Source organism: Nicotiana tabacum, chromosome 19, assembly GCF_000715075.1.
Source record: "Nicotiana tabacum cultivar K326 chromosome 19, ASM71507v2, whole genome shotgun sequence".
Taxonomy (NCBI): Eukaryota; Viridiplantae; Streptophyta; class Magnoliopsida; order Solanales; family Solanaceae; genus Nicotiana; species Nicotiana tabacum.
In genome coordinates this window covers 135,695,274-135,767,362 of record NC_134098.1, presented here as the reverse complement: position 1 = coordinate 135,767,362, position 72,089 = coordinate 135,695,274, and the positions used below count along the sequence as shown (strand labels likewise).

At 39.3% G+C, this 72,089-nt stretch overlaps 1 protein-coding gene and 1 pseudogene across 1 annotated transcript; one reads left to right on the top strand and one right to left on the bottom strand.

Annotated features, from left to right (window-relative positions):
• The first annotated feature begins 51,865 nt into the window (after positions 1-51,865).
• Positions 51,866-52,625, top strand: LOC107822381 (uncharacterized). The gene has a single exon (XM_016648913.2). It carries the CDS (start codon positions 52,028-52,030, stop codon positions 52,481-52,483), a length of 456 nt encoding a protein of 151 aa, XP_016504399.1. The 5' UTR covers positions 51,866-52,027; the 3' UTR covers positions 52,484-52,625.
• Positions 52,626-52,811: 186 nt separating this feature from the next.
• Positions 52,812-55,864, bottom strand: LOC107822380 (fatty acyl-CoA reductase 3-like; annotated as a pseudogene).
• Positions 55,865-72,089: the final 16,225 nt, after the last annotated feature.

Below are 72,089 nucleotides of genomic sequence, written 5' to 3'. Positions count from 1 at the left end.
TTTTCAAGCAGAAAGAGTTGAATTTGCGACAGAGGCGATGGCTTGAGTTATTGAAAGATTACGATGTTAACATTCTCTACCATCCAGGGAAAGCTAATGTTGTAGCAGATGCCTTAAGTCGCCGATCTATGGGTAGCTTAGCACATGTAGAGCCCGAGAAAAGACAATTAGCTAGAGATATTCATCAATTGGCTTCGTTGGGGGTTCGGTTAGTAGATTCTGAGGATGGTGGAGTTGTAATCCAAAACACTGCAAAATCATCCCTCATAGCTGAAGTCAAGGAAAGGCAGTACGAGGACCCAGAGTTAGTCGAGTTGAGAGAGCGAGTTCCGCAGCAAAAGAAGCCATTGTTAGAGCTCAAGGGAGATGGGGTTCTCAGATACAAGGGCCGTTTGTGTGTTCCAGATGTAGCAGGGCTACGAGACAGGATTATGTCAGAGGCAAATTGCTGCTATTTATAAAGATTGGCCATGTGTGGCATGCATAGTATGTTTCTGGCTACGTGCAGGTTGGTTTTAACCTAGTGTACGAAGGATACTCTGGAAAAAGTTTCCAAAGTCTCCAAGAGTAAACATTCGAGGACGAATGTTCCCAAGGGGGAGTGATGTTACACCCTATATTTTCGTATGTAAAAATGCGTCGTAAGCAAACTAATGTAGGACAAAAAAATGAGATAATATTTAAAAGTATATAAAGTAAGTTAATCATGTTACCTCTGAAGTTACAAATATTGAAGATCATGAACAACAAGTACAAAGAGGGTTGGACAGTCCAGAAGCTAAAGCAATTAAATAAAACAATGTTTCATCGAAAGTCGACAAGTTGGGAATGTTATAACATGTACCTTTGGGGTGAGACTAGGGTGATTAACATGATAAAGAGATTATGTTATGATTTATATTAGTCGTATTACATCCGTGTGTTATGTTTTTAAGTCAAGCGAGTTGTGGAACAAAAGTCGATGAAAGTCATCACAAGTTACATTCATAAGTTTTACTGAAACTTTGGGTCAAATGTAACTGCAATTTTCTCCCAATATACTTAGAGTTATGGTGTGTTCCACACATCAAATTAAAGATCTATGAGTCTATTTTCCAACGCATTAAACCATTTGTCAATACGACATCGGAGTAGAGAGATATGTGCATTTTTGCGATACTGCGCAAGCTGCTAGGTGACAAGTAGGTGTGTCACCTACTTGCTTAAATGAAAGCCCAAAAATGGGCCATTTCGGGTCGTCCAAAGAGGCCTTTTAAGGGCCTATTTTCTTCATATATTAGACTTAAAATAGAGCATAATAACCAGACATAAGCTCTGCAAAGAATCCTCCCAAAAATTTCCCACAAACCCTAATTGATTTTCTCTCCCTTTCAAGTTCCAATTGGAGGTAAAACTTAGAGTTTGAAGAACCAAGATAGGAGCTGAGTTATCCAACAAATAAGGTGAGTTTACTGCTCTCTTTCATCCATTTTTTCTTCTGTAAATTCATGGTAAGTCGTTCTATACTTGTAAGAACTCACGGGATGGTGATCGGAAGCCGTGAGTTCGAGTTATTCACTTGTAGCGGACTGTTTTGTGGACTGTTTTGTGTTGCTGTTGGGCTGCGTGTTTTATTACTATTTTGTGGAGTTTTGGAGGAGGAAGGGGGTTTATAAACACCATATAAATGTAGGGTGGTTGGCTGGTCGTTCGTCATAACATTTTCGGGTCGTTTGACACTACTACGGTGGTCGTTTTGTGTACGAAGAGATTGGGGTGTGTTGGGCTGTTTTGTAGTATTTGATGGTGTATATATGGCTGGAAAATGATGTATATATGTTGTTATTGTTCTGTCCTTGTATTGTTGGTGTTATCTTGAAGTTGGAGGAAGGGCATATTATAGGGGAGATGCTGCCCGTTTTAATACAAAATAGGTTTGTCGTTCGTTGTGCGATAGTTGTACCTTTCGTAACTTAACGATAGTATTATTATCATTCTTGTAGATTAAGGTGCGAAGAGGTGAGTTCAACTTGGTGATTGAAAAGATTGTGATAAGGTATGTTAAGGCTAAGCCTTCCTTCATTTTGGCATGATCTCGTAGCTACATGTGTTAGTAATGAGACAAAAAGAGAAGTTCATATTCATGAATTTATTCACACTATTCTAGTCTCATAAGTTACAATATTATTCCTTATCGAGACTCTATATTCAATTTTAGTATTGTCTTCTTCCAGTCAAGAGAGCAGCAAGCCTATATATACAATATTACAGTATTTTCATTACCATCGAGCTATAATCGATGGGCAGGCCCCTATTGGGCAACCTCTGATCAGATGGAAAGTTATATACCGAGCCTACTGTGGCCGAGCGCCTATGAGCGAGCCCAGCATGGTCGAGATACATAGCCTAGTATGGCCGAGCGCCTATAAACGAGCCTACTATGGCAGAGCAGTTATATATACCGAGCCTTATAAGGCCGTACAATTATTTTACTTACTATATTGAAGGAGTTGAGTCAGTATCAGCAGGTAAGTATATCTCCAGATCATCTTTGACTCCCAGTTAATTTCAGTTATCATATTATCAGTTAAGTTTCAGATTTCAGTTATTTTATTGCCTTACATACTCGGTACATTATTTCGTACTGACGTCCCTTTTTTGGGGGCGCTGCATTTCATGCGTGCAGGTTCAGACAAACAGACGGGTAGACCTCCTCAGTAGGTGTTTTCCGAGTTCCGCCTGATCGGTAAGCTCCACGTCTTTCGGAGTTGCCAGGACTAGAGTTTTGTGTACATCTTATGTATATCTGTATATATGTTATGGGTAGGTCGGGGCCCTGTTCCGATCACAGTACATCTATCAGTAGAGGCTTGTAGGCATATCCTGTTGGTTAGTGCATTATGTTGGGTTTGTATAAATTGGTGGTTTGTCAGCTGTAGTAGCTATGACGGCCTTGTCGGCCTAGCTTTATATTGATATTTAGTTAGTGCTAGTTTCCATTCAGTTTTATATTTTGCTTCGCAAATTGTCTTGCAAGGTGGCCCCATGGCCAAAGTATGACATTATGTGTTCAGAGTCCCTTAGTCGCAATTTGGTACGCCAGGTTAGGTGAGGCACGGGGTGCTTGTCTCGCTCCTAGGTTCGGGGCGTGACAAACTTGGTATCAGAGCAGTTCTGTCCTAGGGAGTCTACAAGCCGTGTCTAGTAGGGTCTTGTTTATAGATGTGTTGTGCACCACATTATATAAGCAAGGAACTACAGGGCATTTAGGAGTTGGTTACACTTCTTTGAAATCTAAATCGTGCTATAGAACTGAGTTATAGGAAATTTGAATTAAACTTATGTGTTGGTGTTTGCATGCACAGATGACGGTGACTAGGAAGACTACGGCTAGCCAGAGGAGAGATACAGTAGTAGGTGAGGGGACCAACAGGGTACCCCCAGTAGATGGGGCCCAGTCTGAGGCTCAAGGGGAGACCCCTACTCAGCCATTACCGGCTCCTCCACCAACTACGGAGATTCCTAGGGAAACCGCACATCCAGTTCCCCCTCCACTTCCATCAGATCAGGACTTAAGGAGTGCGGTGCATTTGTTGACACAGTTGGTAGCTACCCAGCAACATGCTAGGGCATCAGCTAGTGCAGGAACTTCTGAGGGGTCTGGGAGTTCAAGGGTCCGAGAGTTTATTGCTTTGAGTCCCCCAGAGTTCACGGGGACAGATCAGAGGGAGGACCCGCAGGATTTCATAGATCAGCTTCACAGGATCTTTCATGTTATGCATGCCACAGAGAAAGAGGCAGTTGAGCTAGCAGCTTTTCGACTCCGAGATATAGCCATCCTTTGGTATGAGGGATGGGAGAGGTCCAGGGGACGTGATACACCTCCAGCTATTTGGGAGAATTTTTCAGATGCTTTCCTTGACCAGTACTTACCGCGGGAGATCCGACAGGCTCGAGTCGATTAGTTTCTAGCCCTCAAGCAGGGTAATATGAGTGTTCGAGAGTATAGTCTCCGTTTTGACTCATTGGCCAGATATGCACCATCCATAGTTTCTACTATGCGGGACAGGATTCACAGGTTTATAGCAGGGTTAGCCCCAGAGTTAACCGAGGCATGTGCCACCGCTGCATTACAGGATAGTATGGATATCTCCCAGATTCAGGCATTCGCCCAGAATATAGAAAGGGGTAGGCGTCGGCAGCAGGGTACAGAGAGGGCTGAGCAAGGGCAACGTAAGAGGATGAGATTTCCCAGGTCTCAGGAGCAATCTCAGGGTAGTTATAGGACCCAGTACTTCGGACGGCCACCTAGGCCTCCGCCACCTCAGTTACAGGGTTACGGGTATGACCACTATACTCAGTCAGGACCAGGTGAGAGCTCACGGGCGTCGGGTTTGCAGCGACAACGAGGTTCTGCGCAGACATGGTCATTTCCTCCGCGGTGTGACATCTGTGGTAGAGGACACTTGGGTCAATGCCGAGCAGGTTCTGATGCTTGTTATACATGTGGGCGTCCGGGGCATATGATGCGACATTGCCCAAATAGAGATTCTGGGGGAATGGCACAACCAGCGAGTTCAGCAACAGGATCGTCTATGTCCGTGCATCCTTCAAGGCGTGAGTCTCAGTCTTCGGCTGGTAGAGGTCGAGGCAGAGGTAGAGGTTCCAGTTCAAGTGGTAATCAGAACTGTATCTATGCTTTAGCGGGTCGACAGGACCAGGAGTCTTCACCAGACGTTGTGACAGGTATATTAACCATTTGCTCTCACGATGCTTATGCTTTGATAGACCCAGGATCTACTTTATCGTATATTACCCCATTTGTCGCGAGGAAGTTTGGTATAGTGCCTGAAATACTAAGTGATCCTTTTGCGGTATCTACACCGGTCGGAGAATCGATTATTGCTAGACGGGTTTACCGAGGTTGTACGGTGACAATTTGTAGTCGTCAGACCTCAGCTGACCTAGTTGAGCTAGAGATGATGGACTTTGATGCTATCATGGGCATGGACTGGTTGGCAGCTTGCTATGCCACAGTTGATTGCCGAGCAAAGGCAGCCAAATTTCATTTTCCGGGTGAGCCAGTCCTTGAATGGGTAGGTAATACACCAACACCCAGAGGTAGGTTTATTTCCTATCTGAAGGCGAGGAAAATGATCGCAAAAGGGTGCATTTATCATATTATGCGAGTTAGAGATGCAGATGCTGAGATACCTACACTTCAGTCTATTCCCATAGTCAAAGAGTATGCAGATGTGTTTCTAGATGAGCTTCCAGGTATTCCTCCAGAGCGAGAGATTGATTTTAGCATCGATTTGCTTCCAGGAACTCAACCAATATCCGTCACTCCGTATAGAATGGCACCTGCCGAATTGAAGGAGTTGAAGGAGCAGTTAAAAGATTTGCTGGAGAAAGGTTACATTAGGCCCAGTACCTCACCTTGGGGTGCACCGGTACTATTTGTGCGGAAGAAAGACGGCTCGCTGAGGATGTGTATCGATTATAGGCAGTTGAACAAGGTAACTATTAAGAATAAGTATCCACTTCCAAGGATCGATGACTTGTTTGATCAGTTGCAGGGAGCTAGATGCTTTTCCAAGATTGATTTGAGGTCGGGGTACCACCAGGTCAGAGTTCGGGAAAAAGATATTCCGAAGACAGCCTTCAGGACCCGATATGGCCACTTCGAGTTCCTTGTCATGTCCTTCGGGTTGACTAATGCACCCGCTATATTTATGGACTTGATGAATAGCCTATTCCGGCCATTTTTAGATCTGTTCGTGATAGTATTTATTGATGATATTCTGGTTTATTCCCGTTTAGAGGATGAGCATGCGGACCACCTGCGAGCGGTACTCCAAACCCTCCGTGATCGTAAGTTGTATGCTAAGTTTTCTAAATGTGAGTTCTGGTTGAAGTCTGTAGCATTCTTGGGGCATATTGTATCAGATGAAGGGATAAAGGTGGACACTCAGAAGATTGAGGCCGTGAAATCTTGGCCTAGACCTACCACTCCGACAGAGGTTCGTAGCTTTCTAGGCTTAGCAGGATACTATCGGAGGTTCGTAGAGGGTTTTTCTTCCCTTTCGGCACCATTGACGAAGTTGACACAGAAAGAAACTAAGTTTCAATGGACAGAGGCTTGTGAGCGGAGTTTCCAAGAGCTTAAGAACAAGTTGACCTCAGCTCCAGTTCTAACACTTCCAGAGGGTCTAGAGGGTTATGCCGTGTATTGTGATGCATCAGGTGTCGGGTTAGGATGTGTCCTGATGCAACATGGGAAGGTAATTGCATATGCTTCAAGGCAGTTGAGGAAGCACGAGAGGAATTATCCGACCCACGACCTCGAGTTAGCTGCGGTTGTCCATGCACTTAAGATATGGCGGCATTATTTATATGGTGTTCATGTTGATATATTTACTGATCATAAAAGCCTACAATATATTTTCAAGCAGAAAGAGTTGAATTTGCGACAGAGGCGATGGCTTGAGTTATTGAAAGATTACGATGTTAACATTCTCTACCATCCAGGGAAAGCTAATGTTGTAGCAGATGCCTTAAGTCGCCGATCTATGGGTAGCTTAGCACATGTAGAGCCCGAGAAAAGACAATTAGCTAGAGATATTCATCAATTGGCTTCGTTGGGGGTTCGGTTAGTAGATTCTGAGGATGGTGGAGTTGTAATCCAAAACACTGCAAAATCATCCCTCATAGCTGAAGTCAAGGAAAGGCAGTACGAGGACCCAGAGTTAGTCGAGTTGAGAGAGCGAGTTCCGCAGCAAAAGAAGCCATTGTTAGAGCTCAAGGGAGATGGGGTTCTCAGATACAAGGGCCGTTTGTGTGTTCCAGATGTAGCAGGGCTACGAGACAGGATTATGTCAGAGGCAAATTGCTGCTATTTATAAAGATTGGCCATGTGTGGCATGCATAGTATGTTTCTGGCTACGTGCAGGTTGGTTTTAACCTAGTGTACGAAGGATACTCTGGAAAAAGTTTCCAAAGTCTCCAAGAGTAAACATTCGAGGACGAATGTTCCCAAGGGGGAGTGATGTTACACCCTATATTTTCGTATGTAAAAATGCGTCGTAAGCAAACTAATGTAGGACAAAAAAATGAGATAATATTTAAAAGTATATAAAGTAAGTTAATCATGTTACCTCTGAAGTTACAAATATTGAAGATCATGAACAACAAGTACAAAGAGGGTTGGACAGTCCAGAAGCTAAAGCAATTAAATAAAACAATGTTTCATCGAAAGTCGACAAGTTGGGAATGTTATAACATGTACCTTTGGGGTGAGACTAGGGTGATTAACATGATAAAGAGATTATGTTATGATTTATATTAGTCGTATTACATCCGTGTGTTATGTTTTTAAGTCAAGCGAGTTGTGGAACAAAAGTCGATGAAAGTCATCACAAGTTACATTCATAAGTTTTACTGAAACTTTGGGTCAAATGTAACTGCAATTTTCTCCCAATATACTTAGAGTTATGGTGTGTTCCACACATCAAATTAAAGATCTATGAGTCTATTTTCCAACGCATTAAACCATTTGTCAATACGACATCGGAGTAGAGAGATATGTGCATTTTTGCGATACTGCGCAAGCTGCTAGGTGACAAGTAGGTGTGTCACCTACTTGCTTAAATGAAAGCCCAAAAATGGGCCATTTCGGGTCGTCCAAAGAGGCCTTTTAAGGGCCTATTTTCTTCATATATTAGACTTAAAATAGAGCATAATAACCAGACATAAGCTCTGCAAAGAATCCTCCCAAAATTTCCCACAAACCCTAATTGATTTTCTCTCCCTTTCAAGTTCCAATTGGAGGTAAAACTTAGAGTTTGAAGAACCAAGATAGGAGCTGAGTTATCCAACAAATAAGGTGAGTTTACTGCTCTCTTTCATCCATTTTTTCTTCTGTAAATTCATGGTAAGTCGTTCTATACTTGTAAGAACTCACGGGATGGTGATCGGAAGCCGTGAGTTCGAGTTATTCACTTGTAGCGGACTGTTTTGTGGACTGTTTTGTGTTGCTGTTGGGCTGCGTGTTTTATTACTATTTTGTGGAGTTTTGGAGGAGGAAGGGGGTTTATAAACACCATATAAATGTAGGGTGGTTGGCTGGTCGTTCGTCATAACATTTTCGGGTCGTTTGACACTACTACGGTGGTCGTTTTGTGTACGAAGAGATTGGGGTGTGTTGGGCTGTTTTGTAGTATTTGATGGTGTATATATGGCTGGAAAATGATGTATATATGTTGTTATTGTTCTGTCCTTGTATTGTTGGTGTTATCTTGAAGTTGGAGGAAGGGCATATTATAGGGGAGATGCTGCCCGTTTTAATACAAAATAGGTTTGTCGTTCGTTGTGCGATAGTTGTACCTTTCGTAACTTAACGATAGTATTATTATCATTCTTGTAGATTAAGGTGCGAAGAGGTGAGTTCAACTTGGTGATTGAAAAGATTGTGATAAGGTATGTTAAGGCTAAGCCTTCCTTCATTTTGGCATGATCTCGTAGCTACATGTGTTAGTAATGAGACAAAAGAGAAGTTCATATTCATGAATTTATTCACACTATTCTAGTCTCATAAGTTACAATATTATTCCTTATCGAGACTCTATATTCAATTTTAGTATTGTCTTCTTCCAGTCAAGAGAGCAGCAAGCCTATATATACAATATTACAGTATTTTCATTACCATCGAGCTATAATCGATGGGCAGGCCCCTATTGGGCAACCTCTGATCAGATGGAAAGTTATATACCGAGCCTACTGTGGCCGAGCGCCTATGAGCGAGCCCAGCATGGTCGAGATACATAGCCTAGTATGGCCGAGCGCCTATAAGCGAGCCTACTATGGCAGAGCAGTTATATATACCGAGCCTTATAAGGCCGTACAATTATTTTACTTACTATATTGAAGGAGTTGAGTCAGTATCAGCAGGTAAGTATATCTCCAGATCATCTTTGACTCCCAGTTAATTTCAGTTATCATATTATCAGTTAAGTTTCAGATTTCAGTTATTTTATTGCCTTACATACTCGGTACATTATTTCGTACTGACGTCCCTTTTTTGGGGGCGCTGCATTTCATGCGTGCAGGTTCAGACAAACAGACGGGTAGACCTCCTCAGTAGGTGTTTTCCGAGTTCCGCCTGATCGGTAAGCTCCACGTCTTTCGGAGTTGCCAGGACTAGAGTTTTATGTACATCTTATGTATATCTGTATATATGTTATGGGTAGGTCGGGGCCCTGTTCCGATCACAGTACATCTATCAGTAGAGGCTTGTAGGCATATCCTGTTGGTTAGTGCATTATGTTGGGTTTGTATAAATTGGTGGTTTGTCAGCTGTAGTAGCTATGACGGCCTTGTCGGCCTAGCTTTATATTGATATTTAGTTAGTGCTAGTTTCCATTCAGTTTTATATTTTGCTTCGCAAATTGTCTTGCAAGGTGGCCCCATGGCCAAAGTATGACATTATGTGTTCAGAGTCCCTTAGTCGCAATTTGGTACGCCAGGTTAGGTGAGGCACGGGGTGCTTGTCTCGCTCCTAGGTTCGGGGCGTGACACTAACCTAGTTCAAAAACCTACCCATCTCTTCTCAAATCCCAACCGTTGATTAAAAATGATCAACGACTCACAACACTCCTCACCACTCTCCTTATATCCCCTCACCCAAACCCTAATCCCCACTTTCTCTTCATCAGCCGCCCTCAAACACTCCTCCCTCCCACCGAAACCCTAGCCTCCCTCTCAATCTTCTCCGAATCCGTCTCAATCATGGATTCCTTCTGTGATTTTCTTACCTTTTATGTGTTACCCCAGTATTACTTACAAGATGGTGGTATTACTTAGTATTTGCCTCATTTTTTGGCAAATATAAATCTATGAATCAAGGGAGATCAGTTTCACCCTTCGGTATTTGGACGATATTCCATCTATATACATTAATGGCAAGGCAATATGAAGCTGATTCACCAAAACCTTTGGTCGATTCCTTGATTTCTGTCGAATTAGGGTTCGGAATTTTATACTTTTCTTTTTACCCATTCCATTACTGATAGCATGTGGTACATTCTTTCCATATATATGTTTGATTGATTGTTTTCCTTGTTTGTTTGCTTGATTCCTACTACTACATAAACCCCTCCCCTTTCCCCTTTGAGACAGACTTTTAATCACCCGAATTCACTAGAAATCGAAGCGATTATTCTATTATTGTCTTATTCTCTTGTTCTATACTCCGATTCTTGGCCGACTAAAAGCCAAGGCCACTGGGATTCGATTTTCAACTTTTCTTGGTGCGAGCACTGTCCAGGGTTCATTTGAAGCCCTTAGGAACTCTGACACACTAAGAATCTGGGTTCTTGTTCTCTGTTGACATTCATAGCACTGTGGAATTTATTCTTTCTTGTTGTTTGTTTATTCAACTGATAACTGCTAAGTCTATTGGCTTTACGGTTTCATTTTTCTGTCTTCATGTACTGCCTATTCACGCCTCTGAATTTCATGACCAAAATATGCTCTTAGACCATCTCTATGTGTAACTTTACTAGCATTGCACTCGTATTCTGATTTTAACCTCTTTAGCATTTGGCCTTTTATTTAAAATCTCCAATTTTTGAGATATGTTATTTGAATATGCTTCACCTGAATAATTTAGACTCTCTTAAGTTCATTTAGCCTAATGTATTAGTACTTGAATGTCTACATTACTGTTTGACATGAGTTTGATTTGCTACTCTACTTTGAATTCCTACAATAAATGCCTCACATCTGTAATATGTTAAAAATATGTGACTTGCTACTCTGCTATTGTGTCACTCAACATGTCTTTGACTTACTTAATTACATATCCCTTTAGTGATTATTTGAGACTTTAGAGTGGCTATCTTAATATGTGTTTCCTTACAATATTTGAGACTGTTTGTCTCAGTGATAAATTGGCATGTCTGCTTTCTGGTGTTGTGGAGGATATTCAACATGATTTGGACCCTTAGTCTTTAACCCTTTAAGTTAGTACCTTACCTAGACCTGTTTGGTATTATGCACCTTTGTATGTTAACCTTGTGATCTCAGGAAATTTGCTTCTCCTCTAACTCTCAATGTGCTTTCTACCTATGTGTTATCTCTTGCTAAGTGTTAAACCTGTAATAGCCATCTACGTCTAAGTCTTGTTAACCTTCTTAACTAGCATGTTATGTGTTTTAGACAACTTTGCTATGTCTGCTTTATAAAATACAAGTGCATTTTTTCAAATTTTATCCCTTAACCATTGTTCTCTCACTCTCATTTGTTGCCTACAATATTCTGAATCTATCACTCTTGGCCGGCTCAAAGCCAAGGCCACTAAGACTTTCTCTATTGACCTCCCTAGTGCGAGCACTGCTCGGGGTCCATTTGAGACCCCTATAAACTCTGGCACACTAGGACTTGGGGTTCTTTGGCCACCCTCTTTACTGCTGAGACCTTAGTTGTCTCTGACACTCAGTTCTTTCCTTATTCTATCTGTTGAATATGCAAATTGGGTTGTTTAAGTGGTTTCTGTGTGATTCAATGTTTGGGTCATATGATCAATATGTGGCTGTTTGGTTTGGTTTGAATTCCTCTATGTTTTCTGGGCTGTGCTGATGAATATAGCCCCCTGTTGCAATCTGGGCAGCTATTTGTGAAGAAAGAATTTGTTGAAGGCCCATGCAATACTGAGTATCTCCTTTTGGGCATGCTATAGGCCTACTGCTATTGCTTGTATAATATGTTGTAATTACATTCATCATTGGGTTTGTAATAATTTTGTAATAAATAATTGGGGGTGTTAGTGAAATCGGAGAAATGGATATACTCTAATATTTTGCACTAAAGGGTAGAAAACATGCCTATAGGGTTCGTATGGTCTACTTGTTGTCCAACCTACTATATATATGCCATTCAATTTCCATGTGCACTGGTAGAAATCATACCATTAGGAAAATCACACATCACCCAAATTGCCTACTAGCAAAGCACAAGTACTTTATTTATTCCTATGTCTACTGCTAGACAACATACCTATAGGAAATAAAAATGTCGATGACCATTCTTTTAATTTGCGTAACTGCAGCATATTCATTAGATACCATGCATATAGGATTATAATAGCTTATGTTCTACTAATCTTCATCTAGAAATCCTGCCTATAGGACTTTAATTGGTTGATTTGCTATTGTTATCATACTGCTCACCTAGAAAACATGCCTATAGGGGCTAAGTATAAAGAAATATCAGCTGCAATCATTAATCGTTGATAATCCTCCCTATAGGGTATTACTACTCGCTTTAAAGTGTTAATGTTGAACTTTCCAAACATTGTTTCATTACTTAGCCGTGCCACTATTAGAAAGCATGTCCATAGGATCAAACTGAGTAATTCTGAGTATTTTCAATGGTTATCACCACCAACCACTGCGTAAATCACCTAAAGATCATGTCTATAGGTTTAATCATTTATAACCTGTAATTGCAATGTTAGATACCCCTAAACTGTATAGTTGTTTGGAAATCATATCTATAAGTTTAAAGTGGCACCTTGCATCTGAAACTGCATGCATGTTTGAATCCAAGGTCTCATAGAAACCATGTCTATAGGGCTTAATTACTTTAATTTGCCTCAGTTTTGAAACTGTCTAACGCCTAATGTGAGAACCTGTTTTGCGTGCATTTGTTGTTTAAGTGTGGAGGCTAACTTAAGCCCTTAACTGTCCTTACATGAAGTCCAATTTGTGTTATATGTCGCCTAGTTTTATCATTTTGAGCAGCCTAAGTAAAGTCTAGAACCACCCTAAATAGAGGTCCAATGCCTCCTGGACGATAGATACGGGACAGGCAGTGCACGCATAGGGTACGACCTAGAATTGAATTAGAGAGCCTAAGTAAACAACTTTAACATAGTAATCGAGTAGAAGGAGATGATAGTCTGTGCCCGCTGAATAATATGAGTAATTTCCTACCTCAAGGGAGTTGCGAAGTATTATTTATGTTGCACGGGGTAATCCTTTAGGCTAAAAAACTTAGGACTCCCCCCCCCCCACCCCAATCTCTTCTTTATATATGTAGCCGTCTAATATAGGTCGTCATAGTTATATCCTTGTAATCCTTATTTCTCATTGTGTTTTAATAAATTTCTTTGACCCTTACTCTATTTGTTTATCTTGCCTTTTTTTAATCCACATAATCTTAAGTTCGGCCGGGACCCACAGTTGTGGACCTCGAAGAGTGCCTAACACCTTCTCTTTGAGGTAATTTGAGCCCTTACCCGATCTTTGGTGGCATTGATTAGTCAAACAGAGTTATCTACATAATAGGTTCCCTAACACATCTCAAAAATCGTTAGGTGACAAATCTTCTTCTTTTAGCACTCTATCTCCCATCCAAAAGAGTTGTCAACATGTCGAAACCCGCTTTCGCGAGAAAAATAGAGCGCGACAGGGAGACTTTATGATAACTTGTGGGCCTTATCCGCACAAGTGTTGTTGCATGCAAAATAGCATGACCCCATACTGAAATGGGGAGTTTTGTTCTCATAAGCATTTGTCTAGCAATTAATTGTAGGTGTTTGATCATGTCACGCCCCGAACTCGGGGAGCGCCCAACCGACCGAACCCGTCCGAGCAAGCCTATTAGATTTCCTTCTACCCAAACTCATCCATGAATAAAGAGAATACATATTTTCGTTAATAATAACAATAAAGTGATCATGGCTGCAATACCAATTCTTACCATTAGTTACTTCATTTTAAAGTATCAAATTTCACACACGTTTTTCATAGTTTGAAGTGGAATAAGTAATTCAAACACAACATAACTAGTTTGTCTTCCCCAATACCAATATACAACCCACACTATGTCTACAGATCCTCTAATAGATACATAAGAGTATTATGATAATGCCAGCAACAAGGCCCCGGCTGTACCTCAAACACAATACACAAGGAACAAAAGATATATGACCCCGAAATGAAGTGGGGCTCACCAAGTTTGCTGGGAAGTGTGTGTACCACTATCACTGATTAGTGTCTCCTGCTGTGGAACCACCTGCATCTATTGAAGATGCAGTGCCCCCGGCAAAAGGGACGTTAGTACATATAGAATAGTACTAGTATGAATGACAAAATACCCTCTCATTAGAATAATAATTAATTCAAACAAGAATAATCATAATATCAATGGAAACCTTAAACAACATCAAACCTTAAATTAGGATAAGACAATGTTCAAATTAATTTCCTAATTACTGTTACAGTTACAGTTCTCTTAACTTTCCTAATTACTGTTTTGTTGATTCAAGAAGTCCATGAATATTATAAGTAGTTTCATTAGTGTGTAGCTAGTTTAATGACTTTGAGGTCATCTAATAGTTATTTTATCATTGCAATGTACTTAAATTATTTAAGATGTCCAAGAGCATAAGTAATCATATGATATGTACTGTCATAAACAAAATGAATATAATGACACATACCTTAGTAAAATATGACTCGACTTAGCGGGGATAAAAATAAAATTAGAGTTTCGTGTTAATAACGTGTTATAAAATAAAAGCAATGTAGTAAAGTAAAGTAACAAGAATAGAAAATATATAAGGGATGAGAGAACTCTTTTCTTTCTTTCTCTTCTGTGTGCCATTTTTCCATCAGAAAAGGCTATTTATAAGCTTAAAAAGTGATCTTGCACTCCATTATAAAGTAAGGGAAATGGATCTCCATAGCAACATGGGTATCCACTATCTTAAATTATTCACAACAAAGGACTATTTTTGCTATTTCACAAAATGATTGATAACTATTGCCACCAGCAAACTGAACTCAAAGATTGGGTTTTTTCTTGTATATATATACGTATCCACAATAAAAATTAAACAGTACATAATTCATGGTTCGAACCAGATATTTTCTACCGGTGTGGGGGGCATGTTGTGTATTGTGATTTCCTCCTGGATAAGAGCAAATGGAAAGTTTCTAACTAACCGGGTATGTAATTTGCTGGTGACTCAGAGTTGATAGTGAGATTCTTGTACTTTTCATATGATTGCATGATAGATACGGTGTGTTGTGCGGGATTAAAAATTTACAGGTACAAGGTGTCAGTTCATTATTGAAGCGAAGGTCCTGAATTTTGGACAACATGGTCAATTTCAGATATTTAGATTAATGTTATAACTTCTTGATAATTCCTGAGAAGGGTACGCATTTCAAAAGGCGCATTGTGTTTTGACTTACGAATGTTCATTGGTATTGCGGTACTCACTTGGTTGATAGATTGTTGATATTCAAATTATTTCTATGTGGTACGGAAGAATTATGAAAGTATTCCTCGTGGGATGATCGTGCATGAAATATGTCAGTCATTCGAGTGCTGGAGTTGTGGTCAGTTATGGTGGTTCATGTGTTCTATGAATTTGGGGGACTAGGAATTCTCAGAAGCAAATTGTTTCGGGGCCGCGGACTATGAAGATGTGGCCAAGTTAACTAGATAATAGTACGTGTTATGTTTAAGTCATTGAGGACTTTTCAAAGGGCTATTTATCCATGCTCGGATTGCATTTAGGCTATAATAAGTCTAGAATTGACTGTTACACTTTAAGCTATGATGTTTCTCATATATGTAACATTGCGTGAGCTATTTGAGTCGTGCTTGAGGCTACATATGGGTTAAAATCCCTGAACGAACTTGATAAATGCCTCAGTGATGAAAGATTTCCGGTTTGAGCTATGATAGCACACTTTGTACATGTCTACACTTTAGCATGTCATTTATACCAGTACAGGAACATGAGAATCTTATCCTACTCATCATATACCTGTATACCTATTTAAATGCTCCCATATGATATATTTGGACTGGAGGCCTGGGACTATACCTGGCGGATTATATTATTGGCACGCGAGTTGTTTGTGCGGGTTCTATTGTTAGCACATGAGTTGTCCGTGGAGTGTGTGGAATTTTCGTTTCCTTGATCCTTTATCTGATTAATTTTTTTATTCCTCTACATGATATGCTATCGCCTAATCGGGTCAATTTGAGAAAAAGAAAATGTGCACATGCACACACATATGTTCTTTTCATAGAATTTGATGAGTTGGTTTTAAATAATGTTCTGTGCCGGAAAGGCAGGATTACACCAGAATAGTTGTGTTTGGTGATATAAGGTTATTGGACCTAGAATGGATACTATCAGGTTTGATTATATCGTGTTGGAAGAATAATTTAGAATTTATCTTAAATAATTAGCTATGGTACTTGTTGAACGAGGGAATGCTCCGTGACTTGTTGATCTGGTAAGTGGTCATGAAATTTCGCGTGTTTCTTTCATTATCGGCAGTGTACGAAGGTTTTGGAATAAGGTGTTGATTCATATGGGGTCTAATACCAGTATCGGGTTTAATTTATTAGCAGCTACATTGATTAGAAACTATTGCGAGTATGCGGGTTGTGTGGTATATCATGTGACTACATCTGGAGTTATGACTAAGGCTTAATAAAGCTTGTTAAGACTCATACAGAGTGTAGATGTGAGATTCGGTCTTGAAAAGAAATTTTTGGATGTTGGAAATTGGATTCCAAGGTTTATGGGCTAATGCTAAATTAATAATTTTCAGTTATGTGGTGTCGTCAGGCCTATATGGAATAGGGTGACGTGGGATCACCCCCGATTATGTGCATGATAAGGTGAAATAGTGATTTGAAGGTTTAGGAACAACCCTTGGCACGTTCGAGGACGAAGGCATGTTTAAGTGGGGGAGAATGTAATGACACGACTTGTCATTTTGAGAATTAGCGTTCCGTTCGGTGTCTTAATGTCTCGAGCAGCTTTAAAATGTGTATTATGACTTGCGAGGGTTGTCAAGTTTGGTTTTCGGATGATTCAGGATTTAATTGAAAGAACGATTCTTGTTTTGGAAGCTTAAGTTGAAATAATTGACCAGATGGTGAATTATGTGTAAACAACCCTGGAATGGGATTCTGATGGTTCCAATAGCTCTGTATGGTGATTTCGGACTTAGGAATATATCCGGATATTTATTTTGAGGTCTGTAGCTAAATTAGGCTTGAAATGGCAAAAATAGGAAATTTAAGTTTGGAAGTTTGACCGGGGAGTTGACTTTTTGATATCGGGATAGAAATCTGATTCTGAAAATTTGGAACAACTCTGTTATGTCATTTATGACTTGTGTGCAAAATTTAAGGTCAATCGGAGTTGATTTGATAGGTTTCGGCATCGAATGTAGAATTTGGAATTTGTAAGTTTTGAATAGGCTTGAATTGAGGTGTGATTCGTGTTTTAGTATTGTTCAATATAATTTGAGGCATCGACTAAGTTCATGTCATATTATGGGACTTATTAGTATACTTAGTTAGGGTCCCATGGGGCTCGGATGAGTTTCAGATGAGTTTTGGAAGAGTTTGATATTTTCACATAAGCATGTAATGATCCAAAGGTCCATTTTTAGTTCTAAAGATCGAAATTCGATTTTGATACTTTCGGGAGTTTGATAATGAATTATAGGAATGATCTGAAAAGTTTGGTCTAATTTCATCAAGTCGCGATTGGGATTTTAGCGCGAAACATGAGTTAATTGTTTGACGAGCGAAATTGGTATCGCGTTGAGCAAATAAGCTCCGAATTGAGTTTCGATTGAAGGACTAGATTCGTATTATTATTTGTGACTCATGGTAATAAGAATCGTCGAATTCCGAGTTTTTATTATGGAGTTAGAGCTTTTTAGTGTAAATAAATATTGCTGGTGCAACGGGTTTAGGTGTGCACCTTTAGCGACCAAATTTGGCACTTTTAGCGACGGAAATTGGGCTTTTAGCGACCAGAATAGTATTTGTATTGAGCAGTTTTATTTTTTAGCTCATTTCAACATTTTTGGACGAAAGAAAATGGCTTGGGGAGATTTTTGAGCGAGAAATCATGAGAAATCTTGAGGTAAGTCACTTGTGATCATTTCTACTCCATAATATTGAATTATCATCGTATAATCCGACTAGATTACATGATTTTGAGGTGTAAATCAGGGATTTGGACCTAGGGATTTGAAAATAATATTTGAGAATTTGGAGGTCGAGTTGATGTCGGAATTTAGTAAATTGGGTATGGTTGGACTCGTGGTTGAATGAGCTTTCATATTCCATAACTTTTGTCGGGTTAGGAGACGTGGGGCCCACGTGCGATTTTTGGGTGAAATTTCGGATTTTTGATGGAAAATTTATATTTTCATATGGAATTAATTCCTATATTTTGTATTGATTGAATCGAATTATTTATGACTAGATTCGAGGCATTTGGAGGCCAATTCGATAGGCAAAGGCATAGCGGCGTAAGAAATTACACGATTTGAAGTAACACTTCTAAACTTAGTTATGGGGTATGAATCCCAGAATTGGTATTATATAAATTATTTGGAGGTGACACACACGATAGTTGACGAGCGTGTGGACGTGCACCATAGAAATTGTGACTTGAATAAATCACGTGAAGTTGTAAAATTAAAGAATCATGTTATTATGTGAACATGTTCCATGTGTTAGAGAAATTGAGATGAGGCTCTTATTAAAGATCATGTTTATGCTACGTGCGGATATTTTGGGACCTATGGGGTCGTGTTGCTTTTGAATTAATTGTTTTAAAAATGTACATTTCACACTCAGTCTTATTCGTCCATTGAGAGGATATTTATGGGACCGAGCTGCGCGCCGCAACAGGCCATATTGGCTTTATATATATTATTACTATATGGATCAGGGCTGCCCGCCTACAGCAGGCCTTATAGATTTTATTATTATACAGATCGGGAATGCACACCTGCAGTAGGCCATATCGGCTTTATATTACGCTTGGGCTGAAGGAGCCCCTCTGGAGTCTGTACACACCCCCCCAGTGAGCGTAGATGTTTATATATATTCGAGATGGACTTCCCAGGGCATGGACTTGCCTTACTTATTTATATTATGATGAATTTTCCCTGGACATGGATCTTGTCCGTATTATTTACATGTGGGGATAAATTACCTAGGGTTGGATTGGCCTTATACGGTATTGAGTGACTGACTGTCAGTCGATGTATATATATATACGGGATGGAATATCCTTGGGTTGGATTGGCCATAAACAGTACCGAATAACTGCAATGATTAGTGACCAGTAGTACAAAAGGTATTTCCACTGAGATGTCACATTCCTCATATCATGCAATATTGATCTATTTTGCTTATACTGAGTTTAATTGTTGAACTTGAAAGCATACCTACATCCCTGTACCATTAATTATGTACAGGACTGTACCTGCGGAACTCGTCATTACTTTCAGCCCAGAGGTTAGTCTTGTTACGTATTGAGTTGGTTGTACTCATACTATACTCTGCATCTTGTGTGCAGATCCAGGTGCTTCCGGATACGGCAGCTGTTAGACCTCAATGTATTACCGGTTGGAGACTATCAAGGTAGCCGCTTGGCATCCGTTGACCTTGTCTTTCTTTTCTTCAGTTATTGTATTGTTCTACACTTTCAGACAATGTTTTATCACTCAGACTTTGGGAGTATTTATATTTGTATTTCTGAGATTTCTTCAGCTGAATTTAATTATTATGTTTTCAAATTTAAAAGATATGATGGTTTATTGAGATTGTCGGCTTGCCTAGTATTGAGATAGGCGCCATCACAAAAATTGAGATTTTGGGTCGTGACAACAATATACATATGATTTTGAATACGCACCTATTTAAAGGAGGAATTACAACTATTGGTGTGGCTAGGAAATGCAATACGTGGCAGTCAAAAGAGCATAAGTTATAGATAATTGAAAGAATCGAAGTGATTATAATAATCATGTCGCTGTATTACTGCTTCATTTTAAAATTTATTTATTTTAAATCATAAATTTCAATAAATATTAATTTTTTTTTATGCGTCCAATAAAACAAAAACTACTTAAAATGGTACGGAGGGAAACTATCATTTTTACCACATATTGTATTCTTATTTATGTACTACTTGTGCTATGGAAAGAGGCAAAAGAAACGAACGGAGATTTGGAGATTTAGACGAAAAGAATGGCACACGAACCAATTCTGGAGAAGATGGACGAAGACAAAGTAGGTCAATAGGTTGGAAATTTAGAGTTAAAAAAAAAGACTAAAATATAATTATGGAGTAATAAGTAAAGACATAATTGGAAAGAAAAATAGAAAACAATCCCATCATACCAAATTCGTTGTTTCATAAAGTGAAATTTTTCTTTGTTCCTCAACAACGGATTTAACAATACATGAATACAACCAATTTTAAATAAATAAAATCAAACAAATACTGTTTTTGGATAATAATACAATACGATACAATTGATAAGAACCATCCAAACAAGCTGTTCAAATATCCAAATGAAAAGTGATGATAAATTTAAGAGGTCGCTTATCTATTTGGCCTAAATTTCTTTTTATAGGCAATTCAATGTTTTCCAACTAATCTAAAGTTTTGGTGTGAATTTCGAATGTTCAAAACTGCCTTCTATTTGTTAAGCTGCAATCGCCACAATTGTACTTTAAGTATGTCTTGCTCGTCTGCGGAGAATAGATGGAAGCTGCTGTGTGCAGCGGAGTTTATATTTGATGATATAACAGTAACCTTAGGTAATTTTATTTTTATTTTCAAAATTGAAAATGATAAAATCTAATTTAAGATGATCAATAATGTTTCAAAAAAAGATTAAATCGGTTGACTATATTATCAATTGGAAAAGAATACTATTAGAAGAAATTGATTATAACCAAAAAATTACTTCATAACTTTGCATCTTAAAAAACTATAAGAATAATCTTCAAATAAAGATATACATGAAATTAAATAAGATAAGTTTAAGTTCTTTTATTAAGCCGCACCTAACAAAGTAATACCCAATGCTGCAAGCCGTGGCCTATGACAAGATAGACTTTGGTAATTCACTATAAATATTTGGACAGCTCTACATACTACAGTTGCAACTTCGCACTATCCTTAAGAAAATACTACTAAAGGACAAATTTTAAAAAAATAAAATTAATTCCTTGTTGATTATATAAAAGATCACTTATTTTGGACCAAAATAAAAAGGTAATAAAACATTAAAAAGTCACTTGTTATGGACCGGGGAGTAGCATTCATTCTGTTTGAATATTGGTATCTAACTAGTCACATATCACATAAAACGAGTACTCGGAAAACTTCAGTATATATAGTAGGTACTAAACTCCATCATACATAAGTAGAAGCATTCAAGAAATCCATGTGATTTTGGATGTGTAAATGCATTACTTAGCTTTCTAGTATAATTTCCATGATGATATCTTATGTATAAGAATTTATAATATGAATTTACCCCCCCCCCCCCCATAAATTTCCGTCACCTCATCTAGCTCAATTCTGCGAACAATCTCCATCAATGGAATCGAGCTACATTAATAGGTTGCACTGGCTACCTAGCAAAGAGTACTTTCTCTCTACTATATATATAGGTTGCACTAATAGTGCTTCTTGAGGAGATGACTGCATAGATGATATTAATAGTGATTTTGTTATATATATATTATTGTAGTTCTCATTGAGAAGATACTCCGAGTCCAGCCAAATGTGAAGAAGCTCTACTTGCTAATTAGAGCTCGAGATTCAATTTCAGCTAAAGAACGTTTTAACAACGAGGTACTACCAAACTATTACATAACCAATAGTAGTACGTAGCCATAGAAATAATAGCCATCATATTAGAATATACAGCTCCAATGCATACCACACGTGAATTCAAGATTATCAGAGTTCAATATTATATTCGATGTGACCAGTTAAAGGATATGTTTTAAGTGCAGGTTATAAAGACAGATCTGTTTGGAGTTCTAAGGGAGAAATTGGGTGCCAACTTACATGCCCTTATAGAAGACAGAGTTTTCCCTGTTGCTGGTGATATAGCTTGTGATAATTTAGGGATAAATTCTGAGCTGAAAGATGAGATGTGCAGAGAAATAGACATATTTGTAAACTCAGCTGCTGCAACTAGATTTGATGAAAGGTGCAGTTATAGATTAACGTAACATTCTTTTTCCTAAAATAAATAAAAATAAAAATAATCTAATTACTCCATTTGCAGATATGATACTGCAATAAGGATCAATACACTGGGTGCCTTGAATATTCTTAAGTTTTCCAAACAGTGCTCAAACGTAAATATGCTTCTCCATATTAGCACAGGTCAGCTCCATATTATTTAACCAATTTTCCATATTATTTGATTCTTTAATTCAGCCTATGTTTGTGGGGTAAAGGAAGGATTGATACAAGAGAAGCCATTGCACTATGGTGAGACGCTTAATAGAGGATCTCACTTAGAGATAGACGCAGAGCATAAGTTGGTAGAGGAGAAACTAAAGGACCTTCAAGCTAGGAATGCCACTGAAAAAGAAGTAACTTTAGCTATGAGGGTTCTAGGTATTGAGAGGTAATTAAACGTTGTTTCATAAAATCAGTCTCACTTTTCTTTTGAAGATTTATCTCACCTTTCACGAGAACTATGATTGTTCAGGGCAAAGATGCATGGATGGCCAAACACATACACCTTCACAAAAGCAATGGGAGAGATGCTTTTAGGATACTTAAAGGAGGACCTCCAACTCATAATCCTAAGGCCAACAGTTATATTAAGCACTGTTAGGATCGGAAATCCGGGTAGTGCGAAATTTAGTCAAACAAGGGTATAATGACAATAACAAAGACAATGGAAGTTGATAATAACGGCAATTAAAGAATATAGAGAAGACACAAATTTAACGTGGTTCGGTCAAGGTGACCTACGTCCACAAGCGGAGAGGAGCAATTTCACTATACCAACAAGAGTACAAAAGAGAGTACAAAATTAGAGTAAATACTCTAATTAATCGCAAATACCCCAAGAGAATAACCTAACAAGATCACTCCAAAGAAAGGGTTCACACAAGTATTTTCCAACACTCACTCTCTTACAAAATACTCTATAATGAAATAAATGAGGAGAAAGAAAGACAAGAGTGAAAAGCTCTTGAATTGGTGTGTTTTCAAATGAGGAGAAACTCCTCTATTTATAGCAAGAAATCCTTGGCCTAATAATGGATATTATGTCATGGCAAATGTCATGATCCACAAATTTGTTATAATGGATATTATGTCATGGCAAATGTCATGAACCACAAATTTATTATAATGGAAATGTCATAAAAATTTGGCCATTTTACAAATCTCCACCTTGGCCTAATTTCGGCTTATATATAGTAAATTTGCTCCACCTTCTCCGCAAAAAACCCCATTGGGAAAAATCATTCTTCATAAATGCCAATCAAGTTTAGGCAAAGCTTGAACTTGGATACTGGAAGAGGTTTTGTGAACATGTCAGTAGGATTGTCTCTAGTGTTGATCTTCTGAACAGAGACATTTCTTTCAGCAATGGTTTCTCGGATGAAATGATACTTTATATCAATGTGCTTCGTCCTCTCATGATACATTTCATCTTTTGTCAAGTGAATGGCACTTTGACTATCACAGAAAATGGTAATACTACTTTGGTGTAAACTGAGTTCCACAAATAGACCATCCAACCATAAAGCTTCTTTGATCGCCTCGGTCACTGCCATATATTCTAATTCGGTAGTAGATAAAGCTACTACATGTTGTAATGTAGCTTTCTAACTAATAGGGCAACCACCGATGAAAAATACATAGCCTGTCAGTGATCTTCTTTTGTCAGGATTACCTGCATAATCTGAGTCTACAAAACCAACCAAAGTGTTAGTATTTCTCCCAAACTCCAAACATGTATTTGAAGTACCTCGCAAGTATCTGAAAATCAATTTCACAGCATGACAATGTGCTTTACCAGGGCAAGCCATATAACGGCTTACCACGCTCACTGCTTGTGAAATGTCTGGACATGTACAAACCATTGCATACATAATACTGCCGATTGCACTAGTATAAGGAACCTGTGCCATGTACCTCTCTTCTTCTTCTGACTGTGGGGACTGAGCAGTTGATAACTTAAAATGAGCAGCAAGAGGGGTACTAACTAGTTAGCATCTTTCATGCCAAACCTCTCCAAGTACTTCTTCTGGGTCAGAAATAGCCTGTTGGCTTTTTGACCTCTTTTGATATCCATGCCAAGGATTTTCTTAGCTGCTCCCAAATCTTTCATCTCGAATTCACTTTTCAGCTGACTTTTCAAATTGTGAATTTTTGTTAAATCCTTAGCAGCAATGAGCATGTCATCAACATATAATAATAGGTACATAAATGAACCATCATTTAACTTCCGGAAGTAAACACAACTATCATACATGCTCTTCGAATAAGCATGACCCAACATAAAGGAATCAAACCTTTTATACCATTGTCTTGGAGACCGCTTTAATCCGTACAAGGATTTCTTCAACAAGCAAACATGATTTTCTTTTCCTTCAATTTCAAATCCTTCGGGTTGATGCATGTATATTTGTTCCTCAAGTTCACCATGTAAGAAAGTTGTCTTAACATCAAGTTGTTCTAATTCCAAATCATACATGGAAACGAAGGCAAGCAGGACACGAATAGAGCTATGTTTAACAACAGGTGAGAAAATATTATTAAAATCAACTCCTTGTACCTGACTATAGACCTTTGCAACTAATCGTGCCTTATACCTCGCATCTTCAACCCATGGAATGCCATCCTTTTTCTTGAAGACCCATTTACAACCAACAATTCTTTTTTCTGATGGCGGCTTCATAAGAGACCAAGTACCATTCTTGTGGAGAGACTCAATTTCTTCATTCATTGCAATCAGCCACTTGGCTGAGTCAGCACCAAAAGTCACACTTTGAAAATTTTGCATATAACTTCTTTTCTCTCAAGGTCTGAAGTGCAGTCCTCAGGTGCTGCTCATGATCTTCCCAAGTCCAAGAGTACACCAGGATGTCGTCAATAAACACAATGACAAATGAGTCAAGATAAGGCCGGAACACACTGTGCATCAAGTGCATAAAAGCTTCTAGGGCATTGTCAGCCCAAAAGACATAACAAGAAACTCATAGTGACCATATCTGGTCCTGAAAGCATTCTTCGGGATATCTAGCTCCCGTATCTTCAACTGATGATATCCTGATCGTAAATCAATCTTGGAAATTACTCGGGCACCCTGTAATTGATCAAATAAGTCATCAATACGAGGCAATGGATATCTGTTCTTCACTGTTACTTTGTTCAACTGGCGGTAATCAATACACATCCGCATATAACCATCATTCTTCTTCACAAATAAGACAGGAGCACCCCAAGGTGACACACTGGGCCGAATGAATCCCTTATCAAGCAATTCCTGTAACTGCTCCTTCAACTCCTTTAACTTAGGAGGAGCCATACGATATGGAGGAATAGAGATGGGCTGAGTGCCCGACAACAAATCAATGCCAAAATCAATATCTCTATCGGGCGGCATGCCCGGAAGATAAGCTGGGAACACATCTGGAAAGTACCTCAGTATTGGAACTGACTCAATTGTAGAGGTATCAATACTGACATCCCTCACATAAGCTAGATACGCGTCACACCCCTTCTCAACCATTCATTGAGCTTTAAAAAATGAAATAACTCTGCTGGGAGTATACTCTAAGGTACCTCTCCACTCTAACCGCGGTAAACCTAGCATAACCAGCATCACGATTTTAGTGTAAAAATCAAGAATAGAATAATGGAGCAACAACCAGTCCATGCCCAAAATAATATCAAAGTCCACCATGCTGAGCAATAATAAATCATCTCTGGTTTCAAAACCACTAAGAGCAATCAAAAACGACCGATACACGTTGTCCACAACAAGAGAATCTCCCACAGAAGTAGACATATAAACAAGGGAACTCAAAGAATCCCGAGATATGCCCAAATACGGGGCAAAATAAAAGGACCCATAAGAATATGTAGAGCCTGGGTCAAATAATACCGACGCATCTCTATGACAGACCGGGACAATACCCGTAATAACAGAACTAGAAGCGATTGCCTCTGTACGAGCAGGAAGGGCATAATATCCGGGCTGGCCTCCCTCTCTAGGGTGACCTCTACCTCCCCGACCTCCACCTCGGGCTGGCTGAGCAGGTGGGGTGGCAGCTGGTGCTGTAATCATAGCCTGAGGACCCGGTGGAGCGTGCTATGGCTGAGAAGTCTGTGGAGGTGCACCCTTCCTAAATCTGGGGCAATCCCTCTCCATATGGCGAGTGTCACCACACTCAAAACAAGCCCTAGGAGGGCATGGGTCTGCTGGACTGGCCGCTAGGAATACCCCGTGCAGGAGGCACACTAGATACTGGCAGTGCATAATAAGGCTCATGGGGTCTAGAAGGGGCTGGAACACCATTTGCGACTGGAAGAGCTGAATGAATGGGGCGGCTCACATAACCCCTACCATAGCGAGTTGTTGGGACACGAGCTCCAAAATAATAACCAGTCTCTCGAAACCTCTTGGCCTCCCCCACCTCTCTATCCCAGGCAATCATTCTCTCCAATCTCCTGGCAATACTCTCCACCTCCTGATAAGAAATATTCATATCCAACTCCCTATCCATACTAATCTGGATGTTGTGGTGGAGTCCCTCAATAAATCGTCGAACCCTCTCTCGAACTATGGCAACCAAGGCCGGTGCTTGTCGGGTCAAATCACTGAAGCGAATTGCATACTCTGATACAGTCATTGCACCCTGACGCAGCTGCTCAAACTCCCCGCGCTATGAGTCCCCGAGGCTCTAGGGATATACTCTCTCAAAAATATGTCCGAGAACTGAGTCCATGTAAGTGAAGCTGCCTCAGCCGGACTACTCAGCTTATAAGCACGCCACCACTGATAGGCTTCTCCTCTGAGATGGAATGTAGTAAAAGAAACCCCGCTCGTCTTCGCTACGCCCATAGTACGGAGAATACGATGACACTCCTCCAGAAAAACCTGAGCTTCATCTGTAGCCAATCCGCTGAGGGTAGGTGGGTGGTACTTATTGTACCTCTTAAGTCTGAGCTGCTCCACCTCAGAAGCTGCTACCCTAACCTCGGGTTGAGCTGGAGCTACCGGCTGCATTGGTACAATCTCTGGAACCTGGTCTACCGGAACCCGCTGCTCTAGAGTACCGGTGACGGAAGTTTGTGCTCCTCCCCCATCCTGAGATGTGGCAGGGGAAAGTGGAATTAATCCTGCATGAGCTAAGGTGCTGAACATCCTCAGAAACTAGGCTAGAGTCTCCTGGAGGGCTGGTGCAGGAATAGGTGCCTCAAGTGTCTGCCCTCCAGCTGGAGCTACTAGGGGCTCCTCTATAGCAGCTCGTGCAGGTGCTCTGGCTGCACCACGTGGACGTCCTTGGCCTCTACCCCAGTCCCGACCTCTCGCAGCTCTAGCAGGGGGCACAGGTGCCTGGACATTAGATCCGTTTGTACGTGTCCTCACAATCTGTGACAGAATAGAATACATAAGTTTAGAACTTTTGAAGTCAACAATTTTTGCACGACAAGGAATCAGAGTAGTGAAATTTTCCTAACAGTTTCATAGCCTCCCGAAGATAAGTACAGATGTCTCTGTACCGATCCGCGAGGCTCTAATAAACCGGCTTGTGACTCATGACACCTATGAACCTAGAGCTCTGATACCAACTTGTCATGACCCAAATTTCCCCTCCGTATGATGTCGTGACGGCACCTAGTCTCTACGACTAGGTAAGCCTAACATTTGCGGAATAATGAAATGAAAACATAATTTTAACCACTAACTGTTCAAAATTACATAGCAATTCCAAAACCCGGAACATCGTGAATCACAAACTACAAAAGGAAAATCTAGTGTCTCTATACATCAGAGTCTATCAAAATAAAATACAGAAGATAATGGACATGGGGAAGAGTAGAAGGGGACTCCGAGGTCTGCGAACGTGGCAGATATACCTTGAAGTCTCCAAAGTTGTTCCAGCTCACTGATAGTACGGCTGATAAGGAGCACCTGGATCTGCACACAAAAAACATGTGCAGAAGAGTAGCATGAGTAAACCACAATCGGTACCCAGTAAGTGCCAAGCACCTCGGTCGAGTAGTGACAAGGTCAGGTCAGGACCCTACTGGTAAAATTAATAATAAGGCAAGGCTAGAATGAAATATCGCAGTAAAATAAAGATTGAAATTTAGCAAGAAAGAATTCATACAATGTAACAACTCAGTACACAGAATAGAATAGGGGATCTCCCGAGATATCATCTCGTAGTCCCAAACGTAAATGTGCAGGAGGATCTCCCGGAATACCGTTCTGTAGTCCCATAGTTAATATGCAAGACAGGGGGGATCTCCCGGAATACCATTTTGTAGTCCCAAAGTAAATATGTAGTAGATGGGGATCTCCCGGAATACCATTTCGTAGTCCCAAAGTAAATATGCAGTACAGGGGGATCTCCCAGAATACCATTCCGTAGTCCCAAAGCAAAAATACAGTACAGGGGGATCTCTCGGAATACCGTTCCGTAGTCCCAAAGTAAATATGCAGTACATGGGGATCTCCCGCAATACCATTACGAAGTCCAAAAGTAAATATGCAGCGAAATAATAGAATTCAATAGTTACGACATGCAATCCTACAGTTCAACCTAAGTACCCGTTAAGGAAAGACATGTAAATTCACTAAACATGCTGCACGTAGTTCAAGTAAACAGTTAAGGCAAGTAGGCATGTTATTCTAATCTAGCAGGATACTACACATGCTGATGAAACTCAAATAAGATAGAAATTAGGTTATTAGTTAGTAGAAAAATTGGGTTTTTATACAATTAACCCGTGTACGTACTCGTCACCTCACGTACACGGTGCTCATATATCAAAACAGTACAAATCCTATGGGGAGTTCCCCCACACAAGGTTAGGCAAGCCACTTACCTCGAACCAAGCTCAACCAATCGGTAAGAATACCTTTCCCACTAATATCCGGTTCTGAATGGCCCAAATCTAGCTAAAAGTAATTACATATCATAAATACAACCATAATAGACTCATCTATTTAATGAAATCAATATTTTAACAAAATTTTTGAAATTCGCCCCAAAGAGTCGACCCGGGCCCACGTCTCGAAATCGGTTAAAAGTCACAAAGTTTGAAAGCTCATTCACTCACTAGTCTAACCATATCAAAATTACTAAAATCCGACACCAAATGGTCCTTCAAATCCATAAATCAAAATTTCCAAATCTCTAGCCTCAAACTCCCAAATTCTACCTTAAATACACACTAACTAGGTGGATAAATAAATGGAGAAGAAAGATTATTGATCAAAAATAAATACAAGGGACTTACCTCAAGAAATGCCTTGAAACCGGTCTAAAAAATCGCCCTAAACCGAGTTTGCAATGTCCAAAATGACAAAAATCATGAAGCCCTTCGGTTTTAAACACTGCCCAGGCATTTCCGCACATGCGGAGCCTGGGCTCGCACCTGCGCGCCCACTGGTGCAAACAATGTGGGCGCACCTGCGAAAATGACTAACCTTGGCTACCTCCGCTTCTGCAACCACTGGTCCGCATCTGCGCTATCGCAGGTGCGGAGAAACCATCACACCTGTGACCTCTGTTGATCTCCACCCCTTCCGCACATGCGCTCAACCTACCGCACATGCGGCCTCGAACCTGTGGCTAATACCCTCGCAGGTGCAATCATACCAACAAAAGACCAAACTTCAAAAATTTCTCAACTTCCATTCCTAGTCCGTTAACCACCCGAAACTCACTCGAGGCCCCCGGGACCTCAACCAAACATACCAACCAATCCTAAAACACCATACGAACTTTGTCGAGCCCTCAAACCACATCAAACAATGCTAAAATAACAAATCATCCTCTGATGCAAACTTAAAGAACTTGAAACTTCCAAATTCGATAACCGGTGCCGAAACCAACCAAACCACGTCCGATTGATCCCAAATTTTGCACATAAGTCATATTCAATATTACGGACCTACTCCAACTTTCGAAATCGAAATCCGACCCCGATATCAAAATTTTCACTACCGGTCCAAATCTCCAAAAATTCGACTTTCGCCATTTCAAGCCTAAATGAACTACGGACCTCCAAAACGCAATTCGGACACGCCCCTCAACCCAAAATAACCTAACGGAGCTAACTAAATTCCATTTCGGAGTCGTCTTCACACAGTTCCAACTACGATCCAAATCCCAAGGCTTAAACCTCCATTTAGGGACTAAGTATCCCAAAACACTCCGAAACCAAAAAACAAAACCTCCTGGCAAGTCACCTAAGCAGAAAAAGATACGGGGGAAACAGTAAATTGGGGATCGGGGATATTACTCTCAAAATGACCGACTGGGTCTTTACAGATTAGATGAAGTAGCCACAATTGATTGCTTAGTCGATCGCCAAGATATGGCAGTGCCTCCACATGTAAACACATAGCCTGTTTGAGATCGATCATTGTGTGGGTCAGATAAATACCCAACATCTGCATAACCAACAAGATCGGGATTGCAATCATTGCCGTAAAATAATCCCATATCGGTAGTTCCTTTTAGATACCACAATATGTGTTTGATTTTATTTCAATGTCTCCTTGTATGAGCAGAGTTATATCTTGCTAAGACATTAAATGCAAAAGTTATGTCAGGACTTGTAGTGTTAGCAAGATACATTAGTGCACCAATTGCACTAAGATATGGTATTTCATGACCAAGAATCTCTTCATTCTTTTCTTGAAGTTGGAACGGGTCCTTATTCACATCAAGTGATCGAACAATCATCAGAGTAATTAATGGATGTGCTCCATCCATGTAAAATTGTTTAAATACCTTTTCTATGTAGGTAGATTGATGAATAAAAGTCTCGTTCGCCAAATGTTCAATTTGCAAACCAAGACATAACTTTGTCTTTCCGAGATCTTTCATCTCAAATTCCTTTTTTAAACAATCAATTGCCTTTTGGAGTTCTGTAGTTGTTTTCTTTATAAAAGCACATGGACAAATGGCATAATTTATATAACCTTCCTTTAATAAATACTCATTAAGGCAGTTATACCATATTCCTGATTGTTTTAAACCATACAAAGATCTTTGCAATTTGATTGAAAATACTTCTCGGGACTTTGAATTATGTGCGTCAAGAAATTTAAATCCCTTGGGAATTTTCATGTATATCTCATTATCAAGTGAGACATAAATTCATGTCAAGCTTTTCATGGACATCAAAACTAATGAGATAACGGAATGTTATAGCATCCATAACAAGAGAATACATATCTTCATAATCGATACCATGCCTTTGTGAAAATCCCTGTGCAACAAGGCGTGCCTTATATCTTTGTACCTCATTTTTCTTATTCCTTTTACGTACAAAGACCCATTTATAGACAACAGGTTTAACACCATTAGGTGTTTAGACTACATACCCAAAAATATCACGTTTCGCAAGTGAAGTTAATTCTGCCTGGATAGCATCTTTCCATTTTTGCCAATCATTTCTCTGTTTACATTCATCGACAGATTTTGGTTCAAGATCCTCATCTTGTTGCATTATTTTAATAGCGACATTATAAGTAAAAACATTATCAATAACAATGTTATTTTGGTTCTTTCTTTTTCCCGTTGAGACATAACTTATTGAGATCTCTCCATTCTCATCATTTTCAGGTACCTGAACCTCCCTTGAGGTCTTATCCTTTGTTATGTCTCTGTGCTTTTCTTGAGCCACTACCTCTGTATTATGATCACTTTGATCATTTGTACCTTTTCTTTTCTGAGGATATTTATCCTTAGAACCGATTGGTCTACCACGTTTCAAGCGTGGTTTAAATTCATTTGCTTTAATTGATTGTCCTACCGGGATATCAATTATAATTTGTAACAGCCCATAAATCCGGATTAGTTGTGGATGCGTTAAATGAGTATTAATGAGACCTTTTAGACATGTGAAGTCCTATCGGGATGAGTATGGGTGGAAACAATAATTTTAAAATCAAGACCGAGAGTGAGGTGCATAAAATTCAATAGAATCGACTATGTTTATGAGAGGTCCATCTTATAGCCATAGACATTGCAAGGAAATGAAAACTCAGTGCCCCAGAGAGTGCAAGGCACTGTCCAGGGCATAAACCTCAGTGCCCCAGATAGTGCAAGGCACTGTAATTTTGGGGCCTCTGATGGCGCCTTGCACAGTTATTTTGGCGCCCCAGACAATGCCTCATGCCGACGATGTTTACCCGAGCTATTTTGTTTTTCTCCTCAATTTTGGGACGTGTTCACTTATTTAAAATCCCTACCTCGTCCTCCCACACCCCAAACACGAAAACCTAATCTAGAAAGGGAAGCTCTCAAGAACCTTACTTCCCAAAGGTCCCTCCATCATCCAAGGTAAGTTCAAACGATGATTCAAAGTTAATTTCAATTCTCCAACTCCTTATTAACATGGGTAAATCCTTCCACTCATTAGATATTCGGCCGAGACACCATTGTTAATAAAGAAAACCCTAGAACTCAAATTCAAGAGGAGTGAACTTGGAAAAGGTAATGCTTCTACTCCCTAATCATTTATAACTATGAATTGATGAGTTTTTGGTAGAATGGTAAATGGGTTTGATAAAGAAAACCATAAGAACTATGCTAGGGTTTTGGATTGTTGAATTACGATTGTTGTAAATATTTGGGTAATGAGAAGTGGTGTTAGTTACATCTATTTGGGATTGTAGAATCACCTAGAAGTAGTAGAATGAGAACTTGGTGAAGAAAAGACCAATTACTAAGGGCTATGAGGCTTTACACACATAAGGCGTTTGATAAAATTTCTAAGTTACTAAAACAGGAGAATTTGTGCTAATATTGGTTCCTCTTGATATATATATTGACGTAGATTATCGTTGAAAGAGGCGACGAACATCGTGATACTCTTAAAAAGGGCTAGAACTAAGGTATGTGAGGCTAATTCTCTATGTTTGGGAATGTTAATGATTCTCTCTACACTACATTTCTTTTACGACGTTACTCCTTGCCTTAGGAAATATAGTTAAGCCTAGTTCCTTGAATAGTTGTAGAACTTCTATTATCTAGCTTCATGACTTTCATTCTAAATGTTGTGAGCTCAATGTGATCCATGTACATAGTACAAAAGAAAGATAGTATGCGACCGTTGAATAGGGTCAGATGGTAAGGAAAGTTAGAAATAACATTATGCTTCCCTTTAGTTATTCAAAGAAGAATAAGAGAATATGATGTTAGCATGTGGTTAGTAAAAGAATAGTAAGTAAGTTTGAGTTAATACAATGAATTAGCAATTTCACCAGAGCTAGTAGAGGTATGATTTGATTCACCTAGCCAGGTTAACACTAGTGAGTTAAAAACAGTTTGAAACACCAAATGCATGTTAGAACCCAAAGATTTTAAGTTAAATCTGAATTACAGTGATAGTGGAAGAAAATAAAATCAGTTATGCAATAAGAGACCAAACTATAAAAGAATAACCTTTAAGAGTTATCGAAAAAAGGTTTACCCAAATTTGACAGTGTGAGCAGAGTTATCAGAAAGATTGTATATGATAGTTGTGAATACATTAGCTTTATGTTTATGTAAGTAATTTAGTTTTTCTAGTAATAAAGATTGCTCAAAAGCAAGTCGGAAGGTTAGTCTTCATTGACGTAAAGTGCAAAGAATTATAGAAGATAAGAAAAGTTGTTCGGATCCTAACAAAAGAAAAGGATCTGCAAGTACAAGACCTTAACCTTTGGCCTAAAGGGGAGTTGTGAAAATCATCAGTAAGTCTAGTTAGAGATTTGAAACCCGAAAATTTAACATGGATACGAAAAATGATATAATTACCACCAGGAATGTGCCTAGTGTGTGTAAGAAACACGAAGTTAGTAGAATGTTCCTGAGACTCTAATCTTCGGTGTACTAGTCAAAGACTTAGCTCTCATCAATACTCTAAGTGTTTTTAGGAAGTACCTTAAAAAGATAATCAAGTATGGAAAGTATAGCTCATGATTGAGGCATATAAGAGAACTCTAGTGAAATACATTCACCGCTTAGCCAAGGTAGGAGTTTGACTTTCGGACAACAAAGATAGTGGAGTTGTTGTCCAGAACAGGACTTGCTCCTCCTTAGTAACCGAAGTGAAGGCAAAACAATTTGATGATCCCTACTTGGTGTAGTTAAAAGAGGGGATTCACAGGCATAAGACAATGGCTTTTGAATAAGGGGGAGATGATGGTACTTTGAGGTACCAAGCCTGATTGTGTGTCCAGACATAAATGGACTTAGAGAAGGAGGAACATGTTAGAAGCCCATAATTCCAGGTATTCTATCCACCTAGGTTCCCCAAAGATGTATCATGATCTCAAGGAGATTTATTGGTAGAACGACATGAAAAAGGAACGTCGCAGACTTTGTGGCCAAGTGTCCGAATTGTCAACAAGTGAAAATCGACCAGCACAAATCCAAGTATTTTACCATAGAATATACATATCCTTTAGTGGAGATGGTAAATATGGACCTTATAATAGGATTATCTCGCTTATTTTAAAAGTATGATTTGTATGGGCGAAGGTGTAGATTGAAAATTGGTTGGTTCAAAGTTGGTGAGGCAAAGTTGTTGGGACCAGATTTTGTCAATCAGTCTATGGAGAAAGTCAAGTTGATTCAAGAGCATTTAAAGACAGCTCAGAGTCGCCAAAGGTCCTATTCGAACATGAAACATAGAGACCTATAGTTTTAAGTTGATGATTGGGTATTTCTGAAAGTTTCTTCTAAGAAGGTGTTATAAGATTTGGGAAGAAAGGAAAGCTCAGTCCCAGATACATCAGGCCATATTGGATCATACAGAGGATTGGGCAAGTAGATTATGAGTTAGCGTTGCCACCAAAAATTGCCAGTTGTACACACAATATCTCACATGTCATGTTATAACATTCAAGTTTCCAGTATTCAGATCTCCTATCACGACATTTACGCTTCCAGTTATAACATTCATGTCAGTTCAGAACTCAGATACTCATGTCAGTCCAGTACTAAGATATTCATGCCAGCTTAGTACTCAGATATTGATGTTAGTTCAGTGCTCAGATATCCATATCAATTATGTACTCAAATATGTGTGCCAATTCAATATTCTTATATCCATGTTAGTTCAGAATTCACGTATCCATAACAGATCAGTATTCATGTGTATCTTTCAGGTTATGCGTATTATGATGCCCTATGAAGCTAGCGTTATGATCTATTAGCTGGCAGGTATTTTGGAGAAATGTCGAAGGTAGCTATCCTTCTCATTCATAACTTATATTATAATCTCCATGTCTTTCAGTATATAATCAGCTCAGTGTTCAGTCACTTCAGTAGCCATTCAATTCAGTAGCTATTCAGTTCAGTATCTCGGCACATCAGTGATCATGTATCCATTTAATTTAGTATGCATGTGTTCTTAACAGTACAATGTTCACATATTTCCATCAGTCCCGTTTAAGGTCTAGAGGAAGCAACAGTTACAATCATGACAATCATTCAAGGATGAATGATCCCAATGGGGAGATAATGTAACACCCCGTAAATCCGGATTAGTTGTGGATGCGTTAAATGAGTATTAATATGACCTTTTAGACATGTGAAGTCTTATCGGGATGAATATGGGTGGAAATAATTGTTTTAAAATCAAGACCGAGAGTGAGGTTTATAAAATTCAATAGAATTGACTATGTTTATGGGAGATCTATATTATGGCCGTAGACAGTGCAAGGGAATGAAAACTCAGCACCCCAGACAGTGCAAGGCACTATCCAAGGCATCGACTTTGGTGCCCCAGACAGTGCAAGGCACTGTAGTTTTGGCGCCTCTAATGGCGCTTTGCACAGTTAATTTGGCATCCCAGACAATGCCTCATGCCGACGATGCCTACCCGAGCTATTTTTGTTTCTCCTCAATTTTGGGACGTGTTCACTTATTTAAAAGTCCTACCTCGTTCCCGCACACCCCAAACACGAAAACCTACTCTAGAAAGGGAAGCTCTCAAGTACCTAACTTCCCCAAGGTCCTTCCATCATCCAAGGTAAGTTCTAACGATGATTCTAAGTTAATTTCAATTCTCTAACACCTTATTAACATGGGTAAATCCTTACACTCATTAGATATTCGGTTGAGACACCATTGTTGAGAAAGAAAACCCTATAACTCGAATTCAAGAGGAGTGAACTTGGAAAAGGTAATGCTTCTACTCCCTAATCATTTATAACTATGAATAGATGAGTTTTTGGGAGAATAGTAAATGGGTTTGATAAAGAGAACCATAAGAACTATGCTAGGGTTTTGGATTGTTGAATTACGATTGTTGTAAATATTTGGGTGATGAGAAATGGTGTTAGTTACATCTATTTGGGATTGTAGAATCACCTAAAAGTAGTAGAATGAGAACTTGCTGAAGAAAAGACCAATTACTAAGGGTTATGAGGCTTTACACACATAATAGTTACCTTACAGTCTTTAGTATTTTCAGACAGTTAGTGTTTTCAATACTTCGTTAGAGGCTTCATAGACTAGAGTAACAGTTAGACAAAGTCACATGCTTTTCATATACTCAATGTTGACTACAGATGTGTTTTAGACTTGTATTAATGTTTCAACACTTTGATTTATATCATTCAAACTTTTAGAATATTAGCATATGTTAGTTTATCTTCCGCATTCAGTATGTTATGATATCACATGTTGATTCAGCTAGTTAGTTGGTTCGCTGGGTCACATGTAGTCAGGCACCGAGTGCCGTGTTACGTACAGGCCCAGGTTCGGAGCGTGACAGAATTGGAGCATTAGCAGCTGGAATATGTGACTTAGTCACCCTTGGTAGGTCAGTGAATGCATCTAGCAGTTGATTTGCAAAATTTTGCAAATGAATTATCTTTTGAACCTCTTGTTCACATTGATTTGTTCGAGGATCTAAATGAGATAGTGATAATACATTCCAATCTATCTTTTTTCTCAGCTGCTTATTTTCTCCCCTTAATGTAGGGTATACTAATTTATCAAAATGACAATCAGAAAATCTTGCCGTAAATAAATCTCCAGTCATAGGCTCCAGATATTTTATAATAGAAGGAGATTCATACCCAACATATATTCCCAACCTTCTATGGAGACTCAACTTTGTGCGTTGTGGTGGAGAAATTGGAACATATACTGCACAACCAAAGATTCTAAAATGGGAAATATTTGGCTCCTCACCAAAAGCCAATTGCAATGGGGAGTGTTGTTACCCAATTTTGCCCTCATATTTTTCTCAAATAATATATATACTTTCAAAACATCATTCTTTCACATCATTATTTAGTTACAAATCCATACAAGCATTTTTCTATAATTTTTCATAATTGTCAGAGATTTAAAATTGATTTTCCTGCATTTAAATTACTTGAATATTTATTAATTACTCCTTTCAATTATTTTTGTGATGCATTAATTACCTAAAATTATTAATTTTCATCTATAATACTTCCTTCAGATATTTTACTTTATTTTTTATAATTACATTAGTATTTTTAGGCCATTTGCACAATCTTACAATAATAGCCTATATCTTGCAATTTTATTGCATTCGTCATTTTATTCAAGGTCAAAATGATATATTACATTTTTATAATTTCTATTATTGTTTTAAAGTATTAATTAGCATAAATAACATTTTTATAATTTATTTAACTATTTTCATTAAATTATTTTACCTTAATTTCCTATTTAAAAATAAATCTGGCCCAAAAGTAGGATTAATTTCGGACCATTAAGGTCCAAATAGACCCCTGTCCTAATAACCTCAGCATCCCAAACGACCTATCCTAGTACAAAAACCGACCCAACTCTTCTCAAATCCGAGTCGTTGATAAAAAATGATCAACGGCTCACAACACTCCTCACCACTCTCCTTATATCCCTTCACTCAAACCCTAATCCCCACTTTCTCTTCATCAGCCGCCCTCAAACACTCCTCCCTCCCACCGAAACCCTAGCCGCCCTCTCAATCTTCTCTGAATCTGTCTCAATCATGGATTCCTTTTGTGATTTTCTTACCTTTTATGTGTTACGTCAGTATTACTTACAAGATTGTGGTATTACTTAATATTTGCCCCATTTTTTGGCAAATATCCATCTATGAACCAAGGATATCGGCTTCACCCTTCGGTATTTGGATGATATTCTGTCTATATACATTCATGGCAAGGCGATATGAAGCCGATTCACCAAAACCTTTGGTCGATTCCTTGATTTATGTCGAATTAGGGTTCAGAATTTTATACTTTTCCTTTTACCCGTTCCATTACTGATAGCATGTGGTACTTTCTTTCCATATTTATGTTTGATTGATTATTTTCCTTGTTTGTTTGCTTGATTCCTACTATTATATAAACCCTTCCTCTTTTCCCTTTGAGACAGACTTTAATCACCCGGATTCACTAAAAATCAAAGCGATTACTCTATTGTCCTCTTATTCTCTTGTTCTATAATCTGATTCTTGGCCGGCTGAAAGCCAAGGCCACTGGGATTCAATTTTAAACTTTTCTTGGTGCGAGCACTTTTCGGGGTTCATTTAAGGCCCTTGGGAACTCTGATGCACTAAGAATCTGGGTTCTTGCTCTCTGTTGACATTCATAGCACTGTGAAATTTGTTCTTTCTTGTTGTTTGTTTATTCAACTAATAACTGGTAAGTCTCTTAGCATTACGGTTTCATTCTTTTGTGTTCGTGTCTTGCATATTCACGCCTCTGAATTTCATGACCTAAATGTGCTCTTAGACCATCTCTATGTGTAACTTTACTAGCATTGCACTCGTATTCTAATTAGAACCTCTTTAGCATTTGGCCTTTTACATAAAATCTCCAGTTTTTGAGACATGTTATTTGAATATGCTTCACCTGAATAATTTAGACTCCCTTAAGATCATTTAGCCTAATGTATTGGTACTTGAATGTCTACATTACTGTTTGACATGAGTTTGCTTTCCTACTCTACTTTGAATTCCTGCAATGACTGCCTCACATCTATAATGTGTTATAAATCTATGACTTGTTCCCTTTCTATTGTGTCACCCAACATGTCTTTGTCTTACATAATTCCATACACCTTTAGTGATTATTTGAGACTTTAGAGTGGCTATCTTAATCTGTGTTTCCTTACAATATTTGAGATTGTTTGTCTTAGTGATAAATTGGCATGTCTACTTTCTGGTATTGTGGAGGATATTCAGCATGATTTGGACCCTTAGGATTTAACCCTTTAAATTAGTGCCTTACCTAGACCTGTTTGGTATTATGCACCTTTGTATGTTAACCTTGTGATCTTAGGAAATTTGCTTCTCGTCTAACTTTCAATGTGCTTTCTACCAATGTGTTATCTCTTGCTAAGTGTTAAACCTGTAATATCCATCTGTCTCTAAGTCTTGTTGACCATCTTAATTAGCATGTTATGTGTTTTAGACAACTTTGATATGTCTGCCTTCTAAAATACAAGTGCATCTCTTCAAATTCTGTCCCTTAACCATTGTTCTCTCACTCTCATTTGTTGCCTACACTATTCTGTATCTATCACTCTTGGTCGGCTGAAAGACAAGGCCACTAAGACTTTCTCTATTAACCTCCCTAGTGTAAGCACTGCTCGGGGTCCATTTGAGACCCTTGTGAACTCTGACACACTAGGACTTGGGGTTCTTTGGCCACCTTCTTTACTACTGATACCTTAGCTATCTCTGACACTCAATTCTTTCCTCATTCTATCTGGTGAATATGCAAATTGGGTCGTTTAAGTGCTTTCTACGTGATTCAATATTTCAATCATATGATCAACCTGTGGCTGTTTGGTTTGGTTTGAGTTCTTCTATGGTTTTTGGGCTGTGCTGATGAATATAGCCCCATGTTGGGATCTGGGCATACTATTTGTGAAGAAAGCATTTGTTGAAGGCCCAGGAAACACTAGGTATCTCCTTTTGGGCCTGCTATAAGCCTACTGCTATTGCTTGTATAATATGTTGTAATTACATTTATCATTGGGTCTGTAATAATTTTTTAATAAACAATTGGGGGTGTTTGTGAAATCGGGGAAATGGATATACTCTAATATTTTGCATGAAAGGGTAGAAAACATGCCTATAGGGTTTGTATGGTCTACTTGTTGTCCAACCTGCTATATATATGCCATTCAATTTCAATGTGCACTGGTAGAAATCATGCCATTAGGAAAATCACACACTCACACAACTTGCCTACTATCAAAGCACAAGTACTTTATTTATTCCTATGTCTACTGCTAGACAGCATGCCTATAGGAAATAAAAATGTCAATGACCATTCTTTCAATTTGCGTAACTGCAGTATATTCATTAGACACCATGCCTATAGGATTATACCAGCTTATGTTCTTCTGATCTTCATCTAGAAATCCTGCCTATAGGACTTTAATTGGTTGATTTGCTATTGTTATCATACTTCTCACCTAGAAAACATGCCTACAGGGGCTAAGTATAAAAAAAATATCAACTGCAATCATTAATCGTTGGAAATCCTGCCTATAAGGTATTACTACTCGCTTCAAAGTGTTAATGCTGAACTTCCCAAATATTGTTTCATTGCTTAGCCGTCCTATTATTAGAAAGCATGCCTATAGGGACAAACTGAGTAATTCTGAGTATTTCCAGGAAGACCTTTGCTGCTTTATTTGTCCGTACTAGGTGGAGCTTTTGGTTGCGTTCTGGGGACAACATGATGAGACTGGAAGAAAGGAGCAGGAAATATATTATCTGAGTAAGAAATTCACACCTTACAAAGCCCGGTACTCTTTGCTGGAGCGCACCTGCTGCGCTTTGACATGGATAGCTCAAAAGTGGAGGTATTATTTCTGTGCATACACCACATATCTCATATCAAGGATGGATCCGCTGAAATACATCTTCCAGAAACCCATGCCTACGGGAAAATTAGCAAAATGGCAGATATTGCCAAGCGAATTCGACATCGGCGTGTAACCCGATCCACACATGATACCATTGCGGCGTGCAACCCGATCCAATCATGATACCCGTGGAGGCGTGCCACCCGATCCAAACAACATATCTGTGGCAGTGTGCCACCCAATTCAACCATATACCTGTAGCGGCGTGTCACCCGATCTACACATGATAATCGAAAGAAACGCGTATACTCACGAAATGCCCGAATATCAACCATAAGCACGCCAAGTGCATAATACAAATCATGGGGAGATGGGTAGCATCATACGCTATAAAACTCAAGCACAACTAAGTTGTTCCGCATATGACAAAGTTGGCTGAACTTGCGATCTTGCCCCAGTTTCTGATCGTAGGGAAAATGAAGATTTTATTAAGATGTGACCGAACCCACAGTGATGCCTACATATCCCCTCTTAAACGGGAATCAGGTCAAGTGTAGTTTAGTTACATCAAATGAAGAAATGTAAACAATCCTAAATATAGTATCTCTTGACTGCGTCTGAGTTGCTAGATTTTGGCCAAATCTCTTCGTCCATTTTTGCAAGTATGAGTGCTCCTCCTGTTAGTACTCGATGGACCATGTAGGGACCTTTCCAGTTGGGTGAGAACTTCCCCTAGGCTTTGTCCTAATGTGGGAAGATCCGCTTTAGCACTAACTGCCCCGTTGTGAATTGCCTTGGTCTAACCTTTTTGTTGAAAGCTCTTGCCATTCTATTCTGGTAGAGTTGACCGTGACATACCGCATTCATTCTTTTTCCATCGATGAGAGCCAGTTGTACATATTGGCTCTGTACCCATTCTGCGACGCTGAGCTCAGCTTCTTGTATGATTCTTAGAGAAGGAGTTTCTACTTCGGCAGGGATAACCACTTTCGTACCGTAGACTAGCTGGTAAGGAGTTGCCCCAGTTGATGTGCGAACCATGATACGATACCCGATCAGAGCAAAGGGCAGCTTCTCGTGCCATTGTTTGTAATTGTCCATAATTTTCCCTAGTATTTTCTTGATGTTTTTGTTGGCGGCTTCTACTGCTCCATTCATCTGCGGCATGTATGTCGTGGAATTCTTATGCTTGATCTTGAAAGTTTCATACATGGCCTTCATTAAATCACTGTTGAGATTGGCGGCAATGTCGGTGATGATTGACTCTGGCACTCTGAATCGACAAACAATGCGATCCTGAACAAAATCTGCGACGACCTTCTTAGTTACAGCTTTGTAAGATGTGGCCTCAACCCACTTTGTGAAATAGTCTATGGCCACTAGAATGAACCTATGCCTATTTAAAGCAGCGAGTTCGATTGGACCGGTGACATCCATGCCCCAAGCAGAGAAAGGCCAGGGTGCGCTTGTTAGATTGAGTTCATTAGGTGGCACTCGTATCATATCAGCATGTATCTGGCATTGGTGACACTTCTGGATATACTTGATGCAATCTGTTTCCATAGTCATCCAGAAATATCCTGCTCTTAGTATTTTCTTGGCTAAGACAAAGCCATTCATGTGCGGTCCGCAGGTTCCGGCATATATTTCCTCGAGCAATATGGATACTTTCTTGGCATCGACACAGCGTAATAATCCCAGGACTGGAGTCCTTCTTTACAGAATTCCTCCGCTTTGAAAGAAATGGTTGGCTAACCTTCGGAGTGTGCGCATTTGAGTATGAGTTGCATGTTCCGGATACTCTCCCTTTGCCAAGTATTCTTTGATGTCATGGAACCACAGATTTCCGTCACTTTCTTCTTCAACATGAGCACGATAAGCCGGTTGTTTATGAATTCCTATTGGGATAGGGTCGATGAAATTCTTGTTTGGGTGTTGTATCATGGAAGATAAAGTGGCCAATGCATCTGCGAACTCATTTTGGATCCTCGGAACATGTTTGAACTCTATCTTCGTGAACCTCTTGATCAGCTCTTGTACACAGTACATATATGGTAAAATTTATGTGTTCTTGGTAGCCCATTCTCCTAAAACCTGATGCACCAAAAGATCAGAATCTCCAATCACCAGCAACTCCTGAACATTCATGTCAATGTCAAACCTGAGTCCCAAGATGCAAGCCTCATATTCTGCCCTAATGTTAGTACATGGAAACCTGAGTTTTGCAGATACCGGATAGTGTTGGCCAGTTTCTGATACTAATACAGGTCTGATACCCACTCTTTTGAAGATTTCAGCTCCATCGAAGAGCATTCTCCAACCATCATATGCTTCAGTGATATTTTCTCCTACGAATGATACCTCTTCATCAGGGGAATACATTTTCAACGATTCGTATTCTCCATCTACAAGATTTTCTGCCAAATGATCTGCCAATGCTTGCCTTTTGACCGCTGAGACATGAGTATAATGTGAGGCAATATACATCAAAACATGCATACATTAAGCTGAATATCATCCTGGTTACGACTATAATTGTTCTTAGCTCGATTACTCAAGAATTCTCTAAGGTGACCATTCTTTAATAATATTTCCACTTCTTCTCGTAGGTGTCGACAATCCCCTGTCCGGTGGCCATTCGCCCGTGATATTCGCACCACAAGTTGGGATCCCTCTGGCTGGGATTAGATCTCATCGGTTTTGGGAACCGTGCTTCTTTGATGTTTCTCATGGCTGACATCAATTCCACTATACTGACGTTGAAGTTTTATTCCGATAACTTGGGGTAAGAAGGATCCCGTGACCCTGACGCTTCTTTATCTTGCAGTGATCGATTTTTCCGACCGCGATCAGTCCTCCTGTCAATGACGAACTTGTCCATTGTCCAAAAATCTCTGTTGCGGCCTTCAGTCCGTTTGTAGGGCAAAAACCAGCCCCTCAAAGTCCGTTTTCTGCGTCATAATCATCCTTTGATTTTTCTCTATTTTTTTCTCGTCCTTTGGTCGACGACGGAAAACCAACCTGATCATCTTCGATCCTTATTTTTGATGTGTACCAGTTGTAGACATCCGCCCAGGTCATTGCTTGAAACTCGAGTAGGCTTTCCTTCAATTTTTGGGAAGCATTTGAACTCCTCGGATTCAATCCCTTGGTGAATTCTTCAGCCGCCCATTCATCCGGGACAGCCTGGAGCAACATTCTCTCCTTCTGGAATCGGGTAACGAACTCTTGTAGCAACTCAGACTCTCCTTGCGCAATCCTAAATATGTCGGCCTTTCGGGCCTGTACTTTTCTAGCCCCGGCATGAGCCTTGATGAAAGAATCCGCGAGCATTTCAAAGGAGTCTATGGAATGCTCGAGTAACAGCGAATACCACGTCAAGGCTCCCCTCATGAGGGTTTCTCCAAATTTCTTTAGCAACGCAGATTCAATTTCGTGAGGAGCTAAATCATTTCCCTTTACCGTTGTTGTGTAGGTGGTAATATGCTCCTGAGGGTCTGAAGTTCCGTTATACTTTGGCACTTCAGGCATTTTGAACCGCTTCAGGATTAACTCTGGTGCCGCACATGGCTTGTATGGCAATTGAGTATACTTTCGAGTCCGGACCTTTCAGCACTGGTGGCGCGCCAGGGGTCTGGTCCATGCGGGCATTCACTTCCCTCGTAAACAGTAAAAGTTCATTCTTGAAAGGATCATTCTCGTTATTGAGGCCGGATCCTCTCCCTCTCCCCCTCCCCCATCGGAGCCAATTTCACCCCTGGGAGTATTGTTGTCAACCCTCTGTGTTTTTTGATTCACGGGAGCCCCGGGAGGAATCAGATCTCGCCTGTTTGCATTATTTGAAGCTCCCAACAACGCCTACTTCAACTCCGTCAAAAGCTTATCCTGTCGCGTGAGGTGTCCTAGAATGATCTCCTGTTGCTCTTGCAAGACTATTACCGCGTCAATGACATGTTCCTCATCAGCATCATCGGAAGCTATCTCCTGAACCTGTCGAGGATACTACCTGTCATACACTGGTGTGGCACCATTCCCCTCATTATGGGTGTCACTGATTGAGTCCTCGAAATCAGGCTGATCCCCTCAAATCTCGGGGTTGTGCATGTCGTTAACAGTGTTATCTGCCATTTCTTATGATTTTTTCTAAGACAAAATAATCAAAACTCCTTAGTAAAAACGGCAATGATCATTTTAATTACACCGCTATCTAGGTCCCACGATGGGCGCTAAATTATTTACCCGTAAAACGGTATAGTTGAATTTATATGTGATTTCTAGATCAATGAATTAATTTTATCCTGAATTAATAAAATAATCAAAGAATTATACAATACTTACCCTTAGGATGAAGACGAAACAACACAAGCAACAGTTTCGGGAAAAGGGTTTCCGGGCACACAACAACGAAATCAAAAAGTAAGAAGATAAAATGGTATTATGCTTTGTATAGAATGTAACGTAAGTTTGCCAGAAAATTCCTGTCCCTTACAATGATAACTGAGCTCACTATTTATAGCTATGTCTAGGGAAGGAGGTCCTAGGATCGTGCCCTTCTTTAATGTCAATTATGAGGGACATTGATGAAGATGTAACGGTGAACATAAATGTCAAATTCCCTATAACAGGTAATTATATTATTCTTAATGCCATGGAATATTTTCTATTAAATGCTACCGGACGAATAGAATTTATCACATCTTTATGAGCGTTATTCTTTCTGGTAACAAACGAAACAGTTGCCTCCGGTCTTTGGCCATTCCCGTCTTGAGTTCCACGTGTCCCTTTTTTAGACGGCCACGTGTCATAGCATATTTTACCCGATACATCCTTAAAGCTAGGAATAGCACTGAAAAAGAAGTAACTTTAGCTATGAGACTTCTAGGTATTGAGAGGTAAATGTTTCATAAAGTCTCAGTAATCTTTTGAAGCTTTATAGGGTTTATTCCCACCTTTCACGACAATTATGATTCCTCAGGGCAAAGATACATGGATGGCCAAACACATACACGTTCACCAAAGCAATGGGAGAGATGCTTTTAGGACACTTAAAGGAGGATCTCCAACTCATAATCCTACGGCCAACAATTATATTAAGCACTTACAAGGAGCCATTCCCTGGATGGATTGAAGGATTGAGGTAACAACTATATACCATTTATGGACATATTAAAAAAAACCAAGTTTTAGTATACCAATCTGATTCTTCCTTCCTACAGAACCATGGACATCTTTATCGCTGGCTATGGTAAAGGAAAACAGAGTTTTTGCATGGCTGATAAAGAATCAGTAATGGATGTGGTATGTGAGCGTACATACTTTATGTCATAATGAACCGCAGAAATCTCTCTTGTTTGTGTCAGCTGGTCTTAATTAGTTTATCTAACACTTCGAGTAATAAAGTGTTCACAATCCGCACTTCCTTAATGCCACTTTGCCATGTTGCGCAGATTCCAGCAGATATATGGTTGTGAACTCAGTCATCGCGGCAATGGTAGCCCATAAAAATCGATCTTCCCATACAACTTTTTACAACATTAGCTCCTCTAGAAGGAGTCAACTAAAAAGTGCTGATATTATAGAATTTTTTGTTGATTACTTCACAAAGAATCCATGGATTAATGAAAGAGGAAAACCAGTCAAAGTGAAGAAATTTCATTTATTGGATAGCATGACTAGCCTTCACAAATACATAGCTATCCGCTACATGCCATTGTTAAAGGTTTGTTTTCATTGAATAAACTGCAAAGATACTTTGGCTTCACTTGGCCATAAAGTAGGACTGTTACTAACCTGGACTATATATGCTTATAGATGTAAACCAGAATATGGATACATCAAATAATATTTTTGACATAGAGAACTTATAAGTTAGCTAGTCTAGAACACTCCTTGGCTTAAATCAGTTGGTATAAACTAAAGAACTCAGACTAGATATGAACTAAAAGGGTAAAAGACCCTTATATACAAGAGAGATGTATAAATAAATATTCTAAGTGTTTATGCATGTTGCCATGCACTTGAGCATTGATAGCGTACCATCTCGCTAAGTGTATATTTTAACATTTTTCGGATATTATAGTGGACAAACTTGATACTTTGCCAACATTTGCAAGTGATGCACACAGACTTAGAAAGAAGGATCAATCTTGTCATTTGACTAGCTGACATCTACAAACCCTACACATTGTTCAAAGGAATGTGAGTTTAATCTTGGGTGTCCCTTCCTCTTAAGTCTTAATTCAAAGTTAATGCTAATCCAAATTGCTATTCTAACACCATTACTGCTGATTTGTACCAGTTTTGATGACACCAATGCTGAAATGCTGCGAATGGCAAGAAGAGAAAGTAATGCAGATGACACATTTAATTTTGATCCAACAACTATTCAGTGGGAAAAATACTTCAAGGAAATTCATATTCCCGGATTAATGAAGTACAGTTTCTGAGAAAGAAGGATTATGTGTCAAAAGGAGGTTTATCATGTATTTGTTTGAATGACTATGTCAGTTCAAGAAATAATGGCAGTATTATATGTAACTGAAGAACCACTTTCATTTTTTCGCATATACTATATACCTGCAAATTGAAGTCAATGACTGGGTTCTTTTCTGATATATATGTTACTTGCCTTCGTCAGAAGAATATAGCTTTTCAATTGTTTGTACTGTTGATAATTTATGCCAATACAGTAATAATTTCATTGATCCTTTATTTGATCATTCTTTTTTTTTTATTGGTAATTAAAAGTTTTTATTTACCAAAGTAAGTACTTACAAGTATAACTGGCATCCCTGAAGTTGGACAGATGGCCCCAAACTTCATATCAGATCTCTCATCTTCCTAAACTCACTAGCTATTAGCCTAAGGATAAAAGTTTAAACTAAGCAGTAGTCTAGTCAGTCTTGGCCTCAGGTTCCCTCTGCACTGGTCCTCTTCTTTTGTTGAAATACACTGTAGTTTCTCTCTAACCATAGATGGTACACAGTAGCTGCTGTAGACTTCAGCTTGAGTGTGCCAACCTTTTGCAAACCACTAAGCGTACCTTCTTAGACAAGAGTGGGTTGCTCTAGTGGTAAGCACCCTTCACTTCCAACCAAGAAGTTGTGAGTTCGAGTCATCCCAAGAAGAGCAAGGTGGGAGTTCTTGGAGGGAGGGAGCCGAGGGTCTATCGGAAACAGCCTCTCTACCCCAGGGTAGGGGTAAGGTCTGCGTACACACTACCCTCCCCGTACTCCACTAGTGGGATTATACTGGATTGTTGTTGTTGTACTTGTCTATTTATAATTTATCACTTGCCAAGCTATAGTAGCTTCGTCCAAACACTTGCTGAGAATATATATATACATTTAAAGAACAGGTGTTGGTGGCTTTCCATTTAAAAAAAGATTGCTTAGTTATCTTTGGTGTATAACCTGTCCTGGACTGTTAGATATGAAATGAAGAGCCATTTAGGACTTCCTTGATTGTTTCATGTGATTCTTTGATCTCCAAGCTGCTTTAGGGAAATTAAATCACCTCTTAGCTTAGCTGGTTGAGTAGCTCTCCGCATTCAGTAAAGTATTTTGCACTTTCGGAATTAGCCAAGAAGCTTGGTTGGTAGTTATATTACTCCCTAGCTAGGGCTCTTCCCTTTTATATTTATAAATATAATAGACATGTATCCATTGCAATCAACAAACTTTTGATCAACTGCATTCGTCCAACTAGTCACCCTCCCAGCATTTTATCCAACTGATATATAGCTTCTTAGAGAGAGCTCAAAGGAAATCCAAGATACCTAAAAGGCAGTGTTACAACTTAGAAGCCCAAGTCCTCAATGATTAATTTCTTGCTGAATATATATTCAATGGAATGCAGATCTTGCTCTGATTTGCTATAAGTCCTGATACCTTAGAAGACCCCATATGCACTGAGACTGCATCACCTCTACAAATCAGGAGGAGCAGGTCATCTGCAAAACTAAGTTGCACAATGTTTAGCTTTTCATATCTAGGTTGAAAATTGAAGTCTGGCTTCTCTTTTATTTGATCATTCTTTCTTCTTCTTTTTTTCAGCTATCCCTCCGCTCCATTATCCACATATTTAAACGCGAGATGTACATTTTTTTTCTGCCTATGGGAATTCAGTAGATTTGGATTTACTAGGTGCAACTGTAATCCAAATTTAGATCCTTGTTTTGGGCAAAACAGCATATATTTATTTCTTTGGATTAATAAAGATTTAAGTTGGAATATGATCATATTCATATTGGGTTTTAACTTTCTGTCCTAAATAATAATTTGTGATGTGATTGGCTACATCGAATAGGCATAATTACAAGTCAAGACTACCCACATTTATTGATGATGGCTTTGACAAAATGCTACACTCGTGGCCCACTTCACCACCCCCTCAGACATTTCCATTAAGGAAAAAATTACATGATGTAGCTAACTTATACATTGTATTGATCATTTATAACTATACTTTTATAAAATTATAATTCATAGCTATATTTGAATTTTACAGCAAATTTATTTGTATTTCTGTATTCCGGCAAAATCCTGTATTTCTGTATTTCGCCTTAATTTGCACCATGTATGCATTTTTTTCAAGTATGGGATGTTTTTTTTGTACCATATATGTTTGACGGTATTTTGTCATTATGTAAAAATGTATACACTCCATGTATTTTTATTGTTTGTATCCTTGTATACACCCCTATATTTGTGTATTTCGTATCGATTGTATTTGTTGCACGAACGAGTACAGTTGATACAGGTTATATTAGTTGCTCGAACGAATACAGTTGACACATTCTGTATTCGTTGCGCGAACCAATATAGTGAATATGGACGGACATATGACAAGGGAAGATTTGCTACGAATGGTAAATATTGAAACAATAACTGTGAATTGTAATTAGATATACAACTGTAATACTTTATGAAATTTCCTTTTTCCATTAATAACAAATTAAGTTATAGTTATTTTGCTGTTATACAAATAACAATTTATATTATAGTGGTACTGTTTACCCGTAAAACAGTACAGTTGAATTTGTATCGTGGTTTATAAATACGTGGATTAAATTGATCCGTGAAAATAAAATAATGAAGAGTAAAGCGAGTAAAATAAGAATAATTGAAGAAAAGACAAACATGGGCCTCGGAATATTCCCACTGGGATCTAGAATAATTGAAAAATCTTGACAACATTTGTATAAAGCTTAAAAGAACGAGAGAAAGAATACTAGTATTTTGCTATTAGTATTTTTTTATGTCTTACAATAGAATGAAAGCCTCTATTTATACTAGAGTTATGTGGTGGGTGTATGATATACAAATTATACCCCCTTAATTACCAATATTAATGCTGCAATAAAAGATAATTAAAAGGTGATAAAAAATAATAATGGGTAATAAAGGTCAGTAGAATCTTGGGGTGTTCTATAACGTTTCTGTAACGATCATATCTTGAATTGCTTCTTATCCGGCCACAGGATTATATCCGGTATCAGCACGGTTGACCGGTCATTATTGACATGTGTCGCTTCCTCATTCACCCATCTCTTGAGATGTCTTGCAATTCAAAATTCAACATACTAAACAAAACAAAAAAGGAAACGGAAAAGGGTCTGATCTGTCCCTCTACTATGATAAATTATTTAAATTTATCCTCCGTTATACTATTGGACCATAAAACTCCCTGTCGTCTTACTATTCGAACACATATACCCCTTCTTTGACGGAGGGGACACGTGGCACGTATCCAAGGCTCTAAAATTAAACTTGACCCGTCCCATTACCCAGAACCCATAACCTAACCCTCTTCTTCTTCCACCTTATCCCCATTCATTTCTTTCTTCTTCCACGACCACCTCCCCCTACACTCGCCGTCGCTGCCAAATAAGATTGGAAGTATAGTGGAGATCTGAGACACCCCATATAGTGCTACTCAGTTGGATCTTGAAATGCCAAAGAAGAGGTTGCTGCAATTCTGAGGCAATTTTATTGTCATTTTCACAAATAGGAAGTCCAAAATTTAAGGAACAGGCTTACATCTTATGGGAATTTCTGAATTAAGTTGAATCTTTCATTAGGACCTAGACTGAGTTTAGAAAAAATAGTTGCTAATTTTGAAGATCAATGACCAAATATCACTGCTGTGTTAATTTTTTTTGCTTGTGGTAACCAAAAATTGGCAACATTTAACATCATCTTCAAAATGGTGATGAAAATAATTTTTGGTGATATATGTAAAAGTGAGTTGCAAAGGGGTTTATTAATAATGGTAAAATAGAGAGGAAAGAATTGTGTTCAAGGTAATTTCCAAATGGAGGTGCTGTAATTACCCAGAAACAAAACCAATTGGCTAATGTTGCTACACTTCCAGCTAGATTTTTGACCTCTTGTGTATATTTCTCCAGATCTGTGTATAAATATGTGTGTAGGTATAGACAAAGGGGAAGAGAAAGTGCGAGGTGACAAATCTGAAGATTCTCCATCGTTTTCGGCGAGTTCACTGGTGGAAATTCCGGCCATGGTTATAATAGTGAGAAGGAAAAGAGGAGAGAAAGAGATTAGAGAAGCAATGTTGGTGGACTTTGGGTCGGGCAATGATTTTTTTGAAGTGAATCGGGTTAAAAGAAATGAGATGGGTCAATTTAATATGTGCCCAGATGTAAAAAGGGCACAGATTGGTGCCACATGTCCCCTCCGTCAAAGAAGGGGTATATGTGTTCGAATAGTAAGACGACATAAAGTTTTATGGTCCAATAGTATAACGGGGGACAAATTTAAATAATTTATCATAGCAGAGACAGATCACATATTTTTCCGAAAAGGAAATAAAGAAAAAGTACTAGGAAAAAGGTACTTCTATAAATAAATTTAAAAAAAAAAAAAAGAGAGAGAGAGAGAGAAGCAAGATAGTGCATAAATTCAACTGAACCGTTGGTGTGCTTTGGAGGAGAATCCTGGGGGGCCTCATTTACCAAAGTGGCTTTCGTCTATCAAAACACTGTTGTTCCAATCATCAAAATCCAAATGAATAATAAATTCCCTTCACCACTGAAACTCTGAAACCCCATTTCTCTCCATTCCCAATTTCACAACAGCAGCACAAAAAAAAAATGGAGGCTCTTTTTGCTCAATTCACCATTCTTTCAGATCAAGCTCTTTGTGACAAGAACTTCGACCCTTACACCATAGAAGATGATCTGATGAAACTCTTCGAAGTGGAAGCTTACAAGGCTTGGGCAGCTATGGAATTAGATCAAGAAAATCAAGTTGAAGAAGCTGAGAATTACATGAAAGAAGCAGAGGATCATCTCAACACTGCCATGGAAGACGCCATGGAAGAATTCCGCCGTTTCGAGGAGGAAATGAACCAAATGGCTAAAGCTGAGTATGATAGCTTAGTGGGAGTTGCTGAAAGAGCAAGAAAAATGGGAAACGCTATGGAAAAATTGGCTACAGTTGCTGCTAAAAAGTATATTGAAAGTGCTCTTAACTCTGCTGGTGCCTCTATGAAATCTGCTATTAAAGCCATTTCTTCTCACAGCTCTAACAAGGTTCATCCTTCTTGAGGTGTCGGTAATTAATTATCTATTTCTTCAAATTGGACTAGACTTGCTCAATTATTAATGTGTCAGTCCTTGTTCTACTTGTTTAACTCTTGAATTTTGGTGGATGAAAAATTGCATAAATAAGTATCTGATCCTTGGACATTTTTTTCTTTAATTTGTTTTCTAATTAGTTGAAGCGATTTTGTTCGCTTGCTATAGCTGGAAAAAAAGAAGAAGAAAGAATGATCAAATAAAGGATCGATCAAGTTGTTGCTGTATTGGCATAAATTATCAATCAGAAACAAAAAAAATGGAGAAATGAATAGACAGCATATAAAATCGTGTATGGTATATAAAAGCTACTTATTCTTCTGATGAAAGCCGTAGCATATATGTACAAGAAAAAGAACCCAATCTTTGAGTTCAGTTTGCTGGTACATAGTTACTACTCCCTCCGTTTCAATTTATGTGAACCCATTTGACTGAGCACGGAGTTTAAGAAAAGATTGAAGACTTTTGAACTTGTGGTGTAAAAATGAGTCACATATATTTTGTGTGGCTATAAATCATTGCATTAAGATAAATTGTTTCCAAATAAGGAAAGAGGTCATTCTTTTTTGTACGGACTAAAAAGGAAATAGGTTCACATAAATTGAAACGGAGTGAGTATTACTCATGTGTGAAACAGAGAAAGTAATCCTTCATTTACATATAATACCGCCAATATTTTCTTGAACTGACATTGTCATTCGAACAACTTCATAATGGAATTTAAGCAGCAACACAGCTTTTAGCAGAGTAGCATATCAGCAATTAGGCACAGCTTTAACTTTGACTACTTAATAAAATACTGAAACGAGCTGTAGTTGACTACTTGAATGTGTTAATATAACATAATACTAATGAACTCACATTCCTTTGAATAATATATAGGGTTTGTAGAGTTCAGCTAGTCGAATGACGAGATTGATCCTTCTTTCTAAGTCTGTATGCAGCTCTTGCAAATGTTAGCAAAGTATCAAGTTTGCCCACTTTAATATCTGAAACATGTTAAAATATAAACTTAACCAGTGGTAACCTATCAATGTTCAAGTGCATGTCAACATTCATAAACACTTTTGTCTGTTTTTTTGATACATCTCTCTTGCGTACCATGGTCTTTTCCTCTTTTAGCTGTATTTATCATGAGTTTTCTAGTTTATACCAACTGATTTTCAACGAAAGAGAGTTTTAGTCTAACTGATTAGTGTTCTATATTAGAAATGTTGAAATTAATATGTGTTGTATCCCATATTTTTCCAATAAATGCATCTATAAGCACAAATAATCCAAGTTAGTACTGTCTACTTCATGGTCAAGTGAAGCCAAAAAGGCTAAAATTTTACAGTTTATCTAAGAAGACATTACTATGAAAACTAACCTTTAATAATGGCATGTAGTGGGTAGCTATGTATTTGTGAAGGCTAGCCATGCTATCCAGTAAATGAAATTTCTTGACTTTGACTGGCATTCCTCTTTCGTTAATCCATGGATTCTTCTTGAAGTATTCAGCGGAAAATTGCATAATATCAGTACTTTTTAGTGGATTCGTCCTAGAGGAGCTAATATGGTCAATAGCTGTATGGGAAGATCGATTTCTATGGGCTACCATAGCCGCGATGACTGAGTTCACAACCATATCTGCTGGAATCTGGGCAAAATTGCAAGATTGCATTAAGGAAGTGTGAATACTTAGGAACTCGAAGTGTAGATGAAAAAATTAAGACCGGCTGATGCAAACAAGAGAAACTTGCGCATTCCATTATGAGATAAGGTGTACACATGACTCACATACCACATCCAGTATTGATTCTCTATCACCCATCGCAACATTCTGTTTCCCTTTACCATAGCCAACAATAAAGGTGTCCATGGTTCTGTGGAAGGAAGAATCAGATTGGTTTCACTAAGACGTATTCTTCTTTTCCATGTGTGCATGCATGAATGGTATATAGTCATTACCTCAGTCCTTCATTCCATCCTGGGAACAGCTCCTTGTATGTGCTTGATATAATTGTTGGCCGAAGGATTATGAGTTGGAGATCCTCCTTCAGGTGTCCCAAAAGCATCTCTCCCATTGCTTTTGTTAACGAGTATGTGTTTGGCCATCCATGTATCTTTGCCCTGAAGAATCATAATTGCCATGAAAGGTGGGAAGGAACCCTATAAATCTTCAAAAGAATAGGGTACAAATACCCATCTTATCAATGAGACTGATTTTATGAAACTATTACCTCTCAATACCTAGAACTCTCATAGCTAAAGTTACTTCTTTTACAGTGGCATTCCTAGCTTTAAGGTCCATTAGTGTCTCCTCTACCAGCTTTTGCTCCACTTCTATGTCCAATTGAGAGCCTTCCATTAAGCGTCTCTTCAAAGTGCAATGGTTTCTCTAGTATCAATCCTTCCTTTTCTCCACATACATAGGCTGAAAAGAATCAGTCTTTATGTCAAGTCAATATGCCCAAAGTCATGACTATGAAAGTTGGTTAAGCACTACGAATAATATGGAGCTGACCTGTGCTTACATGGAGAAGTATCTTTAGTTTTGAACACTGCTTGGAAAATTTGAGAATATTCAGGGCACCCAATGCATTGATCCTTATTGCAGTATCATATCTGCAAAAGAATGGAGTAAGTTTTTGTTTTTATTTATTTTAGGACAAAGAATATTACTATTCTATGACTACCTTTCATCAAATCTAGTTGTAGCAGCTGAGTTTACAATTATGTCTATTTCTCTGTGCATCTCATCTTTCAGCTCAGAATTTATCCCCAAACTATCGCAAGCTATATCCCCAGGAACTGGGAAAACCTTGTCTTCTATAAGCTTATGTAGGTCGGCACCCAACTTCTCCCTTAGAACTCTGAACAGATCCGTCTTTATGACCTGCCATTAAAACATATTCTTTACTGATCACGTCGAGCATTGAACTCTGATAATCTTGAATTCTCATGTGACTACAGAATGGAGTTGTAGTCTAATGTGATGAGTGATGTATTATTTCTACTGGTACTATATACGACCATATATACAGTAGTTTTGGTAGTACCTCGTTATTAAAATGTTCTTTAGCTGAATTTGAATCTGGAGCTCTTATTAGCAAGTAGAGCTTCTTCACATTTGGCTGGACACGGAGTATCTTCTCGATGAGAACTACATTAATATGTAACAAATAAAGCACTAGAAATTTCATCTATGTTATCATCTCCTCAAGAAGCACTGTTAGTGCAACCTATATATAGTAGAGAGAAAGTGATAGAGAAAGTACTCTTTGCTAGGTAGCCAGTTGCACCAATGATGAAAATGGCCTTGCCCTCGAGAAACTGGTCAATGCAGAGCACGATTCCATTGATGAAGAATGTTCACAGAAGTGCGCTGAGAGGAAATTTATGGGGGTCAAATTCATATTGTAAATCCTTGTACATAAGATATTATCAGGGAAGAAGTACTGGAAAACTATGTATTGCAGGGAAATTGTACTGGAAAACTAATTAAGTGATGCATTTGCACATATGCAAAATCACCTGGATTTCTTGAATGCTTCTACTTATGTAGATATGTTGATAGAGTCCAGTACCTACTATATATGCTGAAATTTTCTAAAGACAATATGGGGAGTACCCGTATTATGTGATACGTGACTAGTTAGATACCAATATTCAAAGAGAAATGAATACTACCCATTTGTGCAGTTGCAACTGTAGACCTGTCCAAATATTTATACTGAATCACCAAAGTCTCTTGTCATAGGCTGCGGCTTGCAGCATGGGATGTTACTTTAGTTAGGTGCGGCTTAATAAAATATCTTAACTTAATCTTTGCAAATATAAACTCTGCTGCACGCATCCGCTTCCATCTATTTAAGCGGTCTTTAAAGTTATTATCAATTTTCATTTGAATATTTAAACTAAGGCTTGTCCGTATTAAACACTTCAACGTAATTCAAGTTGTGCTATTGAACACTCGCCATCGCATATGAACTTACCATAAAGATCATTTTCAAGGTAAAATTAATGTATTAATTCGACTCGGCGGTACGAGGACAATGAATGGAATCGCAGTAATTAGCACTTTTGGTTCAAAATCAACCACATATTGGTAGATACAATGTACTTCAATTAACGTGTAATAACATAGTCTAAGAACTGAATCGCTATCACGTAAATCTTACTACAACTGCTACGTGGAATCTCAACAACAATAACAAATACGCCACAGTTTAAACGAGTGAAGTCGACTATATGAATTCTCATTGATTATGTTTATCCAATTAAATGCATCTTAGGCCAACTTTATGCAAATATAAAATTTAAATTCTGTAACATATTTATGGAAATTGTGACGTAACAGTTAATTTATTAGTAGAAGGTTATAGAGCGCCAAATAGTAGCTTAGGCGGGTTCTACCAAAAGTTTAATTATATTCGACACTGCTTTTATATGATACTAATAGGGGTGTACATAGGTCAGTTGGTTCGGATTTTTCAATTATCAAACCAAATTAATAGTGTCGGGTTATTAAATTTATAAACCAAACCAAACCAACAAAGTCGGATTTTTCAATCTCGGGTTTTCTCGAATTTTTCGGATTTTTTCGGATTTTCGGATTTTTTCCGGTAAAGTTTTCATAGCATAAAATATGTAACTTGTGCTCCAAATATTTCTTTAAGTCCTAATAAAATACAACTATATAATATGTTTTCCAAGAAACTAACACAATAATATGAGTTAAGTGATCATAGCATTATACTAAAATATTCAATAACAAAGATAAAATAATAAAATTACATAAAATAAATGTTGCTAATTAATAAGCCATAATAAAAATTAACATAATCTAAAAATACTATATAGGTCATGCTAAAATAAGTATAGCTAATACGCACTAATATTAATTATATAACTAAGCACTAAAGAAAAATATAAACTAAGTTATGCATTTTCATTATAAACCAATGTAAAACTAAAATAATTATCCAACATTATCGTCATTCCTAGTATTGAATTGAATTTCTTTTTTTAGCATTAATATTGATTTGAACTTTGTTTGAGTTACTACATTTATGGGTTATAAAATTTATTTACCATTCAAGAATATTAAGTCTAAACTTGAAATAATACGTTAAAAGATAAAACTGTGAAAAAGTTTAAGAAATATTTATAAATTACATTACAATAAATATTTATATGTATAAAATATTTTTAAAAATTATATAAATGTACTATCGGGTTGGTTTGATTTCGATTTGAATTTTTTTAGTTAAAACCAAACCAAACCAATTATGATCGAGTTTTATTTTCCAATACCAAACCACATCGGGTTTTATTCCATCTCCAACCATTGCAATAACTTTTCCAAGACCATGTTGATTAATTAAGAAGAATTAAAAACCAGCATAACAATAGAAAATAATTTCTCATAAAGCAAATCCTATTTGAGCCTAAGGTGCTATTGGATTAATCCATATCCATATTTTAATATGCTTTTGCAGTGACTACTGACATGTACTTGCGTCCCATATCCTGAATTCATAGCACAGGTAGAATGTGAAATAAGAATATAAATATAAAATATGAGGTAAAAATGATATAGTTTCCTCTGTATCATTTTTAAGTAATTTTTTTTATTGGACACATAATTTAACAATTTTTTTTAAAAATTTATGGTCTAAACCAAATAAATTTTAAAATGAAGCAGTAATGCAACGACATGATTATTATAACCACTTTGATTCTTTCAATTATCTATAATCTTATGCTCTTTTGACTGCCACGTAGTGCATTTCCTAGCCACACCAATAGTTGTAATTCCTCCGTTAAATAGGTACGTATTCAAAATCATATTTATATTTATTATGAAATAAAAGTAATTTAGTAAAACATGAACAAGAAATAGAGATAAAGAGAAGGAAGAGAATTTATTTCTTCTTCAATTGTGTGATCTTTCCATCTATTACAAGGCATTTACTGTAACGACCCGGCCGGTCGTTTTGAGTATTACAACCCCATTTCCCCATTTACTGCTCAAATTGTACTTTACAGTTGTTGTGTGAATTGCCGGGGCAATTGGTTTGGGTCCGGTGAGGTTTTGGAATAAAATGAAACAGTTAGTTCCAAGGTTTAAAGCTTAAGTTAAAATAATGACCGGATGTTGACTTATGTGTAAACGACCCCGGAATGGAGTTTTGATGATTCCAATAGCTCCGTATGGTGATTTTGGACTTAGGAGCGTGTCCGTAAAATTATTTAAAAGTACGTAGTGAAATTTGGCTTGAAATGCCGAAAGTTAAATTTTTGGGAAGTTTTGCCGAGGGGTTGACTTTTTGAAATCGGGATCGGAATCCGATTCTGGAAATTTAAATAGGTCCGTAATGTGAAATGTGACTTGTGTGCAAAATTTGAGGTCAATCGGACGTGATTTGATAGGTTTCGGCGTCGTTGTAGAATTTGAAAATTTCAAATTTTTTAGGCTTGAACCCGTATGTAGTTCGTATCTTAGAGGTTGTTTGATGTAATTTGAGGCCTCGAGTAGGTCTGTGGTGTGTTTTAGGACTTGTTGGTGTATTTGGACGGGGTCCCGAGTGGCTCGGGTGAGTTTCAGATGGTTAACGGATCAAATTTGGACTTAAGGAAATGCTGGAACTGCTGCCTACTAGTGTGATCGCACGTACGAAAATTTTGATCGCAGGTGCGAAGCCGCATGTGCGCGAAATCAGTTGCAGAAGCGGCCAAGTGTGGAACTGGGCAGTGTTCGCAGGTGCGAAGAATTTGCCCGCATCTACGAGGCCGCATGTGCGAAGGGTTGGCACAGAAGCGGAAAAGGGTGAGGAAGTCGGGCAGCGCAGGTGCGGAATTTTATCCGCAGGTGCGGAGTCGCATCCGCGCTTGACTCTCCGCAGAAGCGGCCTGGCTAGCAAATGTGCCCATTTGTCCGCAGAAGCGAGGGTCGCAGGTGCGACCCCTTCTCCGCAGATGCGGAAATTGACTGGCCAGAACCTTAAAATTCGAGGGTTCAACATTTTCACCCATTTTTAGATTTTGGAGCTCGGGTTGGGCGATTTTAGAGAGGAAATTTTCCACACAACTTGGGGTAAGTGTTCTTAATTCCCTTGTGATTATATTCCATGAATTTATCTTCATTTTTGGTGTAAGATAATCTTCAAGAGAAATAGAAGGAAATTTCTATAATATCACAAAACGAATTTTTCAAGTTTGAATACCGATTTGGAGTCGGATTTGAGTGAAATTAGTATGGTTGAACTTGTAATTGGATGAGTTGTCGTATTTTGTGAGTTTTATCGAATTTCGAAACATGGGCCCCACGGGTAATTTGTGGGGCGTAATTTCGGATTTTATGGAAAATATTAGCGTTTTGATATGGAATTAATTCTTATAAATTGTGTGGACTGAGTCAAATTGTTGTGACTAGATTCGAGCCATTTGGAAGTTGATATGCGTAGAATGAAATTTCTGGAGCATTCCTTAGCTTGCTCGACATTGGATTTGGCTTGTTTGAGGTAAGTAACTCTTCTATTCTTGGAGTTGAGGGTATGAACCCTGAATATATGTATTTTATGAATTGTTCAGAGGTGACGCACATGCTAAGTGATGGGCGTGTGGGCGTGCACTATAAAAATTGTGACATAATTGTTTCTGTGAAATTTTGTAGTTAAATAATCTTGGCATTTTTCATGCAATTTTATGTGTTAAAGAAATTGAACTGAAAAGCATATTAAAAATCATGTTGAGGCTATGTGCCAGTATTATTGGGACCCACAGAGGTCATATTGATGTGAAATATTTATTTTAAATTGAAAATTCATACTCTGTCATATTCATTTCTTTGCATATCATATCTCAGTCTCTGTTGTTATTTATTGATACATCATATCATCATTTTGGGATATTCTCATGGCATTGTGAGCCCATGAGAGAGAGACTGGAGAGATTGATGACTGAGGGAGGCCGAGGGCCTGATTGTGAGGATATTTTTGGGATCAGGCTGCACGCCGCAGCAGGCCATGTTGGCTTTATATATATTATTACTATTATATGAATCGGGGTTGCCCGCCTGCAACAGGCCTTATTGGCTTATTATTGCACGTGAGTTGGCCGTGCAGATCCTTATATTATTATTGCATGTGAGTTGGCCGTGCGGATCCAGATATTTATATTATGGAACGTGAGTTGTCCGTAGGAGCCCCTCATGAGTCTGTACACCCCCAGTGAGCGTAGTCGACTATAAACAGGGATCAGGCTGCACGCCGCAACAGGTATTGTATAGTGCTGAGTGATTGAGTGTGCTGAGCACAGTGAGAGAGAATGCGAGACAATGAGATTGAGTACTCTGAGAGAGTGTGAGTACATGAGTGCAATCTCTGAGATATATTACATTAACATGCATACATGACATATATGCATAGAGATGTGTTTTCCTCATGCTGTACGGTATCACATTATTCATGATTTCTCACACATGCTGACAGATGGACATAGTGATGCATTTGTTTACACTGGTTATCTGGGAAAGAAAATGAGATATTTTATTTATTATTGAAAGGATTTTGGAAAAATTAATGTTCTCAAATTATTTAGATTTTTGGCAACTTCGGCAAACGATTTGGGTTTTCACTGATGTATTTGAAAGGAAGAACTATTATTTTTGAAATCATGATTTGGCTGAGCATTTTATCTCTGTGTTTCTTCTGATATTATTTGCTTTATGTTGTTATGGACTGTTGTGGACTAGTGGTTTTGGACCCCGATCTTTGTAGAAGCTCGTCACTACTTTCAATCTAAGGCTAGGTTTGTTACTTACTCAGTACATGGAGTCGGTTGTACTGATACTGCACTTCTGCACATTACGTGCAGATATTGGCTGTCATTGTGGCTGTGTTCGATGGTTGTCGGATTTGAATATGTACCTGCGTTCCTATTGTAGTTGCCTCTTGTTCAGGATAGCGTTAGATTTATAAAAGCTCTGTTTATGTATTATTCAAACAGACTATGTATTTATTTCATTTCCGCTTTGTATACTCTATTCTTAGAAGCTCATGATTTGTACTACCAGTTCTTGGGGAAATGTATTGGTTTTAGATATTCTCTTTTAAATAATTATTATTGGAATTGGATAATTGAAAGTTGGCTTACCTAGCGGGTTGGGTTAGGTGCCATCATGACTAGTTAGATTTTGGGTCGTGACAAGGTGGTGTCAGAGCTCTAGGGTCATAGGTTCTACAAGTCATGAGCAAGTGTCTAGTAGAGTCTTGCGGATTGGTATGATGACGTCCATACTTATCTTCGAGAGGCTACAGGGCATTTAGGATATATACTTCCCATTTTTCTTTCCTTATTGTGCGAGATTGATTCAACTTGAGACATAAACTCTTTGAATTCCTTCCACGTATTCGTATGCGCACATGAGCGCTCAGTATCTGCTATGTATTGCCAGCTTGTGATTCTATGAACAAGGTTCGAGGTGAGTATTCTGCATTTTGGTGGTGGGCCGGTCTGGAGGACTTGAGGCCATGGTTAGACCGCAGCTTAAGCTCGGTAGCTTCAGTTGTAACTCGTACAATTGGACTTATATGTCCGGTGATGAACTTACAGTGAAATTTGTGACTCGATGAGCGGTGAAATGGCGGTATGATGGATATGATGTGACCGCGGGATATGTTAAGACGATTTGAATGTGACAAGAAGTGTTTCCTTGAAATTTAAAAGAAGGCCATTGGGTGCTTGATTTTCGATTTGATGTGACGAACAGTCTCGAGTAATGAATGTTTTGAAGGATCTTTCACATTGTTAAATTTTGGGACAAACCAAACTCTCATGTCTGGTTAATGAGTTTGGACTCAGATAAACTAAGTGATTGCATAGTAATTGTGACTGCGAAAAGGTATAACAAGATACCAGATTGAGGCTAAGCAGGTGGGTTATCCCCTGCGGAGTAATCTACGTAAGAGTATTCCTTATGATGTGAGTAGAGAGTTTCTTTTCTGCCAGTGGGGCGTATGTATGGAGATTTGAATTCGAATTTGGCTAAGAAAGTTGACCTGAGTATCAAGAGAATGATTGCGATCTTAGCGGATGATTTGGGGTATTTTTATGGTTAGAATTGCATGAGCTTGAGAAGAATTTTGTGGCACTGACTACAGTATTATGACAGTAATAGGGTATGGGTATTGTGAATTATGGAGTGTTTTAATATATGGCTTTGAGCCAAGTGGGGGAGCCTGCTATAGACAAATCAATTCATGGGTATGTGTCAAATTTTGTTTGGGTCTAAAGTATACTTGGGAATCAGTGATGACTTGTAGAGGTGGAGATCGAAAATGACTCGCATAAGGAAAATTCCTGGTTACGGATTATATTGCACGAATGAGTATATGAAAAATTGTTGGATGAGTGAGTTGTTATTGGTGAATTATGTAGTGCTCACGGAGTATGAATTTGGTATGCGGTGTTAAAGTAGAGTTACTTCTTTGATTGTTGTGGTGCTAATGGGGCACGTGTCTTTTGGCCCATTTGGGCGGTGCAATTAGATTTGAGCAAAGTGGGTGAATCCCGAGAATATTCCAGTGGGTTTGAGAATTATATATAGCAATTGAGAATGTTTCCAGACTTGTGTATGGATAAAACCCGAGATTTGCGTTTGATGGTGCCTGGACTTGCGGAAATTCTATATGATTATAGATTCTATATTTTTGTATAAGGAAGGTAAGAAGAACAATTTCAAAATTCACATAAAGTATTCTCAGAGTGAGTGTTATAGTTGTGGTATTTTTGAAGGTGCTTAAGAAGAATACAATTGCGTGTGGGTCGTAGGGCGTTGTGGTTCTATGCTAAGGTTTGTAGGGTGAGTTGTGGTAAAAGATCATGGCATTTTTGCAAGAGGAAGTATCAATCTGAAGACAGATTCGGAAGGGACTCGGAGAAAATAGGACAACTGGGTAGTAGGTTGGATCAGTATGGTAATGGATATGATCGGTTCCTTGGGTGCTTATGATGTGGGGGTTTTCTACAGGTGCTTTTGTGATGACCCAAAAGGTCATCTTATATTTTAGAAATCGAATCTGTGCTCTTAAGCCTTAAAAATATTATTTTTACCCTCCTCGATTTGGGTGCACAATCCGGGCAAGTTTCCGAAAAGCTTTTATGTTGAAAACTAATGAAAATAAGAAGTTTTGCCTTAAAAGTTAATTTTAGTTGATTTCGGTCAATATTGTTTTTGTAAACGGGCTCGGATCCGTATTTTGACGGTCCCGGTAGGTCCGTATCGAATTATGGGACCTAGGCGTATGCCCGGAATCGAATTTGGAGGTCCCTAGCTCAAGTTATGAATTTTTGATGAAAATTAAAAGTTTGAAAATGAATTATTTTTAAGAATTGATTGATGTTTGGCATTGTTAGTACCGGGTCTGTATTTTGGTTCCAGAGTCCGATACATGTTCATTATGATATTTAAGAGCTGTCTGTGAAATTTGGTGAGAAACGGAGTTGATTTGACGTGATTCGGACGTCCAGTTGTGAAAATAGAAATTTAAAAGTGCTCTTGAGAATTTCATTTGATTTGGTACTAAATTCTTAGTTCTAGATGTTATTTTAGCGATTTGATCACGCGAGCAAGTTCGTATGATGTTTATAGACTTGTGTGCATGTTTGGTTTGGAGCCCCGAGGGCTCGAGCGAGTTTTGGCTAGGCTACGGAGTGATTTGGACTTAGAAAAATAGCTGGTGTGCTTCAGCTATGTTGCAGGCCTCAGACCTCGCAAATGCGAGGTCAGGGTTGGCATTTGCGATCACTGTTGAGGTCGCATTTGCGAACTTCTCATCGCAATTACGAAGAGAAGCCGGGCCAACCTGTGTTCGCAATTGCGAACTTTTCTTTGCATTTGCGAAGGGAGTCTGAGAGGGGTATGGATCGCAAATGCGATCTTTTTTCCGCATTTGGGAGGTCAGTGATCGCAATTGCGACACTTTCCTCGCATTTGCGAAGGGCAGCAGGATTGTGAAGGCTTCGCAATTGTAATAGCCCCTTCGCAATTGCGAGCTTCTCAAATGCGAAGCTCAGGTCGCAAATGCGACGTCTGCAGCTGAACAAAATGACTTTTGGACGGGAGTTTTCATTCATTTCCCAAATTTTCAAGACCTAAAACACAAGAGGCGATTTTTCAAAGACCAACTCTTCCGCAAATCTTAGGTAAGTGATTCTAAACTGGTTTCTTTCAATCTTTCACTACATTTTACAAGATTTCAACCAAAAATCTAAGGTTTTCATGGTAGGATTAGGGGTTTTGGGTAGAAAGTAGGGATTTCGGAAAATTGGGGATTTAGACCTCAGTTTGAGGTCGGATTCCAAAACCAATTATATATTCGGGCTCGGGGGTGAATGGGTAAATGGAATTTGGTCCGAACCTCGGGTTTTGACCAAGCGGGCTCGGGGTTGATTTCTGACTTTTTGGAGGAAAATTTGGGAAATCTAAATTTATGCAATGTAATTTATTCCTTTAGAAAAATTTGATATTATTGAGTCATTTTTGAATAGATACGAGTGATTTGGAGGTGAATTCCAAAGGAAAAGTTGTGATTGAGAATTAAGTGGCCTTCGGAGCAAGGTAAGTGTTGTGTCTAACCCTGACTTGAGGGAATTAGGAACCTTAGATTACTTGCTAAGCGAATTCATGTGAGCGGCGTATATGTGAGGTGACGAGTACTTATGCGCCGCCAATTTACCTATTGTCCATGTTTCTCAGTTTTTCTTATATTGTCTCAACCCTATGCCTAATTGTGATGTGTTATACTAGTGTTGTTCAATTTATCGTTCTCATCATGTTTACGGATTTTCTGGTGATAATTGAGTTTTTATTTCAAAGTTGAGATTGATGTTATGGAACCAAATGTTGAGGTAAGGTTTGTACTTGCTATTCTATCTCCCTGTTGATATTTATGCATTGCATTATGGTAAGGGAGAGTGTTAATGCACGAAGGGTGATGTCGTTCCATATTGTTAGTGTTAATGCACGAAGGGTGATGCCGTGCCAAGTGTTAATGCATGAAGGGTGATGTCGTGCCATGATATGTGAGTTAATGCATGAAGGGTGATGTCGTGCCGTTTCTATTGATTTTTATAGTGAGATCGAGAGTAAAAGCACGAAGGGTGATGCCGTGCATTTTTCCTTACTGTATTCACTATTCATGTTGATTCATGGTATATTGAATGCTCCGGTGATCATTTTGTTGTAGTTCTTTATCTTGTATTTCCCTCAGTATGTTCCCCTCCCGACATTTCCTGTTTAGTTCTTCATTTCTGTTATTTGTATATAAACTGTTAAATTGTACAGGTTAATTTGTAGGTGCCTTGCCTTAGCCTCGTCACTACTTCGTCGAGGTTAGGCTCGACACTTACCAGTACATGGGGTCGGTTGTACTGATACTGCACTCTGCACTTTCTGTGTAGATTTTGATACCGGCTCGGGTTGCTGTCCGGAGACTCAAGGTAGATCTGTCAGCGTTCCCAGACCTTGAAGTCCTCATCTATCTTTTTAGTTCTAGTGTTTCTTTCATTCAGACAGTTGTATTTCTTTCTGACTATTGCTTGTAGCAAATTCTAGAATGCTCGTGAATTGTGACTCCAGATCCGCGTGGTAGTAGTTAATACAGATTTATGATATTCTGCACTTATTATATTTCATCTTAGTTAATTATTGTTAATTACTGAATGGAAATAAGGAATTGGTTAATGATTCTCTAACTTTGGCTTGCCTAGCAAGTGAAATGTTAGGCGCCATCACGGTCCCGTCGGTGGGAAATTTCGGATCGTGACAGTTGGTATCAAAGCACTAGGTTGCCTAGGTCTCACGATTCGCAAGCAAGCTTAGTAAAGTCTGGAGGATCGGTACGGAGACGTTTGTACTTATCTTCCAGAGGCTATGAAGTTAGGAACAAGTTTCACTTCTTTTCTTCTCTGTCATATGATTTTGCTTCCTCAATACTGATTGAATTTTCTACTCTTATTCTCTCGTAGATGGTGAGAACACGTACCGCTTCCTCAGCTGAGCAGCAGCCAGAGCCTCTAGTGACAGCTCCTACGGGGGGCAGAGGTCGAGGCCGAGGTCGTGCCAGAGGTCGAGGCAGGGGCAGGGCTCAGCCTAGAGCTCGAGCAGCAGCCCCAGCAGTGGAGCCTTAGATCGAGCTTGACGAGGAGGTTCCAGCCCAGACTGTTCCTACCGGACCAGCTCAGGTTCCGGAGGGGTTCATTGCTACCCCAGTACTTCAGGACGCTTTGGTCCGTTTGGTGGGCTTTATGGAGAGTATGGCCTAGACTGGCACATTTCCCATGGCACCAACAGTCTCTCAGGCTGGAGGAGGAGCCCAAACTCCTACCACTCCTACTCCGGAGTAGATAACTCCCCAGTATCAGGCTCCAGCAGCTCAGCCAGTCGGATTAGTTCAGCCGGTTATTGCGGCACATGTCGAAAATGGGCCAGCCATGTCTTCTGAGGCTTTATGGAGATTGGACAGGTTTACCAAGCTCTTTCCTGTTCACTTCAGTGGTGCTCCTTCAGAGGACCCCCAAAAGTATCTTAACAGTTGTCACGAGGCTCTACGGAACATGGGTATAGTGGAGACTAATGGGGTTGATTTTGCTGCATTTCAGATGACTAGTTCCGCCAAGAAATGGTGGAGAGATTACTTGTTGACTAGACCAGCTGGGTCGCCTGCTCTTATTTGGGACCAGTTCTCTCAGCTCTTCATAGAGAAGTTTCTGCCTATCACATTGAGAGAGGAGTGTCACCGTCAGTTTGAGCGTCTCCAGCAGGGCAGTATGACTGTTACTCAGTATAAGACTCGTTTTGTAGATTTGGCCCGTCATGCCATTCTTCTGCTTCCCACCGAGAGAGAGGGTGAGGAGGTTTATTGATGGACTTGCTCAGCCTATCAGATTGTAGATGGCTAAGGAGACTGGGAGTGAGATTTCTTTTCAGGCGGCTGCTGATGTCGCCAGACGAGTCGAAATGGTTCTTACTCGGGAGGTCAGGGGTCTAGCAAGAGATCTCGTCATTCCGGTGAGTTCAGCGGTGCCTCATCTAGAGGCAGGAGTACTTTTGGTAGAGGCCATCCTCCCAGGCCGTTTCATTCAGCGCTCCAGGCATCCAACAGTGCCTCAGTGGTCGTGACCCTCAGATGCATTATTCCGACCAACTAGCCTACAGTGCACCACCAGCTCCTATTAGAGCACCTCCACTCCAGAGTTATCATGGTGATTATTCAGGTTGACAGGTTCAGCAGTCACAGCAACCGAGGTTATGTTATACTTGTAGTGTTCCGAGGCAAATTGCTAGATTTTGCCCTCGGGCAACAGGCAGCTCACAACATCAGAGTTCTCGAGCCATGGATCCGGCACCAGTTGCTGTACCACCTGCTCAGCCAGCCAGAGGCAGGGGTCATGCAGCCAGAGGTAGGGGCCAGACAGTTAGAGGTGGAGACCAGCCAGCTATAGGTCATCCCAGGGACGTAGTTCCGGGTGGTGGGGCCAGCCCCGGTGTTATGCTTTCCCAGCCAGGCCTAAGGCTGAGTCATCTGACGCTGTTATCACAAGTACTGTTTCAGTTTGCAGTAGAGATGCTTCAGTTCTATTTGATCCGGGATCTACTTACTCCTATGTGTCATCCTATTTTTCTTCCTATTTAGTTGTGTCTCGTGATTCTTTGAGTGCTCCTGTGTATGTGTCCACACCAGTGGGAGATGCTAATATTGTAGATCGTGTTTATCATTCGTGTGTGGTCATCATTGGGAGTCTTGAGACTCGTGTAGATCTTCTACTTCTTGACATGGTTGATTTTGATGTCATATTGGGTATGGATTGGCTGTCACCTTATCATGATATATTAGATTGTCATGCCAAGACAGTGACCTTATCCTTGCAGGGGTTGCCTCGATTAGAGTGGAGAGGGAATCTTGGCCATTCTGCCAGTAGGATTATCTCTTATGTGAAGGCTCGGCATATGGTCGAGAAGGGGTGTCTAGCTTATTTGGCTTATGTCCGCGATTCTAGTGCGGAGGTTCCTTCCATTGATTTGGTGCCAGTTGTTCGTGAGTTTCCAGAGGTTTTTCCTGCAGACCTGCCGGGGATGCCACCCGACAGGGATATTGATTTCTGCATTGATTTGGCTCCAGGAACTCAGCCTATTTCCATTCCACCATATCGCATGGCCCCGCCAGAGTTGAAAGAATTGAAGGAGCAGTTGCAAGATTTACTTGATAAGGGCTTCATTAGACCTAGTGTCTCGCCCTGGGGTGCACCTGTGTTGTTTGTGAAGAAGAAAGATGGATCGATGAGGATGTGTATAGATTATCGGCAGTTGAACAAAGTCACCATCAAGAACAAATATCCATTGCCGAGGATTGATGATTTATTTGATCAGCTTCAGGGTGCCAAGGTGTTTTCAAAGATTGATTTGAGATCTGGCTACCATCAGTTGAGGATTAGGGCATCCGATGTTCCTAAGATAACTTTTCGGACTCGGTATGAGCATTATGAGTTTCTAGTGATGTCATTTGGACTGATAAATGCCCCAGTAGCATTCATGGATTTGATGAACCGGTTGTTCAAACCCTACATGGATTTCTTTGTGGTTGTGTTTATTGATGATATCTTGATCTACTCCCGCAGTCAAGGGAAGCATGAGCAGCACTTTCGGATCGTTCTTCAGACTCTGAAAGACAACCAGTTATATGCTAAGTTCTCAAAATACGAGTTTTGGTTGAGTTCAGTTACTTTCTTGGGTAACGTTGTATCAGCAGAGGGTATTCAAGTGGATCCTAAGAAGATTGAGGCAGTCTAGAACTGGCCTAGACCCACATCAGCTACAAAGATCCGTAGTTTCCTAGGTTTGGCGGGCTATTACCGTCGATTTGTGAAGGGGTTTTCATCCATAGCAACCCCGTTAACCAGATTGACCCAGAAGGGTTCCCCGTTCAGGTGGTCAGACGAGTGTGAAGTGAGCTTTCAGAAGCTCAAGACAGCTTTGACTACGGCACCGGTATTGGTGTTACCCATAGGTTCAGGATCTTATACAGTATATTGTGACGCATCTCGTATTGGTCTGGGTGCGGTATTGATGTAGGGTGGCAAGGTTATTGCATATGCTTCACGGCAGCTGAAGTTTTATGTGAAGAATTACCATGTTCATGATCTAGAACTGGCAACCATTGTTCATGAGCTGAAGATCTGGAGGCACTATCTTTACGGCGTGCCATGTGAGGCATTCACTGATCATCGGAGCTTGCAGTATTTGTTCAAGCAGAAGGAACTCAATTTGAGGTAGAGGAGGTGGCTAGAGCTATTGAAAGACTATGATATCACCATATTGTATCATCCCGGGAAGGCCAATGTGGTGGCCAATGCTTTGAGTAGAAAGTCAGTCAGTATGGGTAGCCTTGCATATATTCCAGTTGGTAAGAGACCGCTTGCATTGGATGTTCAGGCCTTGGCCAACCAGTTCGTGAGGTTAGATGTTTCTGAACCCAGTCGTGTTCTAACTTGTACAGTTGCTCGGTTTTCTTTATTTGAGTGCATCAGATATCGGCAGGATGACGATCCTCATTTACTTGTCCTTAGAGACATAGTGCGGCATAGTGGTGCCAAGCAGGTTACCGTTGGAGATGACAGAGTTTTGAGGATGCAAAGTTGTATTTGTGTGCCTAATATGGATGGACTTTGTGAGTTGATCCTTGAGGAGTCCCACAGTTTCCGGTATTCTATTCATCTGGGCGCCGCCAAGATGTATCAGGACTTGAGGCAGCATTATTGGTGGAGGTGAATAAAGAAGGACATAGTTGTCTATGTAGCTCGGTGTCTAAATTGCCAGCAGGTAAAGTGTGAGAATCAGAGACTTGGTGGTTTACTTCAGAGGTTAGATATCCCTAAGTGGAAGCGGGAGCGTATCACTATGGACTTTGTTGTTGGACTTCCACGGACTCAGAGGAAGTTCGATGCAGTTTGGGTCATTGTGGACAGGCTGACTAAGTCAGCGCATTTCATTCATGTGGCAGTTACCTATTCCTCGGAGCGTTTGGCAGAGATTTATATTTGTGAGATCGTCCGTCTTCATGGTGTGCCCATGTCTATCATTTATGATCGAGGTACTCAGTTTAGCTCACACTTTTGGAAGGCAGTTCAGCGTGAGTTGTGTACGCGGGTTGAGTTGAGCACAACATTTTATCCTCAGACGGACGGGCAGTCTGAGCATACTATTCAGATCTTGGAGGATATGCTCCGCGCCTGTGCTATTGACTTTGGAGTTTTTTGGGATCAGTTTTTGCCGTTAGCGGAGTTTGCCTACAATAACAGCTACCAGTTGAGCATTCAAATGGCTCCCTATGAGGCATTATATGGTAGGCCGTGTCGGTCGCCAGTTGGGTGGTTTGAGCAGGGAGAGGCTCGGTTGTTGGGCACAGACTTAGTATAGGATGCCTTAGATAAGGTCAAGATTATTCAGGATCGATTTCGCACAGCTCAGTCCAGGCAGAAGAGTTATGCCGACCGTAGAGTTCGTGATATTGCATTCATGGTTGGAGAAAGAATATTGCTCCGGGTTTCACCCATGAAGGGTGTAATGAGGTTCGGAAAGAAGGTCAAGTTGAGCCCTAGGTATATCAGACCTTTTGAGATTCTGGAGAGAGTGGGAGAGGTGGCTTACAGGCATGCGTTACAACCTAGTTTAGCAGTTATTCATCTGGTATTTCATGTGTCCATGCTTCGAAAGTATCACGGCGATCCGTTCCATGTGTTAGATTTTAGCTCTGTCCAGTTGGACAAGGAGTTGACTTACGATGAGGAGCCGGTTGCAATTCTAGCCCGGCAAGTTCGCCAGTTGAGATCAAAGAGTTACCCTTCAGTTTGAGTGCAGTGGAGAGGTCAGCCTATTGAGGCAGCTACTTGGGAGTCCGAGTCCGATATGCGGAGTAGATATCCCCACCTTTTCACCAGCCCAAGTATTTTCTATGTCCATTCGAGGACGAACGATTATTTTAAAGGTGGAGAATGTGATGACCCAAAAGGTCCTCTTTTTTACCCTTCTCGATTTGCGTGCACAGTCCGGGCAAGTTTCCGGAAAGCTTTTATGTTAAAAACTAATGAAAATAAGAGTTTTTCCTTAAAAGTTGATTTTAGTTGACTTCGGTCAATATTTTTGGTAAACGGGCCCGAATCTATGTTTTGACGGTCCTGATAGGTCCGTATCGAATTATGGGACCTGGGCGTATGCCCGGAATCAAATTCGGAGGTCCCTAGCTTAAGTTATGAATTTTTGATGAAAATTAAAAGTGTAAAAATTAATTATTTTTAAGAATTGATTGATGTTTGGAATTGTTTGTACCGGGTCTGTATTTTGGTTCCGGAGCCCGTTACAGGTTCATTATGATTTTTAAGAGTTGTCTGTGAAATTTGGTGAGAAACGGAGTTGATTTGACATGATTCGGATGTCCAGTTGAGAGAATAAAAATTTTAAAGTGTTCTTGAGAATTTTATTTGATTTGGTACCAAATTCGTAGTTCTAGGTGTTATTTTAGCGATTTGATCG

What these genes read in the sequence shown, in the direction of transcription:
- LOC107822381 (XM_016648913.2), top strand. Translation starts at nt 52,028, where the DNA reads ATGGAGGCTCTTTTTGCTCAATTCACCATTCTTTCAGATCAAGCTCTT.